At 40.4% G+C, this 72,089-nt stretch overlaps 3 protein-coding genes across 3 annotated transcripts; all 3 read right to left on the bottom strand.

Moving 5' to 3' along the window:
- Positions 1-12,674: 12,674 nt before the first annotated feature.
- LOC144997137 (ACT-like superfamily protein) lies at positions 12,675-16,166 on the bottom strand. The gene is made up of 8 exons (XM_078956972.1): positions 15,983-16,166; positions 15,341-15,420; positions 15,204-15,255; positions 14,924-15,038; positions 14,540-14,607; positions 13,738-14,436; positions 13,385-13,489; positions 12,675-13,128 (listed from the first exon to the last, which is right to left on the bottom strand). Exons 2-8 carry the CDS (start codon positions 15,409-15,411, stop codon positions 12,784-12,786), a joined length of 1,455 nt encoding a protein of 484 aa, XP_078813098.1. The 5' UTR covers positions 15,412-15,420; positions 15,983-16,166; the 3' UTR covers positions 12,675-12,783.
- Positions 16,167-28,938: 12,772 nt separating this feature from the next.
- On the bottom strand, positions 28,939-30,415 carry LOC145032306 (vesicle-associated membrane protein 711-like). The gene is made up of 4 exons (XM_078981075.1): positions 29,993-30,415; positions 29,606-29,796; positions 29,315-29,478; positions 28,939-29,221 (listed from the first exon to the last, which is right to left on the bottom strand). The coding sequence occupies exons 1-4, from the start codon at positions 30,207-30,209 to the stop codon at positions 29,131-29,133; spliced, it is 663 nt and encodes a 220-aa protein (XP_078837201.1). The 5' UTR covers positions 30,210-30,415; the 3' UTR covers positions 28,939-29,130.
- A 9,039-nt stretch (positions 30,416-39,454) lies between these two features.
- Positions 39,455-41,451, bottom strand: LOC145032296 (EEIG1/EHBP1 protein amino-terminal domain protein). Its single transcript, XM_078981065.1, has 3 exons — positions 41,004-41,451; positions 40,770-40,919; positions 39,455-40,680 (listed from the first exon to the last, which is right to left on the bottom strand). The coding sequence occupies exons 1-3, from the start codon at positions 41,382-41,384 to the stop codon at positions 39,556-39,558; spliced, it is 1,656 nt and encodes a 551-aa protein (XP_078837191.1). The 5' UTR covers positions 41,385-41,451; the 3' UTR covers positions 39,455-39,555.
- Between the last annotated feature and the right edge of the window lie 30,638 nt (positions 41,452-72,089).

Raw genomic sequence — 72,089 nt, 5'->3', positions numbered from 1 at the left:
AGTCCGGAACTGACTGGGACCTTGTCCCCTGCATCGGACCGAAGTCCGGAACTACTGCATCGGACCGAAGTCCGGAACTGTCTGACTGAACATGGCATGGCATAACACATCAACTAGCATAACACATATACGACATGCTACATCGGGCCGTGGCCCGGAACACATAATACTTAACACATAAAACATAGCACACAACCCTGTTCGAACCACGAAGGCATCGAACATACTAACTGCTGCATCGGACCTAAATCCGGAAACTACTGCTAACTGAACGGGCCGGCATTGTGGCCTTAGACCCGTTCCTACTGGAAGGAAACTCACCTCGTAAGCTGGCTGCTGAGTGTGTGGCTCGGAAAGCTAACGGCGACTGCTCCTGAATCTCCTCGGCTACAAGTCCATAAACACACTCAATCAAATACTAAACACTGCACTTGGGATAAAATGACTCTTTTACCCTTGGTCAAAGTCAACTCTCTTTTGGGCTGACTCGCCGAGTTGGCCACCCAACTCGCCGAGTCCTACTCTCACTTTTCACCTCTGTTCACTGCTACTCGTCGAGTCTGGCATCGACTCGACGAGTACCCACTTGATCCAAGAACTCAGACAATCTTCATCCGACTCGCCGAGTCGGATGAACAGACTCGACGAGTCGGATGAACAGACTCGACGAGTTGTTCTTGATCCCCAAGAAGATTGCCTTGGACTCGCCGAGTTGTATGAACAAACTCGCCAAGTCCCTCCATCACTGAGTCTACCCTCAACTCGCTGAGTCCACTCCCTAACTCATCTCGTCCACTCGACACTGATAAAACTGAAGAACTCGGGACTCGCGACCCGACTCGTCGATTCGTTCTTCCGACTCGCCGAGTCGCCGCCATGCAACTGATTTCTACTTGATTTTGTTTGAATCCAATGCATACAATTGATAGATCTGAGTCCAATAAGCTGTTTTACCACGTAAAGTTTCCAGCTTTACGTGCACAACCTCATGAATAAGGGAAACAAGGCTAAAAGATGCATAAAATGAGTAGATCCATGGCTAATATGCAATGTAACTCCAAAAAGACAGTAGATCTGTGCTCTACAACACCCCAACATTCAGATCCAAAGGTATTTCGACTTATTAAGACATTCATGCAAACATAAGGCTTGGGACAAACATCAAATAGCTCTTAGAAGAGCTCTAATGGAAGTTTAAAGCATATAACAAGAAGGGAACTCCGAAAATACCTCAATAACCTCAGATTTGCCCTTGGATCTTTGCACTACAACTCGTTTCCTTGCTTCTTTCTTCTTCTCCTTCTTCACACTTTCACAAAATGGCACCAAATCACTTATAAGCTCTCAAGGGAGGATTAGGGTTCTCTCACTGTGTTCTCTGGGTGAAAGTGGCGAGAATGAGGCTATAATGTGGTTTAAATAGTGGGCAAACCCGGGGATTTAGGGTTTCACCCAGACGGACGGACTCCCCGAGTCCGGGATATGGACTCGCCGAGTCCCCGGCTCCCGCGTGCACAAAATACGTGACCCAACTCGGCGAGTCAGGCTAGAACTCGCCGAGTCCCTCTTGAAAACTTAGACAATTAACAATTAATTAACATACCGGGAACGGGTCGTTACAAATCTCCCCCACTTGTCTCAGACTTCGTCCTCGAAGTCTGCTACGGCTGGATCTGCGAATAACTCCGGGTAGTGCGCTCTCATCTCCTCCTCAGCCTCCCACGTCCATTCAGATCCCTTCCGGTGCTGCCACTGCACCTTCACTAGCTGTATGACCTTGTTCCTCAAGGTCTTGATCTTCCGATCCAGAATCGCGACCGGTCTCTCAATATAATTCAGGCTGCTATCAACCTGAATATCCTCTAGGGGAACGACTGCTGACTCATCCACCAAGCACTTCCTCAACTGCGACACGTGGAAGGTGTTGTGGATCTGACTAAGCTCCTCAGGAAGATCTAACCGATAAGCAACCCGACCCACCCGGGCCATAACCCTGAAAGGACCAATAAATCTGGGGCCCAGCTTGCCCCTCTTCTGGAACCTGATGACACCTTTCCAAGGTGAGACTTTCAGAAGAACCATATCTCCCACCTGGAACTCCAAGTCCGAACGCCTCCTGTCAGCGTAGCTCTTCTGCCAACTCTGCGCAGTCTGCAGCCTACTACGGACCTGCTGGATCAACTCAGTCGTCTTGAGCACCACTTCAGTGCTCCCGATGACTCACTGACCGACCTCGCCCCAGCAAATCGGGGTCCTACACTTCCTACCATACAACATCTCAAAAGGAGGTCGATCAATACTCGCATGGTAACTGTTGTTATACGAGAATTCCGCTAACGGAAGATACATATCCCAACTGCCCCCAAAGTCTAGAACACATGCCTTAAGCATGTCCTCGAGAGTCTGAATCGTCCTCTCGCTCTGCCCGTCAGTCTGAGGATGGAAAGCGGTACTAAAATGAAGACGAGTACCCATCTCGTCGTGGAACCGCTTCCAGAATCTGGAGGTGAAACGAACATCTCGGTCTGACACCACCGATACCGGCACTCCATGACGTGCCACTATCTCTCGCACATAGATGTCGGCTAACTTTTCCGCCGATATACTCTCCTGGATCGGGATAAAATGGGCATTCTTCGTCAACCGATCCACCACTACCCATATCAAATCCACTCCACGTGCGGTCCTGGGAAGTTTGGTGACAAAATCCATGGTGATATCCTCCCATTTCCACACGGGAATGTCTAACGGCTGCATCTTGCCGTGAGGTCTCTGGTGCTCCGCCTTGACCTTCCGACAGGTCAAACATCTCTCCACATACCAAGCGACATCTCGCTTCATGCAGGGCCACCAATAATCCGATCGAAGATCTCGATACATCTTCGTCGCCCCTGGGTGGATAGAAAACCGAGACTTATGAGCCTCGTCCATCAATACTTGCCGTACTCCACCCCAGTACGGTACCCATATCCTACCATGAAGTGTCAACAAACCACGACTGTCGTAATCAAATGAAGCTACTCGGCCCACTATCCTCTCACACTTCTGCCTCTCCTCCTTGAGACCCTCCATCTGAGCCTCCTTGATCCGCTCCAACAAGGGAGTGATCACTGTCATCCTCATACACAGATCTCTGATAGGGGCCGCCGACACCTTGCGGCTCAGGGCGTCGGCCACCACATTGGCCTTCCCTGGATGATAAAGGATCTCACAGTCATAGTCCTTCAGCACGTCTAACCATCTCCTCTGCCTCATGTTCAAACTCGGCTGATCCATAAGATATCTCAAACTCTTGTGATCCGTGTATATAGTACAACGGACCCCATACAGGTAATGTCTCCAAATCTTGAGGGCAAACACAACTGCCCCCAGCTCCAAATCGTGGGTAGGATAATTAGCCTCGTGAGGCTTCAACTGTCTCGAGGCATAAGCTACCACATGGCCTCGCTGCATCAATACTGCTCCCATACCTGTGATCGAGGCGTCACAATAGACTACGAAATCCTCTACTCCCTCTGGCAAGGTAAGAATCGGGGCCTCGCACAATCTCTGCCTGAGAGTCTCGAACGCCGCCTGCTGCTCAGGCCCCCAACGAAAAACCACCGACTTCTTGGTTAGTCGGGTGAGTGGCACTGCTATCTTGGAGAAGTCCTGAATAAATCTCCGATAATACCCTGCCAACCCTAGGAAGCTCCGAATCTCAGATGGAGACCTCGGGACCTCCCACTGCATCACGGCCTCAATCTTGGTCGGATCAACCAAAATACCCTTCTGGTTAACGAGATGCCCAAGAAACTGCACCTCGCGCAACCAGAACTCGCACTTGGAGAACTTAGCGAAAAGTCTCTCCCTCCTCAAAGTCTCCAACACCTCCCGCAGGTGCTCCTCGTGCTGCCCCTGAGTCTTGGAATATACCAAGATGTCATCTATGAATACTATCACCGACCGATCCAGCATCGGTCTGCACACGCGGTTCATGAGATCCATGAACGCGGCTGGGGCATTGGTGAGCCCGAAAGGCATCACCACGAACTCATAATGACCATACTGGGTCCTGAAAGCAATCTTCTGCACATCCTCATCTCTAACCCTCATCTGATGATAACCGGAGCGTAGATCGATCTTGGAGAACCAAGACGCTCCCTGAAGCTGATCAAACAAGTCATCTATCCTCGGAAGTGGATAACGGTTCTTCACCGTTACTTTATTTAACTCCCGATAATCAATGCACATACGATGCGACCCATCCTTCTTCCTCACGAATAAGATCGGCGCTCCCCAAGGCGAACTGCTCGGCCGAATGAAACCCTTGTCTAACAGCTCCTGAAGCTGCGTAGACAACTCCTGCATCTCAGGGGGAGCTAGCCGATATGGTGCTTTGGCTATCGGAGCCGCACCAGGAACTAGATCGATCCTGAACTCAACCTGTCTCTCTGGAGGTATCCACGGCAAATCCTCGGGAAACACATCCGGGTAGTCACGAACAACAGGAACATCATCAATCGCCGTCTTGCCCTTCTCCCGGGCATCTAAGATGTAAGCTACAAAACCGGCGCAACCCTGCTGAACATAACGCCTCGCCCTCGCGGCGGAAAAAAAGATCGGTCCTCGTTGGGGCCTCTCGCCCTGAATCACTATCTCTCCCCCACTGGGAGTGCGAACCCTCACTAGCTGTAGCTCACAATCAATCACCGCCCCATTGGGGCTCAGCCAATCCATGCCCACAATAACTTTATTCCCACGCAGGGGAATAGGAACCAGGTCCACTGAAAACTGCTCATCAAATATCTGAAGGGAACACCCTCTATGTACTCTGCCGACCCTCACGGTCCTATCATCTGCTATCTCAACCTCTAGTGGGCAATCCAGCTCCTCGGGAGCTCTGCTAAGTCTCTTGCTAAGCGCAAGCGATACAAATGATCGGGTAGCCCCCGAATCGAACAATACCAAAGCAGGGATGCCGTTCACCGAGAACGACCCTAAATAAAACATATCATCAAGTAATATTCAAGCAATATAATAACAAAAGATGAAGGAAAGATTCATACCCGTCACCACATCAGGAGTCGCTCGCGCCTCCTCTGCTGTCATCTGAAATGCCCTGCTCTTCGCCACTGGCGCATCAGCTCGGCCCTGCCGGCCATCCGTAATCCTCAAGGTGGCAGGGGCAGGTGCAACCACCTTCCCTGCTGCAGCTAAACTGGGACACTGGGACCTTTTGTGTCCCCTCTGATTGCACTGAAAGCAAATCAGATCTGATGCTGTAACCATAGTAGCAGGGGCCGTACAATCCCTACTCATATGCCCAATCCGACCACACTTGTAGCAGCCGGAACTCCCTGCCTTGCACGCCCCCTCGTGCAATCTCCCACACTTGCCACACCGACCGTGGCTCTGCTGACCCCTGGACCTGTGATCTGAAACCTTGGGCTTTTTGCCCATACTGCCTAAACCCGAAACCGCCTCCGGTTTCCTCTTCTTCTCCATCTCGAGATCAATCTCCCTCTCTCTGGCTCTAGCAATCATGTCGTCCAGTGTTTTGCAACTGGACCGTCTCACAAACATACGAATGTCACTCCGCAGCATCTCATGATAACGGGCCTTCTTCATCTCCTCATCGGCTGCATACTGAGGAACAAGAAGGGCCCTCTCCCTGAACTTGGCGGTGATCTCCGCCACTGTCTCGGTAGTCTGGGTAAGATCCTGGAACTCCCTGGCTAGCTGTTGCACCTCAATGACCGGTGCAAACTCCGCCCTGAACCTGGTAGAGAAATCAGTCCAGGTCATAGCATCCAACGCCGCATCATCCCCGATGGCGTGTCCAACCTCCTCCCACTAATCCCGTGCCCTGTCCTTCAGAAGACAGGACGCCAATCTGACCTTGTCCCCCTCGGGACATCTGCTAGTGCGGAATGCGTTGGCCACATCCGCCAACCACCTGGTACTCGCTATGGGGTCCCGCGCCCCATGATAGTCTGGAGCTCCGCACGCCCTGAACTCCCTGAATGTAAGTGTGCGCGACCCCATCACGGCCGCCATCTCAGCACGGAAAGTACTCAATCGCTCATCCATCAGCTCTAAAATACCCTCCTTGATCGAACCAAAGATCATAGGAGTCTGCTCTAGTATGATGCGGGTAACCTCGGAAGAAAGGAACTCCCTAGTCTGCTCATCCATCTGCCCGGCCTCCGGGCCTGATCCCGATCCTGATCCCCCTCCGACATCTGAACTGCCGGCTGCTGGCCTCGGACGCAAAACTACCATTCTGAAACATATCATAACAACATCAGAACACTGAAATATTTCAAGGGATCATGATACGACTACTAGCTTCCTGGTCTTGTCTTGGCCTTCCTTAATTCGAGTACGGATCCTCTGCTTTCAGTAGTATGGGCCCCTACTACCTTCCACATCTATCCGTACTTTCCTCAAGAACCGCCTTGACTCCACCAAGTCACTTCTACTACTGCCATTCTCTAATACTCTCATCCTAGGCTTGCCCTAGGGAAACTTCAAGCTCGACACAACTGGTCCTCAGCTGCTGAAGGTTTCCTCATAACGCCAATTAGCCATTACCTAAACACCATCACATGTGATGAGGATCAGATAATCCTTCGAGTAAAAGACCCGTCCCTATAACGGTTGGACTCAAACAAGAGCTGCGCAATAGGGCCAGTTTTCAGTACTCTGAGATTATTCAATCCTAGTCACATGTGGTGTGACGTGTTCACCTAATGGCTAACTCCCATCACTCGGAACCCCACTAAGCACAAAGCAAGCAGCATTCGGACATGGAAAACAGACTCAAGCAAACTATTCTCATAACAAGAAACTGCACTAGCATAAGATGCTAAGCTCGTACTATCAGGCATAACCTAACCAGGCTATCCTACTGCTGTCTACTCAATTCTAGCATGCAATACTCATAAAGCTGTAACACATAAACAGGCACATAAGGCATTCACCTAGATCCTTAGCCCTATACTAGCATGTTGTTCTACTGAAACTGAAACTGAACAAATAATTTGTATGGGTAATTTAGGCGTACTTACTTAAGCTCGGCTGACCGCATGCACACACCTCTATCTTGTTAAAACAATTCTTTCTTTCTAAGTGTTTTCAAAATTTCTGTTTGTAAAACATTTTTATTTTATTAAAATCTTTTATTTCCCTTAGTTTGAGTTCAGATACACCCGAAAGTGTATCCGAATCCCTCAAACCAGGGCTCTGATACCAACTTGTGACAACCCAAAAATACGACCCAAAAATTTTTGTTTTTAATATAATCAAACTGTCATCAGAGTATCATATAATAAAACCATGCGTGATGTATTCCAAAACATGATAAAATACTGTGCGGAAAGCTGTATCATACTACATCAAATCAAATAACTAAATCAATCTCAGGCTAAAGCTGAAGCGGTAGTGTGTGCGATGCCGTCATCCCGAGCTCTTCCCTTTGCTTGCGGAAGTACCTGAGACCAAAACTGAACCTGTAAGCACGAAGCTTAGTGAGCTCCCCCAAACTTCCACATACCATACAATAACATATAAACACATATTGGGCCTTGCCCACTGCATCGGGCCGAAGCCCGGAAACTGCATCGGACCGAAGTCCGGAACTGACTGGGACCTTGTCCCCTGCATCGGACCGAAGTCCGGAACTACTGCATCGGACCGAAGTCCGGAACTGACTGGGACCTTGTCCCCTGCATCGGACCGAAGTCCGGAACTAACTGCATCGGACCGAAGTCCGGAACTGACTGGGACCTTGTCCCCTGCATCGGACCGAAGTCCAGAACAACTGCATCGGACCGAAGTCCGGAACTGTCTGACTGAACATGGCATGGCATAACACATCAACTAGCATAACACATATACGACATGCTACATCGGGCCGTGGCCCGGAACACATAATACTTAACACATAAAACATAGCACACAACCCTGTTCGAACCACGAAGGCATCGAACATACTAACTGCTGCATCGGACCTAAATCCGGAAACTACTGCTAACTGAACGGGCCGGCATTGTGGCCTTAGACCCGTTCCTACTGGAAGGAAACTCACCTCGTAAGCTGGCTGCTGAGTGTGTGGCTCGGAAAGCTAACGGCGACTGCTCCTGAATCTCCTCGGCTACAAGTCCATAAACACACTCAATCAAATACTAAACACTGCACTTGGGATAAAATGACTCTTTTACCCTTGGTCAAAGTCAACTCTCTTTGGGCTGACTCGCCGAGTTGGCCACCCAACTCGTCGAGTCCTACTCTCACTTTTCACCTCTGTTCACTGCTACTCGTCGAGTCTGGAATCGACTCGACGAGTACCCACTTGATCCAAGAACTCAGACAATCTTCATCCGACTCGCCGAGTCGGATGAACAGACTCGACGAGTTGTTCTTGATCCCCAAGAAGATTGCCTTGGACTCGCCGAGTTGTATGAACAAACTCGCCGAGTCCCTCCATCACTGAGTCTACCCTCAACTCGCTGAGTCCACTCCCTAACTCATCTCGTCCACTCGACACTGATAAAACTGAAGAACTCGGGACTCGCGACCCGACTCGTCGAGTCGTTCTTCCGACTCGCCGAGTCGCCGCCATGCAACTGATTTCTACTTGATTTTGTTTGAATCCAATGCATACAATTGATAGATCTGAGTCCAATAAGCTGTTTTACCACGTAAAGTTTCCAACTTTACGTGCACAACCTCATGAATAAGGGAAACAAGGCTAAAAGATGCATAAAATGAGTAGATCCAAGGCTAATATGCAATGTAACTCCAAAAAGACAGTAGATCTGGGCTCTACAACACCCCAACATTCAGATCCAAAGGTATTTCGACTTATTAAGACATTCATGCAAACATAAGGCTTGGGACAAACATCAAATAGCTCTTAGAAGAGCTCTAATGGAAGTTTAAAGCATATAACAAGAAGGGAACTCCGAAAATACCTCAATAACCTCAGATTTGCCCTTGGATCTTTGCACTACAACTCGTTTCCTTGCTTCTTTCTTCTTCTCCTTCTTCACACCTTCACAAAATGGCACCAAATCACTTATAAGCTCTCAAGGGAGGATTAGGGTTCTCTCACTGTGTTCTCTGGGTGAAAGTGGCGAGAATGAGGCTATAATGTGGTTTAAATAGTGGGCAAACCCGGGGATTTAGGGTTTCACCCAGACGGACGGACTCGCCGAGTCCGGGATATGGACTCGCCGAGTCCCCGGCTCCCGCGTGCACAAAATACGCGACCCAACTCGGTGAGTCAGGCTAGAACTCGCCGAGTCCCTCTTGAAAACTTAGACAATTAACAATTAATTAACATACCGGGAACGGGTCGTTACATCAAGAAGGTGGAGTTAGATGTAAAGATGGAGATCAAAAAGAAGCTTATGGATCTGGCTTTTATGACTCATTTTCAGCTTGATGAAGGTATAAAGCTCTGAACTTGACCATTAAATGCTTAGATTTATTATGTTGAGTTTTTGGATCTTTGTGGTCCCAAGAATGGAGCTTTACGGTTCCAAATCCGTTTTTAGGCTTAGGGTTGCCACCCTTGGTGCTAACTAAGCCCCTAAGGTAGAAAGTTGTCATCTTGGAGGTCTTAATGGATTCATGCAAGAGTTATGGTCATTTTCATGGAAGTAGATTGTTATACTTTGATTTTGGGTTCATGTGGGTCATATAAGTCACCAAGTCAGTAACTTTATGGATGAAGACATTAGGTAGATCTCAGATATGTAATTCGGTCCCTTGGTTTGGAGCATTAAGCACTTAATGGATTGTGTGCATCAATCGTTTGTACGTTGGGCGTACAATGTAGTACGCTGCACGTACAACCCTTTTGCCCAGTACGCTAAGCGTATAGAAGAGGTACGTTGGGCGTACGCTCTCAGGAAGTCTTGGGCCTTTGTAGACTTTGGACCTTTAGGCCCTAATGGTTTTGGGCCTGGATGATCTGATAGTTGGGCGTGAATGCATCTTTGGGCCAATAATGGAATAGTTGGGCCTATTGGGCATTATGGCCCAATATAGAAATAAACTTCGCATTATGGGCCTCGGTTTGGGCCAATTCTTGGACTAGGTTATTGTGGGCCTTAGTGGGCCAATTGGGTCAGGATTATTGACTAAGGAGAATATTGGGTTTTAGTATAAGGTCCATTAGAAAGGTATGGGCCCGAATTTTCCATTGATGGTTTTATGGACATTATAATGTTGGGCTTTTGTTTTAGGTTTCGGCCTTAGTTGTGGATCATATTGGGCCAAGGGTAAAATAGTTATTTTACCCCATACATGGATTAAGGATTATGGTATGGGGCCAAATTGCTAATTTGGGTATATTGATTGGTAGTGGTAGCTCGGGAAGCTGGCGGGGCAGCAGCTAAAGATTTCTTCAGGAAGCTTCTGCATTCAAGGTGAGTATTCTCACCATACCAATGGGTCTAAGGCACCAATGTCGGCCCATTTTATGTTATGTGGTATGATAATTAGCTTTATGCTAGGTGGTATGCTAGTAATTATATGATGTGTGGTATACTAGTTGTCTTTGATACTTGCATGGAAGTCCCCGGGAGGAGCCTGTGGCATTAAATGTAAGACCATGTGGGGTAGCCTATGATAGTCCTACGCAAAGACCATGTGGGGTAGCCCATGACATTGGATGTAAGACCATATGGGGTAGCCCATGGCAGTCCTAGGTAAATACCATGTGGGGTAGCCCATGACATCCTTACAAGTTTTTGTATGCATGACTTATATGTTATATGTAGCTTTTATAGCTAGCAGGAAATGTGATACAGGTAGCTTTTATAGTAAGAGGATATGTGATATGTGGTTTGTGTGTATGCTATGCTCTGGGAAACTCACTAAGCTTCGTGCTTACATGTTTTGTTTATGGTTTTAGGTATCATCGTTTTGGAAAGGAATGGCTCGGATTGATCGCAGTGCACACACCTATGATTTCCACAATGAATGATTTTAGGATGAACTCTGATAAATGTTTTATTTAATGATGATTTGAATTGTTTAGAATAAATGGTATTGACTTTTTAGTTATATTGAAAATGAAATTTTTATCGCTGATTTTTGGGTCGTCACAGCCATTGGATTGAGAAACTCTAGGATATATCATGTATACATGTATCATAATGCATAACATGATAGTAGAAGATAAATGGTGAAATATTGCACACTATATCCCAACGGAGCCCAGACACGTTCAGTTTCAACCAGGAACAGCTGAGTATTTGTATCGAGAGGACTTGGCGGATTATATCACAACGGAGCCCAGACGCAAATAAACACAGGAAACTTCGAGAGGACTTGGCGTATTATATCTTTTATGGTAACATTAAGGATAATGAATAACGTTGAATTTTTTAAAAAAATGTTTTTTTTTAATGAATAGCGTTATATTTTTTTTTTTTTTGAATTTGGATGTAATGTGTAATTTAATTTCTATGTTAATTTTAATCTTTAAAAATTGTTTTTATTATATGTTATTTATAATTTTTAAACATTATCTTTTATTTATTATGCTATATTTAAAAAATATTTGTTTAATTAAACAAAAAATTCGAAAAAAAAAATAAATATTTATAAAATGAAAAAAAAATGGTGTTATAACAAGATGCAACATGGTGACCACTTTCCCACTTTGTGTTATAACATTATTAGTGATGTGACATGTAAAATGATACCAAAATGGTGTTACATCTAGTTGCTGACATCCAATGCTTTTATGAAAGATAATTCTAGCTCCAACGTAAAACAAAAGAGTAAAAATATAACACCGACCTGCTATAAATGCAAAAAAATCAGATTCACAAAAAGAAGCCCTTGGTTTAATGTTGTTTAAAATATAGAGGAGCAGAACCACTCAACCAAAATAACAAAGAGAGGATTCAAGACTGGTAGAGTAACGACTTTGGAAACCCTAAAACACGATCGATTTCATGCTGGCATGACCGACTTCGAAAATGACGAGGTTGAAAGTGGTGAAGTTGACTTTACAATTTCTAGGGATTGGAAACAGTCGACGTCTCTGGTCAACTTCACCAGGCGATTTCTATATTTCACCACCAAAAATCCTAGGTAAGACTTAGAGAAAGCAAGAGAAATGGGTGGTTAGGCTGCTTTCAGTATTTCAAAGTTTAAAACGAAAATACATGGTGGAAGGGAAACGGACGAGAAGGTGGACAGGTGGTGTTGCTAGAAGGTGGAGGCGTCGATTAGGGTGGTTAAAATGACGGATAGTTTAGGAGATACACAAATGCGTGTCCTAAATCCTTCAAATTTTAAAATAGATGACATTTTTATGACACGCACTTTTGCATGTCATAGATATAATGCAAGTCATAATTTGCACATCATTAAAGACATGTTTTCTAATAGTGATTGCATTGGTTGGTTGCCCGAAATCATTGATGACAAGGGTTATAATTATGGAAATTGATACGTACACAACTATTTGCTATACATAATAATTTATGTTTTAGAGAATTATACAATTTGTATAATGTACAACCCTTTATAAATTTTTTATATAAACAAAAATTGTTGTTTCTTACTTTTAGAAGGTCCTGTTACTAAGATTGTATGATCAACGAGCATCAAGATGCAAAGATTATTAAGAGGGATGGATGCAATCAAAAAGTGGAAGTGGTATATGTACAAACCTAACATAACTTTGCTTATTTATGTACAAATTCTGCAAAAATTAAAAAAACTAAAAATAGAGAATAAAACCCTAAATGAATGAACCCTAGAGAACCAACTTATTTACATGTAAGTCACAAGACTGTGTGAAAGCCTTTCAATCTGAGATTTGAAGATATCTCCAATGGAAAACCTGGGCTTCGTTGCAGGTGCTGAGTTTGGCTTCACAACTTTGTCATTCTTCACTGCTAGATCTATTAAACCCATCTCTCTCTTCATGGATTTCACAAACTCCATGTCCACCTTGTTGCCGAATATGTCCCTCACATAGAACGTAATATCCACACATTTGTCCATTTTCGTTGCTAAATCTGCTCTCAATACAACTAGCCCATTCTCCCGAAGAACCCTTGTTATGTCTGAAAGCAGCCCTACCCTGTTATTTGCACATAATTCTAGCCGGATTCCCTGCACAAACATGAACATCTAAAACGTTACATCACCGTGATATGATCTCAGAATGATCTAATAGGCCTCATAAGTGATCGATGGAAATAAACTCTTTCTAGATCAGGGTTAGGAATATCTCAGATTAATTAATAGCATGTTTTGGACCAGTGATTTCATATCAAGAGAATGTGATCATTGGAAATTCACATGATCACATTCTTGAAACATAACATTAATATGTTCTTAATTTATTCAAGCAAGGACTATAATATACCTCACATACACGACGTTCCACTGCAGCCTCTAGGCATTTCATAGCATGCTGCTTCTCGCTTTCAGTGCTCAATGCACCTCCATCGATCTTTCTCACAAAATACTCCTGCCAAAACATTATATACATCGTTGCATAAAGTTCGCATATATGTTGGTTTAGGTTAATTAAGCAGTAAATAAAATAACTTCGATTACACTTTCTCCAACTCGTTAAAATAGCATGATAGGCATGGATATATACTACAAACGACAAAGACTTCATAAAATCTTTTAATTGGTTTAAATATAGCTCATTACCAGTCATTGATGTTTCTATTTGGACAAAAATAGCTGGATGAATCGATTATGACATACCTGAAAGGCATAGCCTCCATGAGAATCAACAGAAGCATGAGGGATGACATATTGCATATCCGCAAGTGTGCAAACCGTATCAAACATAAGCCTTCTTCTATCCTTGCATTGCACTGTAACTATCGAATATCCCTTTTCAGCACAATTCTCAATCATGACACTAGCCTTTTCAGCCTCTTGATCACCACCAGCATCCATTCCAAGTGAGATCCCAGGAGGACATTCCGGCCGTGTAGGCGGCACATCAAAGTCTTGAACTGAAAGCAAGAGTTGATGCAACCGCCTTTCAACAGTGGTCATGGTGCCTTCACTACCACCTGCAACTATAAGCCCAGTGGATTTGACATCTCTGTGTTGTGATGAGGACTCTGGGCAAGTGTTTTCTGGTGTGATAGAGGCGTGCAGGATGGTGTTCAGGTGATGTTCAATGGCTGCAAGGCGGTTTCCATCAATACGAGTATCTGATGATTGATCATTGATGTAGGCTACACAAGCCAAACGAGCATTATGACTCCATGCATGGGCTTCAACAATGTTGCATTGGAGATCAGCTAAGGCTGCTGATATCTCGGAAAATAAACCGGGTCGATCCGTAGCTGTCATTTCAATAGCTGTTGGTTCTCCATGTAGATCGGTGTCAAGAAGTTTTCTTGTTTGAGTTGTGATATTTGATGCAGCTGCCCGATTCGATCCTATAGCCTGTGTCTCAAGAAAAGATTATGGTAAAAGTTCTGTATCTAAAAGACTAAAACTATATATAATGGTAATTAAGTTCTTGATTTTGTTGTCATGTAACAATTACCTGCTGGATGTAGTTGATGATATTTTGATCAGTAACTTTCTTGCCATTCTCATCTTTAACGTGAAAAACTGCATGTTTTGTTAAGCGCAATATTAATAAGTTAGTCTTGTAATGTATGATAAACACCTTTATATTCAATTTTGACTGTTGAATGTCAAATTCAAATCAGACTTTTAACTTCAGCTTGATGTGAATTTTTATGGGTATCTTAAAATACATTATAATGTGTTACACTATCATGTGTTATTGTGTTTCAAGGTTCAAAAACTAGAATTTTAATTCTCAATTTTCTATAGACAGAACACTGTGAATTTGTAAAAAACTAAAATAGTTGATGTCGATTTGTAATTTGGAGAAGATTATGTGGAAATTAAGTCAAAATACCATCCATGAACCATCCGGCATCAGAAGATATATAGCCTTTTGAGATAGTTAAGTTGACTTCGGTTAAAACCTGCACCACATCCAGGAGTTGCCCTTGCTTCTTTACACAATCGATCTGGATTTTACTCAACAAAAATCAAATGATACAGTTAATTCCTTCTCTCTTTCTTTGGCTAAGGAGCTGAGCTCTAATTTTGTATATATATCTCGAGAAAGACCTTAAAGTTAGCTCATTTAGCTTCGAAAATTAAATGGCACCCATATGTTCCTTAATTTTTACCTTCACGATGGTACGATCCTCTAAGCTTTCATTGTCAAAGGTCACTCTGCAACTGAAAGCGGGTTGAACGAGAATTAATGATAATTCCTTTAGAAGTAGTTGTGATCATAATCGATCATATATAAGGTATCACTTACGGTGGGCCGTTTATCCTTTCTGAAAGAGAATCAAATTCGGGATCAAAGTAGGGTGAAAAAGCTCTTGTCATACTGCGAAACTGCACCAACAAATTAAAAGTTCACCGGTGATATAAAAACCCTAATATGGATTATAAAAGATAATGAGAGATGCACAACTCAGGATAACAGTTCTCTTTTTTTTCATTCTTTTTTTGTTTGGTATTTAAAACCATAAATACAATCGGTATTCAGCACTAAAAATTGGTATTTTTGATCACTAATCGATACAAAATAGAGCCAATTACTTTTCAAGTACTGACGATCTAATCTTGATCAGGGTTTATGATAATGTAGCCAAAATGTTATATTCAGCAATAGATTACTAACATATATCTTGAATACCATCTTACGGCTCCAGAATCTCATATTTCCACACATACATTATCGAAGGAAAAAATCGTACATATATATGATATTTATATATAGACGTTCCTCCTGATCATTAATATTATTTGATCTATAAAAGAATCCATGAAATCAAAAAAGAAACGATGGATTTGAGGGTTTTCTTGTATACGTTTCAATTGGGAAAACCATGAAAATACGTAAAGGATTGAATGCATGCATATAATAGTTAAAGAGAAACGAAAGAGCATGCACCTATGGAAATGCAACAGTACTGGGTGGGGGGAGACGGCGGCGACGGGTGAATCTATTAATCTTAAGAATGAATATTCAGTTCTCTCTCTCTTGAAGAAGAAGATGAATCGACTGCATAATTTTCGAAGAGAAAGTTGAGAGAGAGAAAGAAAGAGAGAGATAAGGGAGTTGCTAATCTGGGGAATAAAAGCTTGTTAAATGGAGAGAAGGATTGATTAAATAGTCTGGCTTTAAATAAGAATGGAGGAAAGTTAGTGGTGGAGATATGTTTGAAGAAAAGTCTACCCAAAATGGTTCCAAAGAGAAACAAGTAAATTTCAAGGGCACTTTTGTCCAACTTTTGGATTTGATTATTTGACCATTTTCAGCTTTGTAGCTGTATTGTATTTGTTAATTAAAATGATAACTTCTATAAGTTACCAATATTTTGAATTCGAATTCTCTATCTATTCGATATTATCACTGTAAAACATGGTAATAATGAGTTTTTTGAGTTTAAAATTTGGGATTCGGAAATATTTGAGATCATAAATTACAAAGATTGCCATGCATGAGAAACAAAGTACGTGCACCTTTTTGATGGTTTGATAAGATGGTGCAAATGTGTACATTTAATCCAAAAAGATATGAACACTTATGGTAATCTTGACTTGACGTATCGGCTTTCTATTCAATTACCATAGTCGTTTAGATAAGAAAACAATACTTGAAATACCTAGAGAAATTAGTCAAATGATCAAATCCACCCAATTCAAGCATTTTATGTAGACTTCTATAACATATCTCCACCATTCCTTTTTTCTCCATGTGCGTTATGTCGGTAATTGATGAGTAGTTTTCTAATAATATCATCCATAATACCTTAAAAAAATAAAAATAATTAATAATTAAGTAGCTAGAAGTCTAGAACCACATATTTTAACCCGTTTTAAACACGTTTGAGAGATTATTTTGGTATATAAATCGTCCTTCAAAAATATAACTGATTCCAAATACATGGGAGTTTGTTTAGCATCCGGTTTTTTAAACTCAAAACATCCGTACACAGAAACAAATTGTATTTTTTTAATATGTGCCGTCTAGCCTTTTATTTAGCGGATAATATGACCTGGTTTCACAAAAATGAAATGGTTGTTTACAGATTAACAACTGCATTTTTTTTACGTCCACTTTTCAAAGATACATCTATAGTTCCTAAAGCTGAAGGGAGTGGTGTCACATTTTCTTATTTTGCAACACCCTCTTACCACACATGAAAAGTGGTACCATGGAGAGAGAGAGAGAGAGAGAAAAGCACTCCCTTTTTTGGCGACACATCCCAAACCACATAGGAGGGGCGGTGTTTGCTATGGTAAGACATGTCACGTGGGATCTTATCATACTCCACTCCCTCAAACATAACATATGAACTGGATTAAGAAATGGTTTGTGATTCAACAAAGTGAATTTGTAAATCAATAGGCTTTTGGCCTAGTTAGTTGTATGGTGAGATATTTTCCTCATGAAGTTGATGGTTAAGTCTTATTTGAAATATACATGGATTAAAGAAGTAGATTTTATAGTTGGTTAGAAAATATGTATTGCCGTTTTTTTTTTAAGTTACATGAATACTTCAATTTCACAAATAACCAAATCTTATCAACATAAAAACCCCATGGGGTTAAGGTAAAGATTCCCATTGCCAAAGGCTTGTTAATTTAGACCATTGAATACTTCAGTTACATGTTACATGGATACTTCGGTTACAGGAATACTTTTGTTACATGAATACTTTTTCCAAAGGCATGTTAACTTAGACCATTGAAAATATATGTCCACAACCACAAGGGTATGCTCACTATCGGTGTTAAGGTAAAGATTCTTAATAAGCATTACAAAACAGAAATACATATACACAATAGACATGGGCCTTAGGCCTAATACAATACATGAGAATATGGGTTTTACAATCTAATATACATGTATATACTAACACCCCCCATAGTTTTATTGGGAGGACTATTCAAAACGTGCAAACTAGACTTGAAGTCATTGAAAAGCTGTGTCGGAAGTCATTTGGTGTGTACTGTGCGGAAGATGGAATATGAAAAAAAAAAAAAAAAAAAAAAAAGCAAACTAACCCGCATGCAACCTGATCGGCACAAAATGAATTTCAATCTCTATGTGTTTTTTGCATTGGTATTGAATTGGGTTCGATGACAAGTATATCGTGCTAATATTGTCACAATAGATAATGATGGATTTTATCAAAGGCACCGCAACTCATGAAAAAATATTTTAAACCTAGCATGTGTCGAAAACAACATTGGCCACACCACGATACTCCACTTCCGCACTGGAACGAGAGATAACACTTTGTCGTTTAGAGTACTAGGAGATAAGGTTATCTCCAAGGAATATACAATAGCCAGAAGTCGAGCGACGAGACACCGGACATCCGCCCTAATCGACATTAGAATATGCAACCAGTTCCGAAGAGCGGGAGACATGAAGTTGGAGACCGTGATTTAGTGTCCCTCTAATATAGCAAAAATATGCTTGAGAGCATGAACATGAGGTTCTCTAGGATCATGCATGAAGAGACAGATCTGCTGAACTGCAAATGCAATATTTGGTCGAGTGAATGTGAGGTAGTAAACAGCGTCGAAGATTGCAATATAAGGATGGGTCTAAAACAGGCGAACCAATGGCATCTAGCTTTTGGGTGGTCTCAGCTGGAGTATGATTTGGATTACACTGGAGTATGTGTGTCCGTTGAAGTATCTTATATGCATATTTATTTTGGGAAATGAAGAGACCTTGTATGGTCCGGGTGGCAAAGATACCCAAAAAGTAGTTAAGAGCCCTTAGATCATACATGGCGAAATCTCGAATAATCTTAGAGATTTTTTACTATAGAAGATTCGAGGAGGAGGCGGTGAGCATAATGTTATCGATATACAAAAGTAGATAGGCAGTATCAGTGTCGTGATGATATGAAAGAGAAACGAATATGTCATGTTGTGCTAAAAGCCCATATGAATGACGTGTTGAGCAAATCGTTGGTACCAGGGACGAGGGATTTGTTTAAGGCCATATAACAAACTTTGAAGGTGGCAAACATAATTTAGATGTTGTGGGTCTCGGAAGCCAGGTGGCTGATGCATGTAAACTGTCTCCTGAAGATGACCATGAAGAAAAGCCTTCTTCAGATCTAACTGATGAATTGGCCAATGTCTCGAAACAGCCAAGTTAAGAACAGTGTGTATAGTGGTTGGTTTAATAACTGGGCTGAAACTCTCATCACCGTCGATTCTAGGTTGTTGATTGCGGCCATTAGCCACTAGGCGCGCTTGTAAGGAAAAGATATATATGCATTGAACTTATGCATAATAACCACATGGGAGCACTCTATATTTTCCTCCGAAGGAGGAGGCACCATGACCCAAGTACCATTTGAAATAAGTGAATTATATTCCTTATTCATGGCTTTCTACCACTTTGGGATCTTTCTAAGCTTATATGTGTGACCTCGGGATAGAGAAGATGGATGATGAGTGAAGATTAAGGCATTCTATGGGTTTGAATATTCCATTTTTAGAGCGAGTGGTCATGGGATGAGCATGAAGGGTTGAGACTATATAGGGAGGAGATGGAGAATGTGAGTAATGGGGAGCCTGGTCCTTTATAAGAGGGACCAATTCGGAACGAGGGGAACAATGTCTATTGTAGGGTTAATGGTGTTTGTGGTGAATGTTGACAATCTCCCTAAAAAATGGGGAAACATCTGTGTCAGGGAGAAAATCATAGGATGGGGGTTCGGTTGGGGTAACCGGGCCATATAGGAAGATTGTCTCATCAAATATAACATGGCAAGAAATAATGATCTTCCGAGTGGAGAGACCATAGCAACGAAAACCTCGATGATAAGTGGGATGGCCGAGGAAAATGCAAGGTGTAGAGCGGGCCTAGAGTTTATGAGTAGTATGAATATGGGGAGAACACAAACATCTGAAGACACTGAGATGGTCATATGCTGGGGTGGCGACAAAAGAGACGATAGTGAGGAGTGTCATTTGAGATAGATACGAATGGTAGAATGTTGAGGAGGTGAATAGCTATATAGAGCGCTTCTAGCCAAAAGGTTGGCGGTAGGTGTGCATGGAAAATGATAGTACGAACCATATTGTAAATGGTGTGAATCATGTGTCCAAACTTCCCATTTTGTTGGGATGTGTGAGGACAAGAGAAACGAAAAGTGATGTCATTAGACGCAAAAAGGGTCATGGAAAGATTTATTATTATATTCATGATCGTTATCACATTGAAATTTTTTAATGGTACCTCCAATAGGAGATGTCCACAAGTAGGAATGAATAATTTCAAAAGGTGCAGAAACAATAGAATCAGAAAGATAAAAGGATGTCTAGTGTGTTTGCCAAGTTGACAAGCTTGAAAAATAACATTATTTTTTGGTGAACTACTAGAAATTAAACTCCTATAAAGTAAATGTTTCAAGGCTCGATCACTAGGGTGACCGAGTCGTTGATGCCAAGCGGTGGATTGGTGGAGACAAATGCATGACTTGTGGAACTGGTGACTGTGTAGAGGGGATCGAAGCTATCACATCGGATTAGATGTCGACTTGTCTAATAATTAAGAACAGTAAAACCAAAAGGATCAAAGTCAATAGAAGAATTATTGTGAGTGATGAATTTATTGACAAATATTGTAACAACCCAAAAAAATTCAAAGAAATTTAAACTTTCCAAAAACCATTTTTACACAAATAAAATTTATTCAAACATCAACAAGTTCTAATCACTTTCAAAATGTTTTCATATCAGAGTTCCCAGAAGTCCAAAATCATAAATATGGGGATGTGTACGTCACGCCTTCGCCTTGCCCTGGTCACCTGATGTACCTGAAACAATAATCAATAAAATGTAAGCTCGAAGGCTTAGTGAGTTACCCCCAAAATACCTACCTCTAGCAGCCAATAATAAAGGTAATGACAATAATAACAAACAGCATGCATAATGAGCCTTCAGCATGATTGGACCGCCTCCTACGGGCCTATAGCCTATTTGGACTTCTCTCGAGCCATCGGCATGACTGGACCGCCTCCTACGGGCCTACAGCCTATCTGGACCGCTTACCAGGCCTTCGACATGACTGGACCGCCTCCTACGAGCCTACAGCCTATCCGGACCGCCCCGGGTATATTGGCCTCAACTGCACAAAGCAGGACACCGCCTCAACCCAACCCATCCATGTACGTCGAGATAGTAAATAGCACAAAGTCACACAATAATCACAGATCATACTAATTGCTAAACATAGCTCCATTCTATCTATCAAGGTACCAATCCAACTAATCATGAATATGAAACACATGCTAACTCTGGGATAAAATCCCAAGGGACCGACCTAGTGTCGTAGACCCTGTTGGTATTGTGAGGAGAGCTCACCTAACAATAGTGCAGAATTGAATTAAGAGTCCTCAACTACTACACCCGACACCCTCGACTGAGAGATAAAGAATACGAATTAATCAACAATACCTAAATTGTCCAATTCTATTATTGGCCCAATTTATAAATTGGGCCCATCACTCTATTGGGCCTACACAAAACCTACAAGTCCAACCTGGCCCAAACAATTCTATATCCATAGCACATTAAGGGATTAAACCCAATTGACCCATAACCGGCCCAAGGCATAAAGCGCACAAGCTAAAAGTCCAACAGGGAGCGTACGTGGGGCGTACCTCCCAGTTACGCTGGGCGTAGCGTAGTTCTTCGTTAACCATCATCGGGATCGTTGACCACGTATGTTGGGCATAAGATCTTACACGGGGCGTGCACGGGCTTTACCAAGATCTTGATAAGTGCTTAATGGGTTGAGCACTTAAACCCATATTCCAGATGCATCGCCCAAATATGCCATAGAATCATAAAGTTTCAAACTTTATCACTTTGGACGTCCAAAAAGTCCTTAACTCATAGTATTAATCCATTAAGACGTTCTTATCACATGCATGGATCAAGTTTAGCTAAAAAGAACCGATTTTTATCACTTAAGGCCTCTCAAAACGTCTGAAAGGACAACTTTTGTCGTCTAGAACTTCACATGCATCAACTTGGGAAATCTAGGGACCAAAAGACCTTCATAAAGCTAAAATGTCTTGATCTAAAGTAAATAAGCATAAAGGTTCAATCGTTTACCTGTTGGATCTCTAATGGTATAACCCAACTTCAGATCTAAGGCCTTGCTTTCCTCCTCTAGCTTCTTGGTGCAATAACTCCACTCTCCAAAGCTCAAGATGCACACTAACTCACTCTTCACACACAAACTAGGGTTTTGGGGCATTCTCTGAGGTATGGAGGCTGAGTTAAGGGTAAAGGATGATCCATAAGGGTGTTTATATAGTCCCAACCTCGAACATTAGGGTTTTTAGCTGACGCGAGTACGCCCAACGTACTCTTATGTATGCTTAGTGTACTCCCTCTTTAGCCTAAAGTTTCAACTTTAGCCCTTAAACTCCCCGAGACTCAACATAACTTCTTCGAGGGCTATTAAAGACAATAATCAAAAGAAGGCGGGTTTCAAAATAGACTTGCTAGGTTCGGGGCGTTACAAATATAAGGGTTTTAATGATATTTGGTGTTATAAGGATGTTATGCAAATGTAAAGGACTATAAGGATTTGAAAAGGGTAAATTGGTGTGTCTTGAGGTTGTGACAGGTATTGCAGAGCCATTACCAACAAAAATAGAGTTAGGGATATAAGCATTATTACAAATAGATTTGATAATACCTACATCATAATGAACATGATCGGTGGCCTCGATATCCATAACCCATCCGCCATTTGACGGGTCGTTCAACGTCATCATGCTAAATATGCTCGGAAGCGAAGTTAGTTGATCTGGGCTGCCGAGCCAGGCCCACAGGGGCTAAACAGGATTGTTGGATTGGTGAAAAGCATGTGGGATGTTATGCTAAGTTGTTTGGCATATGGCATGTTTTCCTAGAAGCCTAACAACATTATTTTATTTGGGCCTACTCCAAGGGTAATTGGGTTGTTATTGATTAAAGTCCCACGAAGTGTTAGGGGTCTGGCAAGTTCTGTTTGAAGGCCACCAATGTAGTTGATGGATCAACGGCGCTGGGATGAAGAACCAGCTATAGCGTTGACCGACGACTGGAGTTCCAGTGGAGGCAGCAGGATAAGGGTGGTGGAATACGATGGTGGGGGGTAGTGGTGAATGTTATTTTGTGAACCCCCATGGTGATTGTGACGGGAATGGTTTCTCCCTCCTCGATTCAGCGTTGAATTGGTAACATTGAGAGCTGATGTGATGAGGAATGATTGTCATGTGATGGTGGAGGTGTTCTGGTGGTGAGAAGTCGGTGCTCTTCAACAGGTAACATGGACCTGGCTTCATCAAACGACAGGATTGGTTTGTTGTGGCGGATGAACTAGCAGTATTATCAAATTTACTTGATAATTCGTTAGTTGCATGAATAACTTGTTTTTCCTTGACTTTCTCACAAATCCTCTCCAAATAATATGGGGCTCCACATATATTTACAATTGGAAATTCATGGACACACTCACACACATACATTTACTTGATATACGTCCTCTCTGTCATATAATTTTAAGAAATCTCTAGAAAAGTCTTAATAATTTACCTTAATTTACGAAAATCCTCAAAATAAATTTTGTTTACGAAAAAACATGAATTACCAGTAAAAACAACGATTTGACCCCTTTTCCGGTTTACCGGTTTCAATACTTACTTAGTTCTATTAAAGTGTCATTATTTTACCATACTTTACGGATAAGTCATAAACTAAAATTAAGTGATGGTTTTACCATTTTTCCATGTCACATACATTTTATTCGTTTCATTGCTAACTTGGATGTCTAGTTATTAAATGAGTTGATAAAATTAATACAATGAGTTATATAATTCTATGTTTACCGTAAATTTGATATCTATCTCATCGACTCATTTATGATTATGTATTTATGTTAGCAATGAATCCGGTAAAATATGTGTTTATGGGAAAAATGGTAGGAATGAGCTTATGAGACAGATATAATGGGTTAGATAAGATTAGATAGATATTTTGAAATTTCTTATACACTTAAAAATGACAAAGTTGTTACTAGTTTATGTAATTATTATAGTCTTCGTTTGATGTATTTTATATTCCAAAAGATATATAATACATCAGGATATCAAGTTTTACGGTAAACATAACATTATATAACTCAACATATCCATCCCACCAGCTCATTTAATGACCAGACGTTCAAGTCAGCAACGAAATCGGGTAATATGTATGTTATAAGGAGAAAAATGTTAAATAATCACTTATTTTAGTTTGAAACTTATTCATAAATTATGGTGAAATAATTAGACCGAGATAAAGGGGTTAAATCATCGGTTTTACCGATAATTCATGTGTTTTGGTAAACAAATTTTAATTTTAGACTTTTTTGTAAGTTAGTATAAAATATAAAGACTTTTCTAGACATTTTCTTATAATAATTATTCGTACTCGTCGCTAGTGTGTGTATGTGTGCGCGTGTGTGTGTGTGTATATATATATATATATATATATATATATATATATATATATATATATATATATATATATATAACTCAAATATTTATAAGAACCCGAAAACTCTTAATCCGACCAACATTTTTCAAAATCTAACACTCTTCAAAATCAAATGTTTAAGATACATCCAAGCTAAAAAACGATGCTTTTTTTAAAATGTATGTATATGCATATGTGAATGTATGTATGCACATTTGAATATGTATCTTTTATATATATATATATATATATATATATATATATATATATATATATATATATATATATATATATATATATATATATATATATTGTTTTTTTTGAAGTTTTCAAGTTATGATTTTTTTTAAATGTTGACATAGTGTCGTTTATATGAATATATATATATATATATATATATATATATATATATATATATATATATATATATATATATATATATATATATATATATATATATATATATATATATGTGTGTGTATGAACATTGAGATGTGCATATGCACATTTCAAATCTAAAAAAAAAATGCAAAATCTTTTTTGTGATCCTAAATGTGACTTATACATTATTTGGAGACTAATGATGGTCTTTATTTTTAAAAAATATTGAGTGGATTGGGAATTTTCTATTGTAATTTTGATTTCTCTATTTGTAATATTAGATGCATAGGTGATGCTTACAAATGTTGGCTTCAAGATTGTTTTATTAGTTTAATAATATAACTTTATAACTAATAATCGATCAAAGTAATCTAACTTAAGACATCCATTATCCATTCAACTCTTCATTATCTATTCTACTCTTTAAGAGTTAATGGAGTATCAACTAAGAGAGAAAACTCATAATTTCTTAAAGCCTTCAAATTTTTACATTATAAATCATATGATTCCTTCAATGAGCATGCAATTTCATATTCTCTCTTTAATATTATATTCAATTATATTCTATTCAACCTTGTTAAATCCGGTTATGGATGCCCTTAGTGAGTCTTTGGTTATTCTAATTAGTCGGTGCAGGTTTAGGCTTTTTTTTACAACCTCTGCCCTACTCTTAATCTGTTTTATTTTTTCAGGTTTGACTCATCATTTTGATTGTACTACCAATTGGTCCCTAACATACTTGTGTTTATTTTGTAGTCTTTGTTGTTTTTTTCTTTGTTTACAACCTCTACCCCACTCCTAACCTATTTAATTTTTTCAGTTTTGACTCATCATTTTAATTGTACTACCAATTGGGTCCCTAACATACTTTTGTTTTTCATTTTGTAGTCCGTTTTTTTATGAACTTAATATGTATCCTTTTTTTCGCCAAATTTTTAACTTTTTTATGAACATTGCTCAAAAAACAAAAATTATAATTTTTATCCAACTTTATTTTTTGTATATGTATTCTAATTTATTATTTTTTATATCAATTTAATACTATGATTTATTACATAGACGTTTGTTACGTTTCAATTTTCTATCACTAACACTTTTGTTACATATGTTACAAAAGTTTGCAATCATAGATTTTGTTACATATGTTCAATATAAATCTAAATATATCATTGAGACTTTTTAAATTTTATCTACATTGTGATGTAAATTTGTCTCAAACTGACATATATTAGAGTTTAGACATGGTAAATTTCCGGTGTCAAAAGTTGGTTTTCTTTATAATGTTATAAGTTTTTTACTTCACTAGTCCTAATGCTTAAATATAAGTTTCTAAGGTTGCACGGTGTGGTGCCACATGCCACCTAGATTTCTTTTTCAACAATCAATTCTTTGCCGATGAAATTATATATTAATGGATGATGTCTAAAGAGAAGATAAAAAAGAAGGTAAACGGAAAAGAGAAAGAGAGAATGTCGTCAGTGAACATTCACTGTTGAAGATTACCGATGGTGAAAATATTAGGTGAGGGACGGTGTTCATAGTCGGCAATAGGTGTCACATAGAAATGTTAGCGATAAAAACTCTACCACACCTTACAGACTAAGTATGTTCAAAATGACATGATTTTAATAAATCATATCTTTATTTTATTATAACTGATACTCAGCACCATTAACTGTAATCTCAAAAATCATTGATGTCAATGAATAGTATTCATTGCTTGTTTCATTTGAAAATATCATCAAAATATGTAATTTCGAAAGTTTCTAGTCGATATTTAGATTTCATTTTACAAATTTAATTTTTATTACATATCCATTTTCAAGGCGTTATGGCACTTCACCAGAAAGAATCTTTTGGTGGAGTCTAGCTTTCCTGAATCTGCGTACTTAGATTATAATCATGTAATCGTCTTTGAATGTATATACTAACTTGACAACGCATGTATTTCCAGCGCGGGATGCAAAAACTAATTAATAATATACAAACTCTAATCTTACCTAATAAATAAAGATCTATCTTGTCACGTGTCAATTTCTTATAAGTTTTTGATATTTTGCATTTTGTGGTATTTTTGAAATAAATAATATTCACATGTCAGTTTTTAAGTTTTTTTAATTTTTAAAATTAAAAAGTCACATAAGATATATAGCTATACAAGTAAAGTATTTTATTGTAATAAATATGATATTAAATTGCAATAAATATGTTTTTTCCTTCCTTATTTTAAAATTAATTTTAAAAAATACTTAATGTTTACATTTTGATATTTATTTTTTTTAATTAACATATGTAATACATGAGTCTCACACATATTTAATAATATTTATTAATGTGTCACGTCAATATCTTCATGTGGTATGGGGCATGGGCTAAAGATTTTTGATTGATTGTTGGCTGGTATTGTGGTTGTTCTTTTTTTTTTGTATGTGAGTATAAGTTGAGGGACTGAAGACGTTTTTATTGAAGACTCAAGGGATCGGGGCTCAATTTGCCCAAAGTAAGGAGAGGCAAGGACCCTTTCGACCCGGATTGCAATTTGGTTATGATCTGAAGTACATATAATCGCCCTGTGTCATTCATGCTCTTTTTCTATATATTATCTCTCAATCTCTCATTCTGTGTCGGTGTTTTTATTCATTGAGTTGTTAATCAGTGTGAGGAGGGTTTGTACTTTGTAACACGAGACTACGATCACATCTAGTTTTGCAACCTTCATTGATCTCCACATGTTTTGTTATATTTCTAAACTGGCTTTTGAGTAGGGATGTAAACGAGTTGAACGTTCGGTGAACCGTTCATGAACTGTTCAGCGGGAAATCCGTTTATGTTCGTTTGTTAAATAAACGAACATAAACACACAAATTTTCGTTGGTTTAGTTAAACAAGCGAACATGAACAATAGTTTCGTTCATTTATTTATGTTAACGAACATTCGTTTGTGTTATTCGTTGACGTTCGTTTATGTTTGTTAGTTTAAGTTTATTTATGTTCAAATATTTTCAATTGTTTTGTATTACATTAGTATATTATATATTTGTTTATATTCATATATGTTCAACTGTGTTTGTTTATCATTGTTCGTGTATGTTCGTTTAACATGTTCATGAGCATATACAAACGAACATGAACAATATAATTTGTTAAATGAACAAACATAAACAAAAAAGCTTGTTCGTTTATCTGTTTGTGTTCGTTCAATTATTCGGTTAACTTAAACGAACGAATATGAATAAGACATTGTTCATGTTCGTTCGGTTCATTTACGGTTCTACTTTTGAGAGTTTTGAGTTTATAGAATCGTTTATGTTCTTTGTTACAAAATAGTTTACTGTTTTTTTAGTGTAAGAATTTGAAACCAAGTTTTTTGTAAAGTTTATTGTTAATAGATACATAGTTGCCAAGTGAAAAATCAGAATGAGCCTTAATGTACTCATTACATTATTTTGTTTACATCAATGAGTTAGGAACTTATGAATTTGTAAGCTCTTGTTATGTTTATGGTATGGACTACAACTTAAATAAATAAATAAATAAAGAGATATGAGATAGTCTATCAAAAATATAATCTAAAAAGGTGTTTAGATAAGGAAAAAAATATGTTTATTACTTATTGCTTATTTTCATCACAATAAATTAAGTTTAAATGTTTGGATAAGAATCTTTAAAAATCAGTTTATTCTGATAAGGATAAACTAAATAAACAAATTTTAATAGGCATCCTCCCCTTACTTAATGCTTATTTTAATAAGGTAATAAGCTATTTTTTCAGCTAATTTATCCAAACACCCTTTTAACCCTTTTAACTCATATGTTAAGCAACATCCAACATCTGCCAAAACCCAAACAAAGAATTTTTCATATATAATTCTCACATATACATACAGTTATGGAAGGCAAATGAACCTGAATAACATTCAAGAATCGCCATAACAAACATTACACACATATATATGCAAGAAAGTTCCCAAAGGATGAAAAAATTGAGCATCTTCACTCATAAACACCAAGAAGAACATTCACATGATTAAAAACTCGATACAGGTTGTCAAAGCAATCATTTCATTTGAACTACAAACCTATCTTTGATCCAGTTTCAGTTCAGGAGCCTAAATCTTAAGTTCCTTAATGTAACCCATATCTCCTTTTTTTAGTAGAAAAAAGTTGTTATGTTAAACAAGCAGGAAGTGTAAGCCCATGGCAAGCAAATGCAACCACAACATATACAACCACCAGTAGAAGAAATATCAAAGCAAACCTGCAATTTGGATTTTGGAATCCAATATTAAGTTAGCAATGGAATAAAGTAATTGTAAAAAATAAAGAAGTTGATGAGAGAAATAGAAGTTACATGAGCTTGACATTTCTCCACCAAATTGAATTCCTGAATTTTCTAGATTGCTTTTTAAATCGAAAAGTATTACTTTGCATAGTCGCAGTTTTATCAACAAGTAGCTCCAATCGATCACCTCTCTCTAGAACTTTGTCAATGTTCTGTATCATGACTGTGCGCACCTGTTTACAAAACCATAATCAACAATTGTAATCTGAAATATATGCAGAAACGATTAAAAATGTATGATTTGTAATTGTAGAAGAAGAAGAAGAAGAAGAAGAAGAAGAAGAAGAAGAAGCTGCTGACCTGGCTCATTTCACCTTTTATACGGTTTATCCTATCTGCATTAGGATCATTTGAGTAATACTCAATTTGTTGGTTAAGAACCCTTGAAAATTCATCATTCATGCCATAAGCCTGGGCTGATAATACTGCTCGACCATAAGTCCTCACAAATTTTTGATGAATGTCTTCAAGAAAAGCAAAAGGAATCCTTCCTGCGAAAAATAATGTATCAGATGCTTTGTCCATAATCTCCAAATCATCAAGTGACTTGTTCAAGCAAAAACCAAAGATCTATGGAAGAAATTCAATTTACACGTGAAACTAACAATTCCGGAACAATTGCATGACTTTAAATTGAACGGAAATAAAAAACACATATGAATTCTAAGAGGATGATGTTTAGCTTACTTCCGGCAACGTCGTCGGCCATACAGAGAACCGTGAGCCCATCAGTACGCTTAACATGAAAAATATACCGATCTTGCGAGTACGAAACATTCAGATCATTATTTCCCGGGATTTTCTCGAGAACTTGTCTCGCAATCGTGCTCGCGTTCGTCTGCGAGCTATTGAATTCCGCCAACGCCACAGATCCTCTCGCCACCAATGCGTAAAGAATTGTCATTCTCCGTCAATAGCCCTAACTCTCCTCTCGATCTAAACAAAGATCCAACTGTAACCGAGAGAAAAATTAGGGCTTTTGGGAGGAATTAGATTGGTATGAAACGGATTTGGAGAGGGTGGGAGGGGATCGGAAGTAGACGAAGGCTAGGGTTTCAACATGTAAATATTGATTTTGCTCCGTTGGGACCCCTTCATGGTTGGCATCCATCTTCGGTTCCGAGCTTTATGAACCTAGTCAAATCCCTATAGCCTGCAAATCAATCTAACCGCTTGATTTTTTTTTTTTTTCAAAACGTAAAAAGTAGGCCCAAATACAAGAAATGGTAACTTTGTTTTTACAGTAAACTACATTGGTCCATACTCCATACTCCGTAAGGTGGTAAATTGTGTTTTTGGTTTTTAAATTTTTTTATTTGAACTATTTTTATATTATTTTTTAGGATTTTTTTAATGCGTGCTTTAAGACATATAAAAAATATTAATTAAAATATTTATTTTAAAAAATATTAATATAATTAAAATGTAAATATATTTATAAAGAAGAATATTATTTATAATTAATGTCTATTATATTTAAGTACAGTAATATTTTTCATAATTAATGTTTTTTATATGTATTCTTAGAAACATGTTAGAAAAAACTTTTTTTATCATGGTTTTGGTATCTAGCGAACCTAATAGAAAGTTTGATTTTGGAAGGAAACGGAGGTATCACGTATGTCTATTTAAATAATTAAAAGTTTTATAAAAAATTACCAGTAAAAATACTTTAAATAAGATAAATAATGTTATGATTCGTGTTTAATGTTTGGCAAGTTTAGTTCATTTTTTAACACCAAATAGAAAAGATAAGGAGAGAAGCTAAACATTTTTTTTGTTCTATAGAAGCCAAAATTTTATTAAAATTATATTAGCCAATACATGTTTATTCATTAACTCAAATAAATTTTAAATAACTGAATCTTAATCACATTTATAAATGATAATCACTTCCAGTAAAGCTCAAACCTTACTTCCTTAAAGCCCTTAAGCCTACACATAACCAAATTACGGTCTATGATCCCGAATCACAGAACGATTCAAAATACGGTGTTACACATTTAATAAATAAATAGAGTGAATTACAAAAATGGTCCCTATGGTTTGAGATAATTTACGCGCTTGGTCCCTAACTTATTTTTTTTAACTTGGAAAGTCCATATTGTTTGTTTTCGTTACGCGCTTGTTTATCATCTTACCTAAAAAGTTTATTATTTAAATAGGGAAAATTGTGGGGTAGGTAAGGTAAGGTGAGGGTTGGGGTTGGAGGTGTGTTTATTTAAATAAATTAAAAAAATCAAGGGCAAAATAATTTTTTGTAGATAAGACAGTGACCATGCGCGTTATAAAAACAAACAGTAAGGACCTTCCATGTAACGACCTAAAATTTAAGACCAAAAATTTATTTTAATAAATCATTACTTAAAGTAAAGTCATCATTCCAAAACATAATGTGAGTATAAGTTTTCAAAACACATGTTCATTATCAGAGTAAACATTCCCAGGCTGTCTAATCTATGGTGTGTGCCATGCGATCACCCCGAGCTCTTCCCTCCGCTACCGGAAGTACCTGAAACCAAAACTGAAAATCGTAAGCATGAAGCTTAGTGAGTTCCCCACCCTACCACATACCATGCATAACCACATACTACACATACTGGGTCACGCCCCCTATCTTGGGCCTCGCCCGCTACAACGGCCCCGCCGCTCCAGGCCCCGCCTAGCTTCGAGCCCCGCTCGGATACAGATCTATTTTACTTAGGCCTCACCTGCCACAGGGCCTCACCCGCCAACAAATAATAATAACACATAAACATTCCACAACACGTAACTAACACATACAACGGGTTATGTCCTAAGGCCTCGCCTATCCTGGGCCTCGCCCATATCCTGCTACTGACGAGTCATGGAACCCCGTCCACGCTCCTAATGGTAGTGAGGTACGGCCCTAACCCACTCTCACTCCTGTTCTAGTTCGAGCCTCGCCCCTATTCTGCCACTAGTGAGATATGGAACCCCATTCACACTCTGCTACTGGTGAGATACGGGACCTCGCCCACACTCACCTCCCTACCAGGCACATACATGTATCACACAGACAACAAGTATAAACTATCATATAAACAATTCCTTGGGCACCCGCCCGCTATTACTGGACCTCGTTCTGAAAATAATACTAGCATATTGTGCCTAGGGCTAACCCCCGAGTCTTCTACTCATAACTACATGGGTCGGCATTGTGGCCTTAGACCCATTCACACAAAGGGAAACTCACCTGCACTGGCTGATCTCACTAGTTGCTGCCCGACAACTCACGAACTCCTGCTCCCCTTGCTCCCCGAACTACCAATATCAATGCAACACTAAGTCTAACTGACCCCCGAAAGACAACCAAGTCCACCCTAGTCCAAAGTCAAAGTCCTGGTCAAAGTCAACCTTCCAGGTCAACCCTACTCGCCGAGTCACCCTACTGACTTGCCGAGTTCATAATATTCAGATTCCTTCCATTCCTGACTCGACTCGCCGAGTCAGTCCATGACTCGCCGAGTCTACCGATTTCTGAGTCCAGACCTATCCAACTCACTGAGTCTCCACCCGACTCACTGATGCGAGTCACAGCTCGAAGGGTTTGGGGTTTCGCGACCTGACTCGCCGAGTCCAAGAACAAACTCGTCGAGTGCACGGCAATCTTCATACGACTCGACGAGTTATTCATCCCACTCGTCGAGTTTCTCCACAACTTCATGCTACTCGCTGAGTCCACTCAAAGGACTCGCTGAGTCCCTTCAGTTCTCCTTGCATGCAGAGGATTTTTGAGTCATGCATGGACTCCAAGCTGTAGATCTACCCTTCCCAAGCCTATTCCACACGTAAAGTTGCAAACTTTACGTGTAGAGAAGGAGATCTAAGCAAAACATGTCAAAAATTAGGGCTTAAGGCAAAAAGACTCCATGATCCACTCAAGGGCTGATACTTTACGGAATTATAAACCAAAACAAGCATGGATCTGAGGTAGCAACCTCAGATTTGGACCTCAAGCTCGAGATTGATTTCAAACATGGCTTAAAGGCCCCAAAACTCATAACCAAGGAAATCTGGAGGAGAGAAACGACTTAATACCTTCAAATGCTCTGAAATGATCCCCAAACTTCGGATCCAAAGCCACTCCTTGACGCTTCAAAGATTCCCACTTCTTCTTCTTCCTTTAACTCACTCAAAAATGGCCAAAAGCATGAATGGGCACAATGGGGGCTTAGGGTGCGGTGTTTTGGGTGAAAGGGGCAGTAAAGAAACCCTAGGGGAGAGAATGGGACGTTTAAATAGGCTCTAAGTCCTGATTTTAGGGTTTTCCCCGCATAGACCAGACTCGTCGAGTCCCTTTGGCCGACTCGCCGAGTCGGTCACTTACTCCTTGACTCGGATCCCGCTCGGACTCGCCGAGTCCTTCCTTGGACTCGCCGAGTCGACCCTTAAATTAGTGCTTTTCTTTCCTTTCTTGGCCTTTGAAACTTTGGGTGTTACAACTCTCCCCCACTTAAACTAAACTTCTTCCTCGAAGTTCACCATACTCTACTGCCGACGATCAGCCTCCAAAGCCCCACCATCCATTCTAGCTCCAGCTGCCTAACTTTGTTGGCCTTCCGTTTAATCATTCAGACCAACGCCAAACCTTACAGATAATAACTTCGGATGCATCCTGACCTTGAACATCCTGGAAACACAACTTACTCAACCGACAATCTTTCTGGTAATCTCCGAGTACTGCAACATAGGGGTTCACCCCTTCTTTCCTTGCGCGATTTCCCTGCCTTCCCAAGGTAACGCTTCATAACCATCTATCCCTTCTGCCGCTGTGAAGACCCTTTCCTCACCAAATCTATTACTCCCGCCACTCCCAGTACGGGTCATCGTTGCCAGTATCCACTGGGCATTCTTCCTACTATCATTCGGTGTCGAGCACCCCACGATCGACTAACTGAATTCCACCATACTCTGCATCCCTGCACTGCTACTGACTAGTATTCCTTCTATTCTTATCTGGCTTCCGAATGAACTGAGACAATCCTAGTCCTTACCAACCTATCAATATCTGGATTACCGACTCTCACCAATTACTGACCCAGCACAAGCACTAGTCGCTCCCAGCAACATTCGAAGATACTTCCGCCACCTATACTGCTCAATCTATTCTACCGTGCTGGCACTACAATTTCCTGGGATCCCCGATCCCCTTGCCTAGACGCTAAGATCCTTACCAGGTCCTACCTGTGTTGCTAAAACTCACGGGCCTCGCCCACGGGTCTCACCCAACCATACTACTGAGCCACCTTGCTCTCAGGTCTTATCTATACTGCTATCCTCACACGGGCCTCACCCGACTATATCCTAGAGTAGCCTCTTCCGAGGTCTCATCTCTCAATGGCTATACAGGAAACTCCATACCACTCTCATCCATTCCCCATTCCCGATCCCTATCTGAATGCTAGGGGATAAGGGCATCGCCCCAACTCCGCCAACGAAGCTACTACAAAATGCTACGGCTGCCCCGTAGTCTGACAACACTTCCACCACTGACTGCTAACACGAAAACATCTCCTACTAATTGACCTCAAGATCTCCATTCCGACTCACACGAGTCCTCCCTGCGGCCCTTTAACCTGAATCCGAACCACATACCCACCATTACCCTTTACACGCACGCACTGATGGGAAGTTCTCAAACTCTCAACCCTGAACTACTCGATTCGTCAAACGCTGAACTACCTTCTTTCCTTCTCAGAATCATATACCCGATCTGGATTTGCGTGCCCTTACCCTATACACTCGGAGGATTCTCCCCCACTTCGATCCTGCTCACGCCTCGATGCTCAATGAGAAGAAATCCCAATCCTTGCTACCATGATCAATCCGTTGGGGAATTCCAAGCTTACCATAGCTAAGGATCTAACTTGTCCATACTAAAACTTATACGGCTCCGAACTAGCGAGACATACCGAGTCTCTCCAAGGTATGCTACAGATACTGCACTCAAGGTAACCTTCTTCGATACAACCCATCCCTTAATTACTAACCAACAACCCATCCCTTAAGTTTTTTTTTCAATGTTTTTTTTTTCGAGATAATAACTTGAAAAGGTAACAAACTTTCAACTTTAATCACATTTAGTTATGAATTTTTTTCGTGCTTGATTTACCCTTAAATATTTTGAAATTGTTCACATTTTACCCTTATTACCAATAACAACCGGTAATAAAGGTAAAATATGAACAATTTTAATAATTCAAGGATAAATAACGTACGAAAAATTTCAATGACTAAATATAAACAAAATTGAAAGTTTGTTAGCCTTTCAACTCATTATCTTGTAAATAGTTCAAAATTTTATTAAGAATAAGCACAAACAGAATATGAAGGTCACAAAAGTGTAGATGTGACATCCCCAAAATCTCGGCCAGAAAAAACCGATTTTCATTTAACACCGATTTTCATTTATGCTTTTAAAATAATTTCAGAGTAAATCCTTTTGATTTGAAAGAGTTGCGGAATTTGTTCCCAAAAACAAAGTATGATAAAATAAGATTTACCAAAGCATTTCTTAAACAAATGTATTTTTCATTATATAATCAAAACTCGGGATGTCATGTTCCGATACAGACCATAAACCATAAACAATAACATTACAAGTCATTCAACAAATATATACATATACAAACTTATAAACAAAACAACTTGATGATTCATCCATCTTATGCCCTTGCGCCACTTCCTGTAATACAAACAAAACTGAGTGGGTTAGGCTTGGGAGCCTGGTGAGCATATAGGGTTTTCAACCCAGAATAAATAATTATATTTAATTCCACCAACCAACAATAACCCAATTACCCATTCCTGTTATTCTCACTTTACGTCTCTAAAACAACTAACACAAGGGACCTAGTCTTAGAATATTTCATCGGGGCGACACCACATGCATTCGGGGGTTTCTCGACAATATATGTCAAATAAGGCAACCATGAGGGGGATGGAGTACAACGAATGAACACCCAAGTTCATTAACACCTACAAGTGGCGAACCTGCTAGCGTTCCACAGGACTGTCTAGAAAAGTATGTAGTCGTCATCTAAACTCCACTATATGACTGAATCAAAAACAACATCGAGGCCTCTCATCTGTTTATCACACGTCAACTATCTACCCATGTTCTACCCGACAAATTAGTAGATAAAAATATATATTTTTATACATAGTTTAAAACCTGTATAGCATTCTCATTCAATACATATTCCAAAACAACAGATGAGACACATACACATAACACGTATTTCATAGAGAATAAATCGTATCTATGATATAGAAGAAAGTGAATATACATTCACGCATATAACAACAAAATATACACATAACACGTATTTCGTATAAAATACTTCATAATTTTGCGTTAGAAGAAAGTAACCACACACTCACTTGATCAGAAGATGATCGGACAACACTACGACTTGTAGAAGTAGTATTCTTCGGCAGATCTGGAAGATCTTCACAAAAAACCGGACTCTTCGCGGGCAGAGCTTCGGCTCGGGAATCGCACTTCTTGGGATCTTCGTGGCTTCGAGACTTTGCTTCGGGGCTCGGGAATGATACCGGGGCTTCGGGATAATTCTTGCACGAAAAACGATGCAAAAACGCGAGAAAATGGAAGAAATGAGCAAAGAAGTAGGTTGCCCTCGACACCCTTTTATAGGGGCTGGAAGGTCGAATTACGCTAGGCGTAACATGAGATTACGCTGGGCGTAATGACGATAGGGTCGCTGACTCCCACCCTGGATAATATCGGATAATATATATTTAAATTAAATATCGAAAATATTTAATAAACTTCAAAAATTCATATCTTCCTCATACGAACTCCGTTTTCGACGTTCTTTATATCCACGCGTAAGTGAGACTACGATCTACAACTTTCATTCAGACTCCGTTGGTAAATTTTGAATTTATTTTTAGTAGGCCGAGACAGGAAAACTCCGTTATAAAATCATAACTTCTTCATCCGACATCCGTTTTCGTCTACCCTTTCATCGTTTCACTACAATTAACGAGATCTTCGATTCTGTTTAGATTGTTTCGACTAAAAACCGCTCGGTCTCAAATCGAGTATTCGGGTTGCATACTGATAAGTCGAAACTTCGAAAAATCATAACTTCCTCATACGAAGTCAGATTTGGGTGTTCTTTTTATGCACACTCTCGGTTTAACGAACTCTATGACTTTCGTTCAGATCACTAAGGCTAAATATCACTCTAACGTAAATTTCACTTTTTACGTCATTCAGTGTTGCCGGTTCTGTCGCGAAACTTCGACTGGTCATAACTTCTTCGTTATATCTCGGATTTCGGCATTCTTTATATCTTCGGAATCCTTGTTTCGACCACTGCATCTTTATGAAAAGATATTGATATTATCCCACACTTCAAATTTGACGCTTATTTTATTCTTAATTCATTAAATTATAATAATTAATAAAATAAACACATAATTCACATAATACTCAAATATTTCATCATTAATACTTCAAAAAGAGTTACAAGGGTTAACCTAGACTATTACATCAATGATAATGCCTAGCCTGGAAACGCCGGCGTTACAGAAGATATTGTAGTACTTGTATGATATACCATTACTATATAAGATACTAAAAACAACACTTAGAAATGCATTAGAATCGGCTTCAATCAAATAGAAATTGAAGGAAAAAAGATTGTGGTGGTTTCAGACATATACTTAGGACATAGGCAACAGTTTTCACTCCAGATGGTGGAGACGTTTGTTTGTATAGATTGTACGAAGAAGACAGAACATAGGATAAAGAAATGTGAAGATAATGTGGTGTTAGATTTGAATGAGGTTTTTATCTTAACAAGGACACAAACTTTGATTAAAGTGTGTGGACGTATAAGATCATGGACGTGGAGCAGTACATTAGTAGTCTAGGTGCTAGTTTCATTTACATTGTTTGTAAATTTCACCCAGTTTTCACTGTTTTGCTTTCAACTTGTTTTGTCGATATTTTTTTTCCCTAGGTATTACTTGTACTTACCTTTTCTATTTGTATGTTGGTTCTATATGTACTTTCCACTGTACGCCTTTTGATTTTCGATCTTATTTTTAATTTTATTGTCGTATATGTGTCTTTTTGCCTTTGTGAACTCTATTGATTATTTCTTCTTTGTGGGATGGTGTTTCACTAATGGGTGAATAAATAAACTCTAGTTAAACGGTTATCTCATGAACTAGGATTTAAAGTTATGAACAAAAAAAATGGTTATGTAGTAGGTATTGTATTCTATAATATTCCTTACAAAGACAACATAAAACAAGTCGTAATGACTGAAATCAAAATTATTAATCTAAGTGATTGCTATCAATAGACAAAATAAACTAACATATTATTACAAAAATGTATAATGGCTTGAAAGGATAATAAACTTTCCAACTTTGTTCATATTTAGTCACTGTATTTTTTTTTTTTTTTGGTGCTTGATTTACCATTGAATTATTTAAAATTTTTATATTTTACTCTTATGGCAGGTTGTTACCCTTCATAAGGATAAAATGTGAACAATTTTAAATAATTCAAAAGCAAATCAAATAATATATATATATATATATATATATATATATATATATATATATATATATATATATATATATATATTAGAAACTAAATATGACCAAAAGTAAAAGTTCCTAATTGAGAGTTATTATCATTTTCTTTTAAAACTAAAAGTTTTCATAAATTATATCTTGAACAAGCCTCATCTCTATTTTAATAGAAGAATAGTTTTAATTTTTTTTTTCTCAAGTATCACTCTAATAATTCCTAATTAATATTATATCATGTGTCATGTTAGATATATTAAGCAACTCACTTCAAAATTCAAATTCACATGTTTTATAAGGATGGTTCCTAAAATTATAAACTAACTAATATTATCTAATATGTTGAGAAAATAACATAACAAAAATTAATTACAACCGGCATTAAAACAATATGTTTTTGTTTTCATGTTGATTGGTTGAAAAAAGTTTTTTTTACCAAAAACTAGTATACGAGTTATTGAGTTTCCTTCCAGTTCCATCATCATTTCATATTAGTTACCGTTGATTTCTATCTACAAGAAAAATAGTTGGTATCCTACGGTTAATGGGTGGTATCCATAAATTCAATCTATATCACCATGAATTTAGTTTATATACACAAATATACAAGTCCACCACCTCATTGGTGGTCGGAAACCGCACCAAGGTGGTGGTTACACCGTACTACAGAAGTTGAACTCGATCTGCAGACGGTGGTGCAACGAGTAGTAAGGGACAGCCTCTTTTTTCTCCTCCATTTCAAGCTCTTTTAGTGGTATGGCTGCTAAAAACCTCTTGATGAACTCTTTACAACACTCTTTCCCTCTGCAAATCACCTCGTTGCTTCCACTTTCAGTCAAATAGGAGCCATGGTCAAACCTCAAGATATAAGCTTGATCACACCCTTCAACAAGCCGTTCACCCAAAGTATCAATAATATAGTAACCATCTTCATCCCCTTTCAACACAAAGAAATGATCGTTCCAACTCACGATGTAAACCCCAGGGCTTCGACTAATCTCGTTATCCCATATCTCATCAAACGACATCACTCCTGTCAATGAATCGAATTTCTCCGGGCTAAAAAACCCCACGAAGGATTTCCCTCGAGAAACTGATAATGGCCGGATTCCGGCATGTAAAACGGTTTCGAGGTCGAAATGTTTGTCTGGAAATTCTGCCACGTGGGTTTCTTTTTCACAGAGGTTTCTCCACTCGGAGGAGCCGGAGATGATGAGAGAGTCGAATTGTTGGACGGTTGGCATGGTGGTGGTGGCGGCGTTTGATTCGAGCCAATGGGCGATAACTGTTACCAAGGCGGTGCAGGCGCTTGGTCCGGCGGCTTTGTCACTCCGTTGATCAAAGGAGGCGAAGAAGGACTCTGTGTTGAGCTTTGATTCTCCATCTCGACTAACGAAGTTTCTTGCATCCCATGTGTTAGGAAATGAATTTTGGATTATATTTATTTGCTCTGAACCGGAGACGATTGACTCGCCGGAACCTTCGACATTCGATTTTCCCCGCCGATGGTTCAGTCGTTGCCTCTTCCAGTTAAAGAAATTAGCCTTTTTGTCCAGCTCCGGCGGAACGGCAACCATAGACCGTGGCGGAGTCACATCCCGTGACTCGGATGTCCCCTCCGAGTCGAATGTGACCGAGTTATCCGAGTCCGAAAACAACACCTCCTCGAGACTCGATTGGTTCTTCTCGGTTTTTGCAACTTCTACGACATCCTCGGATTGAGTTGCCTCGTGAGCGAGTTGGACCGAGTCATTGATTTCGACAAAACTCAGCAAAACCTGTTGTGGTCGTGGTCAATAGATGTTCAGTAATGGTTGGGTAATGGACATTTTCTGCAAAATTAAATGTTTCCGATCGAGAAACTTACCGAGATTGTAGCTTGTGTCGTGAATCCGGCGACCTCGAGATCAACGGGAAGCCTCTTTTCGATCACCGGAGAATCAATTCTCGAAGCTAATTCAGCCAAATCCAGTGAAACTTTTCCGATCACCGCCGTTTTTCCTTTGTTGTATTCTCCCTGCAATCATTCATCATTGAGTTATACAGTTGTAGCAAATTAGCAACGAATAGTACTTGCAATTCCGTAGGAAATGAAACTTACATAGGTGAATTTGAAAGTTGCAATCCATGGTGCAAATTTGTGTTGATTTAAATCATAAGCATTTGATGCCACCGTTGAAAACCAGCAAATATTCTCCAAATCATCCTCCTCTTCCCACACGATAACCTCTCCTTTCCTCACAATCCTCTCCTTGCACCAACGCTCTCCCGGCCGCCGCCGATGAAACCCGACCGCCGCTAAACCATGTTTTCGTTCCCCTTTCCACCTCAATTCCACTCCCATAACCTTCTCTCCTCCTCCGCCTCCATGTTCGAATCCTTCTAGCTTTATCCTCTCCACCTTCACTCGAAACTTCTTGGATCCCGTGACTACCGGCGGCTGATGCTGCCACGGAGACCATTTTTTCATCTTTACAACCATTTGATTTGAAGAATTTTATCAGAAATTAGAAATCTTGTTGAAAAAGAGGGAGAATTTAAGGTTGTTTTATACATGGTTTTGAAGACGGCGTTGGAGGGATACAAACACGGAAAGTCACCATGTTTTTTTGGACTTTGGACGCGGCGTGGGGGAAACACTTATTGAAAATTTCTTTTTCGATTAAGTTACAAAAAGACCCTTTAGTCTCTATATCAATTTGTGAACTTTGCGCCACATTTTGGAGTTTTTATAAATTGTACCCCTATGTATAGATTAATTCCGGAATAATTGATTAACTTTTCTAACTGTCATATTTAAATTTCCGTTTGTACACTGGCTATTATGTTTATTATATTTCATTGTTATATTTTTCTGACGAACGATTGTTGAATCAGATAAAAAACTTACTTTAGGGTTGACTTCAGATCATTTTTTAAGTTAGAGGTTTTTAATGCAAATTAGTTGTAAACCTTGAGAGGTTTATTCACGTGAGGAAAGAGAAGTTCCTGTTTAAGAGTAATGGAATCGCGTGAGGAAGGCTGAACTTCTGGAAGTGCTTTTTCATTTTATTCTGGAAGTGCTTTCTCATTTTATAAAAAAAATTACTAGTCAACCCTCAACTATTTATAAACTTACGTTTACTGATTACCAAATATATTTTGATTTGTGACAAAACAAGTATATCTGCTTCGCTGTAAACTTAAATACTTCACAACTTGGCTTGAATTCTAGATAAATACAAATATTGGCCAAAATATCATTGTTTATTTTGCAAATTAATCACTTTATGATATATTTCTTACATCTCGTGATTCTTCATCACATTTGTTTTCGTAATATATTATTTGGGATCTGACTTCATATTAGTACTTATTTTTTTTAATACTTATTGTAAGTGTGAAAATAGAAATAATAGCTGATTAAGTACAAAGGTATGTTATATTTTGGTTTTTGTAATTTTTAGTATATATATATATATATACTAAAAAGGTAAATAATTTTGAATATATACTAGAATGGGAAATAGTTTTGTTTATAACCTACTATGACAAAAACTCCATTTCAAAGATTGAACAAAATGACCACGTTTCTAAAAGAATAACAATAGGAAAGAAAACCGCGGATTCTGTCAGCACATACACGTGTGTGTATGTGACACGTCAGTTACAACGTGTCTTTTCCCCAATATTCCTTTTCCACTGCTTCAGAAAGATGAAACTTTGAAAGAAAGACACGTACACAAGGAATTACTCCCTTCCTACTACAATATCATTATATGATCATTATTTCTTATAAAATAATTATTATTATCATTAGTCTTTTAAGTAATGGGGTTCGGTGGGTGGCTATCGAATCATTGAAAAGGCCACTCAAATCTAGAAATGTCAAAAGAAGTCATCTAAATATCAAATCGAATTTATTTACAATAAAATGCTAGTAAAATCTACCAACAACGGGCGAAGGAGGTTGCCATTTGAGAGAGATTTGTCATTTACTTTTATCCTTTTCTAAAAAGAAATCTTTGAATTTGGTATTATATTTCGTGTAATAGTTTTGAAATTAACTGATGAAACCAAATAGATAACAATCCTTTAGCTAAAAATCATGTAAATGAAACTAAATGAAAACCGTGTGACATGTCTTGACGATTTTTAATTAAAAAGCTTTTCGTCATCTTTTGAATAGTTGTTGTCTTTAAATACATTATCTTCCTATAAACATTAATGGTGTTATCTTTTTTAACACGTTTTATTTTATTTTGTTTTCCTTCTTAATAATTATTATCACAAGTAAATGACTTTAGTGGTTATTCAGAAGTGTAATTTTATTCTTACCTAGAGATATTTAATTTAATATTTGAGAAATTTGAATTTATTTTATGAAATTACGTGTATTGTGATTTATCTTTAGATGAAATTACATGTATTGTTTGTTTGTCGATCATTAATATTGATATACTGATAATTTTGTATTGTTATACATTGGTTTTGTTCTGTCATCGTAAAAGACTTATCAAATATATGTGATTTTAATCATGTTTTCTTATATCAATTTAAACATTATATTTAGAATTTTTGATATAAAAATCCTTAAATTTGTCAAATTTTATCAATATTATCCATGTAACGATTTTTTGTTCATTAAATCCCAAAAGTTACCAAATTTTTAATTTTATTTTTGCCCATGTTACCTCAGGTTTTCAAAGACAAAACCGATAAAATTTGATTAAATTAAGGACTTTCATGTCAAAATTGAAAAACACATTTAGAATAAAAATATAAAATATTTGTAAATTTAAAGGTTCTTTTTTTTTTTAATTTAAAAACACACACACACACACACACACACATATATATATATATATATATATATATATATATATATATATATATATATATTACAAGGACAAAAATAAAAATATTTTTTTAGCAAAACTTTGGGCATTAACAAACAAAAATCATCACAAAAAACCAATAAAATTTGATAAACTTAAAAAGTTTAATATCAAAAGTCTTTACATTAATTAACAGAATTTATATAATATTTATTAAAAAAAATAGTAAAACTGAACAAATATATAAATATGTTCAAAAGTTTTTATGATTAAAAATATAGAGAATAATGCTTAACATCCAAGAATATGTAACAAATAGTAGGTGTGGTGAAATCATGTTTTTGAAGTTATAAAAATAAACTATAATTTTTTTATTAAGCATAATAAGAAACTTAGAAGTTAAGTAATGACTTGTAATGTTATTTGGAAATGAGCAACTTAATTAAGAAGATATTTGCTTCGTACTTTTATCTTCGTCTTTTGGGTAGCGTATTTCAATACGAATACCTCAAGGAACATTTATCATTTACCTTTTTTCCTTTGTGGACTTGTACTTTCACATGAACTCCTAATTTTGCAATGTTTATCAATCATGATATTCCGAATTATAAAAAAGAACAGTCAATCTTGGCACCTTCCTACTTGAATACTAACTTCTTATTGTTCCCCTTTGGCAAAATACATAGGCGTGAGATGTTGTTAAGGTAGCAAGATATACCTTAGTCTGTTAGTCATAAGTCATGATAATGGACTTTTCACCTCCATATATATGTATGGTAATACTCATTACTTCAATCCGTTGCATCTGGGCTTTAATTTACTTGAAGCCGAAGACCTTGAACTAGCAAAGATAATAAACCATAAAAAAAGGTTAAGCACTTTCTTTGGATATTCTAAAACAAATATCTTGCAAGTATAAATGTTGTTGACTTGTGATGTCGTTGATTTTGGCCATTTGAGTTCACTGAACTTAAGTGCAAACGTATGTTCTGTGGGTACAAATGCACCACCGATCAAACAGAAAATTAGGTGATTAGGCGGGGTTCTATTATTAAACATGCATTGAACGCATATTTCAGTTTTGATCTATGTGATCAATGTTGATAATTTTAGAGTCATCAATATTTTAGTGTAGTCAGGATTCTATGTGAGTCAAGTCAAGTATCTTTTCGTTATATTTTGAGACAGGATGTGTGAAATGCACACTCGGATAACTTAAAGGGACTCGGGAACGCGGGGGATTTGGGGGCCTTAGCAAGGTCCAAGGGGTTAAGCCCAAAAGATAATTGTTATAGAGAAAATAGGCCTAGTCCAATTTTTCCTGCCAAATAACCCAAGAATTGCATCCTTTTCGTGAAACTCTCAAACAATAAGGTCGAAATCACAGATTTTGAAAAGTATTTCTTATACATGATCCATGAAATTATCCAAGTATTATTGTGATATTTGAAACCTAAAATTCTAACAATCAATACCCGTCTTTATTTGGTCGGTTACACATTTATGTGTAATGTAGCATGACGGTAATGATTTTGGTTGTATAAATATAGTGTTTACGTATCAGATTAGATACACCAAATTAAACTTTCTCTTCTTTTTATTCTCCTTTTCGTGTGGTAGTTGAGGTAAAGTTTGGCCTAGTATAGGTTCGAGAGATCTTGAAGAATCTCTTCATGTTGTTATATCCTGTAAAATAAACATTCGATAGCAGGCGAATTTGTTTCAAGGATAAATTGGTCAACACAAGCCTCAACAACATTCGACCTTTTTTATGTTCTTTCATGCATTTTCGTTGTATTGTACTAACAAAAAGTTTACGGACAACATAAACCACAATTATTACTGGAAATCGGTGGTGGAGAAAGTTACTTATATACTTTCCATTTGGAAGGTTAAACTTTATCCATCGGCAGTTGTCTCACGATTTTATAAATGGTTTTATGGAGTTTGAGCATATATATGTCTTTATTTAAGGTGACATAGTCAATTTTAAAAAGAGTAAATTACACGAATGGTCCCTATGGTATGGGGTAATTTGCAAGTTTCGTCCTAACTTATTTTTTAACTCGGAAGGTCCCTACAGTTTGCTTTTGTTGCGCGCTTCGTCACTGTCTTACTTGAAATGACTATTTTTTCATTGATTTTTATTTATTTATTTAAATAAAATGAGGCAAGTAAGTTAAGGTGATGTGAGGTGGACGTGGGGTTGGAGTGTGTTTATATAAAATAAATTAAAAAATCAAATGCAAAATAATCTTTTTAGGTAAGATAGGGACCAAACGTGCAACAAAAACAAACAATAGGGACCTTCCGAGTTAAAAAAATAAGTTAGGGACCAAACATGAAAATTACCCCAAACCATAGGGACCATTTGTGTAATTTACTCTTTTAAAAATCATAAAGTCTTTGAGGAGCTGACTTAGATGAAGGATCGTATTATCTTGGCTGATTGGCATGGTTGTTGTCGTAGAATGTTGTGGGGAGAGGAAGGTTAACGAGTGGGTCTTCATGTTTTATTGTCGATATTTAGTTTCTTTCATCATTATGATCGTTGGGTTAGGAATGTGAACTTCAATGATGTTTTTTCAATGTCTTCATCTACAAGGTGTATTGATGAAGTACGTTGGGTATGATGACGCACCCTACAAGATGGAATACTTTAGTCCTTATAAAGGTTGAACATTCTTAACCCAATGATTTAGAACACATTCGTTTTAAACATGTTAAGCATTAACAATTTGATCTTGAACCCTGCATTTGATATACCTTCAACCCTTTGATCTTGACCCACATCAGGTTGATACTATTGACCTTGAATGTTGTGGGAGAGAGGAAGGTTAACGGGTAGGTCTTCATGTTTTTTTTTTATTATTATTGTAGACATTTAGTTTCTTCCATCATTGTGATCATTGGGTTAGGAATGTGAAATTCAATGGCATTTTTTCAATGTTTTCATCTAGAAGGTGTATTGATGAAGTACGATGGGTGCGATGGCACACCCTACAAGATCGAATACTTTAGTCCTTATAAAGATTGAATATTCTTAACCCAAAGGTTTAGAACACCTTCATTTTGAACTTGTGAAGAATTAATAGTTTGATCTTTAACCCTGCATCTAATACACATTCAACCGATTGATCTTGACCCACATCAGGTTGACCATACTGACCTTGATTCCATTCATCTGGGACTCCTTGAACCCCTTCATCTTGACCTATATTAGGTTGAAAACCTTCTTTTTGATCGCCTTTGAACCCTTTGACCTTGAGCCTTACCTTTATCTCTTGCATCTTGATTTTGTTTCTTTTTCCTACTTTGCTTGATGAGCCTTCATTTGGAAGTGATTTGTTGCATTTTTTGTTGTGACCATTTTCCTTGCAAATGCCACATGTCATAACTATATCTTTCTTACTGAGTTTTTTCTACCACTTTCCTCTCTTTTAGACACATCCTTTTTTTTTCTTTTGATGATTGTTTTCCTAGGCATACATCTTTTCTTTGGTGGTAACAATGGTATATACAAATTCATTAGCCACATGGCACTTCCATTGATTGGTTGTATGTAAAACTCATAAGATAAGATACATTATTTTTATGCATTAATGTTCATAAAGGTTGATGTGGCAACAATATGAAAACAAGGCAGTCTAGTAAGTTGTCATCCTTTACATTTTCAAGTCACTTTTTCCATATTAACATTGAATGTATGTCTCATTAAGATATATTTGGCCTCAAAATGATATAATCCACTTGGATTCAAACCCGAGTACCTATTTCTATAAGTTAGAATAGGAAAAATAAATTAAAACAAAGTAATGAAAATTTCAAGAATGGGGTACCTTTGGGCCCAATTAAGTTCATTTGACTTAGTAGGATCCTATTTTAAACGATCAACATGTGCGGAATAATAAGATCTAGACGATTTAACGATAACAAAAATATGAAAAACATAAAGAGATGAGTATTCCGATATTTTACTAGAAAGAAAGAGAAACATATGACAATACAAGCTCTCTTGGATGAGGAGAGACCCCTATCGACTCTCTCTTACTAGAAAGACTACATTTTGGTGCACACTAAACAAATAACCACACCCTCTCTATTTATAGAGAGAGGTACCTTACAAACAATAAAAGGAAATATAATAACCTAACTATCAATCATAATTTGTAGATCAATTCCATGCTCCAACAATCTCTCTCTAAATGCTCGCAAATGATGATGGATACAAATACAATGGTAAAAGGCTAAAATACATAGTAACCAACTAGCAAGTGCAGTAATAAAAATGATACATAATAAGAATCACATGCTGAAATGTCTTTGAAACTCTGAAGTGTCTGTGATCTCTGAAATTGGGCAATGAAATCTCTATAGTCTGTGATCTCTGATATTGGATGATTTCAAGCTAACCGCCTTCCCGCTCACCTTGGAAGATAAATCCTAGAGAGTGGTTATTCAACTTACCATCGGGATCTATTCACACATGGGAAGAGTTACTCAAGGCCTTCAATAGCAAGTTCTATCCCACTTCTCGGATATCAAGTCAAAGAAGTGGCATTTTGGGGATTTGTTAAGGGGAGAATGAGACTTTTCATGATTTTTGGGAGCGATTCAACAACTTGTGTACAAGTTTCCCTCAACACAACATACCCTGAACAACTACTTCTTCAATAATTTTATGAGGGCATGAATGAAAAAGATCGAAGGATGATTGATGCTTCAAGTGGTGGTGACATCTTCAACAAGACACCTCAAGAGATAAGATTACTTTTTGGTACCATTTCTCAAAATCAAAGGAACATTGGGACTCGAAATGAAATGAAGAGAAATTCTCCACATGTGGTCGGTGAAGTTAGTAACACCCAACACTTGGAATTAAATCTCTTGGATTTGATTAATGTGTTAAGTCAAATGGTGGTGGGAAGTGGTCAACAATTAATGGTGTGTGGTATTTGTGCAATGATGGGGCATTATACGGATAAGTGTCCCTCACTTGGTAGTGAACCGGAGGATATTAATGCAATGGGGGGATATCAAGGTTAACCAAGACCCACGGGATTTAAAAACAACTATAACCCAAATTGGAGGAATAACCCACCACATGTTATGATGAGACCCCAATTTTCTCAATACCCATCACAGAAACCTCCATATCCCAAACATCTCATCCCCTTCAAAATTTTCAACAACATACACAAAAAGGTCAATCAAGTGGTAACCACTAAATGAGCCTTCAAGAACTTGTCACCCCTCTTGCTCAAAGCCAAACCCAATTTCAACAAAAGACCAAGAACACTTTCTTCAACATTCAAGCACAAATTGGAGACTTGGCCACCACTCTTGAAACGACCCAATTTTTTTTTTTTTAAAAATATTACTTTAGAGAACATTAATAAATAAAAACATTGTTTGTTCACACCATAACACATTGCAACCATGTTCTAAAAAGCCACACCATACATTCCATCAAAATATCAGAGTATAGTCCCAGTAATCTCATAAATGCGGAAACCGAAGAGTGTGTGTATGACGTGCCGCTACCGCGCCGGCTCCTTCCCCTTCGATGCAGAGGTACCTGAAAACAAAACTGTAAACGTAAGCACAAAGCCTAGTGAGTTCCCCCAACGTACCACATACCATACAAACACATAACATACGTACTGCCAGGCTGTTCTGGGGTGCCTGACTACCCGGTACGACCATTCTGGGGTGCCGACCTACCCATACGGCCATTCTGGGGTGCCGTCTGACCCGTGTCAAGCCATTCTGGGGTGCTGACTACCCATGTCAAGCCATTCTGGGGTGCTGACTACCCATCGGTCCTAACAACCGATCCTCGGGGACTATTTCACCCCCTACTACTACGATCATATATAACATAACAAGCCAGCATGCATACATATCATCACATACTGTCAGACGTATCTGGGGTGTCTGACTACCCTTTGGTCCTAACAACCAAACTCTACTACTATCACATACAACATATCATGCTAGCATATAACATGTCAGGTAATAGCAAACTTAGATGATATCACAAAGACAATCACCTGTCATACACCTCCTACTGGTGGGTCGGCATGGTGGCCTTAGACCCACCGCTACTGGAAGGTAACTCACCTCAAAGTAGCTGCTGAACTGATCGGGAACTAACTGACTGTTGCTGCTCCGGGAGTCCTCCGGCTGCAATTCCCACAACATACTCAATCAAACACTGCTAACCGTCCTTTAGGTAAAAATGACCATTTTACCCCTGATTTAGTTCTAAGCCAATGTTAGGGTCAACTTTCAGTTGACCCGATGTGACATCCCCAAAATCACGGCCAGAAAAGACCGGTTTTGTTTATACTTTATTTCAAAATCAGAGTTATCTTTTAATAAAAGGGTTGCGGAATTTGTCCCAAAACAATAATATGATAAAGATTTATCAAAAGCATTTCCATAGAAATGTATTTCATTAAAAGACTCGGGATGTCATGTTCGTACAGATCAAAAGTATAAACAGTACAATATAAGCCTTACTACATTATTTCATATCTACAGGCCTATATCCGTAATCCCTCGTCCAAAACATCACACCTATGCTCATGCGCCACTACCTGTAATGCATAAAACTGAGTGGGTCAGGCTTGGGAGCCTGGTGAGCACATAGGGTTTTCAACCCACAATAAGTTTATTAATTTCATCAATCAACAATAACCCGATTACCCGTTCCCGTTATCCTCACTTTACGTCCCTAAACACCTATCATAAGGGACCTAGCCTAAGGATCATCATCGGGACGGACACTACTGCTAAGGGGATTCCTCAGCAATAAATGTCCTAATAGGCAACCATGTGGGGGATGGAGTACACCGGTGAACACATCGTTCACAACACCTACAGGTTGCGAACCTGCTAGTGTTCCACTGGACTGTCTAGAAGAGTCCGTGGTCGTCATCTATACTCCGCTAGATGACTGGATCAACAACAACAACATCGAGGCCTCTCATCATTTTATCACACATCACCTATTACATCTACCCATGTTTTACCCCAACATTTTCGTAGATATAAAATACATATACAGTTTAAATCATTGAAAACATGTATAACAACGTTCATCTAGCATAGATAGCAAGTATTCAGATAATATGCACACATAGCACGTAATTTATATAAAATACTTCATATCTATGTGTAAGTTGAAGGTAACTATGCACTCACCGGAAAAGGTGGTGATTCCGAACTCAGACAGCGCTTCGCTTCTTAAAAAGAATTTTTCTTCGACGAAACCTAGTATTATTACCACTAGAGTTTAGTTTATTATTCGTCGAGACTAATTAATAGTCTAGCTATTATTATTATTATTATTATATAAGCGTCAAAAAAAATACTTATATAACCCATAATAATAGCCCAAGTATTTATTATAAGTTCCTAATAACGTTACTATAATTAAATAAAAGTTATATTAAAAATAGCGTAGGCGTAGCTCACTTACAGCGGGTTTTATAGAAAACCGGGCTTTGCTTGGAGCAGCGTTCCCGAGCCGAAAAGCTCTTCTTCTCGGAGCCTTCGAGCACTCCGGGGCTTCCGCCTCGTGCTAGGGAGGTTCCCTAGGCTTTTCGGGGGATTTCGGGGCTAGAGAGAGGTTCTAGAGAGAGAGAGAGTAAAGAGAAGAAAGAATGGGAAAGGTGTGAAGAAAATGAGGGTGGGAGAGGTGGTATTTATAGGGTGAAATGTGGCTGAACTTGGTGCCACATGTCACCATCTGGTGGCAAGCCTTGGGGAGAAAGCAATGGCCAAGATTGTGTCACATCACCCATTTTCGCACAGCACACTTCCGACTTCTAAAATCCGTAACTTTCACATACGACCTCCGTTTTTGACGTTCTTTATATCCACGCGTAGGTAATAATAAGATCTACAACTTTCATTTTGACACCGTCAGCTAATTCTCGACCGATCTTAAATTTAACAGTACAAGGAGATTATACTGTTAAACGTCTGCGTAAAATTAATAACTTCTGCATACGGACTCTGTTTTTGTCTGTCTTTTTACCGTTGATTTCCTATTAATGAGATCTTCAACTCTCATTTACGTTGCGTAAGCCAAAAACCGCTCGAACTAAAATTCGAGTTTCAGGCCGTGCACTGCTAAGCCGAATCTTAGAAAAATCATAACTTCTTCATACGAAGTCAGATTTGGGCGTTCTTTTTATCAATGTTCTTAGTTTAACATATTCTACGACTTTTGTTTAGATTGCTAAGGCTAAAAAGTCTTCTATCGTAAATTCACTATTTACGTCTCCCGGTATCGTGCCGGTTTTGTCGTAAAACTTCGGCGGGCCATAACTTCTTCTTTATAGCTCGGATTTCGGCATTCTTTATATGCACGGAAACCTTGAGACATATTCTACAACTTTATGTAGAGATATCGGGATTATCTCACACTTTAATTTTGATGCTCATTTTTATTCTTTATTAATTATACATTTATAATTAAATAATAAACACATAAACACACATAATTCACATAATACTCAAATATTTCATATTTATTACTTCAAAAAGAGTTACAATAGTTGACCTAGACTATTACATTGACAAAAATGCTTAGCCCTGAAAACCCGGGCGTTACAATTCTCACCCCCTTAGGATGATTCCATCCCGGAATCATACATCAGCAAACAGATGTGGATAGCGACTCATCATGTCATCCTCTGTTTCCCAAGTGAGATTCGGCCCATTCGAATGTTTCCATCGGACTAGCACCAAGTCGACCATCTTGCGTCGTAACTTCTTAGTCTTACGGTCAATAATTGCCTCAGGCTCTTCGATCAGCCTTTTATTCTCATCCATCCTTAATTCCGAGATTGGAATTATGTCGGGAACATCTCCCATGAATTTCTTCAAATAACACACATGGAAGGTGTTATGAATACCATTGAGTTCTTCGGGCAATTCCAGCTTGTAAGCTTGGTTCCCAATCCTCTGAAGAACTTTGAATGGTCCAATAAACCTTGGACTCAACTTTCCTCGTTTCCCAAATCGTATAAGTCCCTTCCACGGTGAGACTTTAAGTAAAACGGAATCCCCAACTTCGAAGGTTATCGGTCGTCTTTTCTTGTCGGCATAGCTCTTCTGACGATCCTGAGCTGTTAACATTCTTTCCCTAATCACCTTCAATTTCTCAGCAGTCTCATGGACTATCTCGGGGCCCATAAACTGATTCTCTCCGGCTTCAAGCCAACAAGACGGCGTACGACACTTCTGCCCATACAAGGCTTGATAAGGAGCCATCTTGATGCTCGAGTGAAAACTATTGTTGTAGGAAAATTCTACCAGAGGTAAGTGCTTGTCCCAATTCCCTTGGAATTCGAGGGTACATGCTCTCAGCATATCTTCCAACGTCTGAATCGTTCTTTCACTCTGACCATCAGTTTGCGGATGGTAAGCAGTACTCAAACACAACTTTGTACCCAACTCCTCTTGTAGACTCCTCCAAAACCTCGATGTGAAACGACTATCACGATCTGACACAATAGTAAGAGGGACACCGTGAAGTCTTACAATTTCCTTCACGTAAGCATTTGCGAGCTTATCCATAGACCACTTCTCGTTGGCTGCTATGAAGTGTGCACTCTTGGTGAAACGATCCACGACTACCCAAATCATGTCGTGACCATTCTTCGTTCTGGGCAGTTTAGTCACAAAATCCATGGTGATGTCTTCCCATTTACCCATGGGTACAGGTAAGGGTTCTAAACTCCCATACGGTTTTTGATGTTGTGCCTTAACCCTCGCACATGTTACGCACTCAGCCACATACTTCGCAACATCGAGCTTCATCGTCGGCCACCAGTAGTAGGGTTTTAGGTCCCTATACATTTTAGTGCTACCGGGATGAATCGAGTACATGGTCTTGTGTGCTTCTTCCATTAGAAGATCTCTTATTCCTCCCGTCTTAGGTACCCAAATTCGATCTTGGAATACCTTCAGTCCTTGACTGTTCGTACCGAACACTAACGTTTTTCCCAAACGTTCTTCCTTTCGGTCATTCTTTTCTAAGGCTTCTTCTTGAGCTTTCCTGATACTTTCCACAATCATCGAGACGACTTCAATTCTTAACGCTCTTGGCCTTCTTCTTTCAAGATTGACTTTCCGACTGAGAGCATCAGCAACAATATTTGCTTTACCTGGGTGGTAAAGTATCTCACAGTCGTAGTCCTTGAGAAGTTCTAGCCAGCGTCGTTGCCTCATGTTCAACTCCTTCTGATTAAAGAGATACTGGAGACTCTTATGATCAGTGAAGAGCTTGCACTTCGTGCCGTAGAGGTAATGCCTCCATATCTTTAAGGCGAATACTACCGCTGCCAACTCCAGATCATGAGTGGGGTAGTTCTTTTCGTGCTCTTTCAATTGTCGAGATGCGTATGCTATCACCTTTTCTCTTTGGGTCAGAACACAACCTAACCCGACTCCAGATGCATCACTATAAACTGCGAAATCTTCGACTCCATCGGGTAGAGAAAGTATCGGCGCTTCACATAACTTCTTCTTTAGCTTCTCGAACGCCTCATCATGTTTCTCACTCCATGTATACGTAGCTCCTTTATGGGTCAAAGCTGCTAATGGAGCAGCTATCAAAGAAAAGCCTTGGATAAATCGTCGGTAATATCCGGCTAATCCTAGAAAGCTTCGAATCTCCGTGGGATTCTTCGGACGTTCCCACTTCATTACAGCTTCGATCTTGGCAGGGTCAACCATTATTCCTTCTTGGTTAACAACATGACCCAAGAATTGGACTTCCCGTATCCAAAAGTCGCATTTGGAGAACTTTGCAAAAAGCTTCTCCTTCTTTAACACCTCCAACACTTCTCGTAGATGCTTGCCATGCTCCTCCTGGCTTTTCGAGTAAATGAGAATGTCGTCGATGAACACTATCACAGATTTATCGAGGAATGGTTTACAAACCCTATTCATCAAATCCATGAATGCTGCGGGAGCATTGGTTAGTCCGAACGACATAACCAAGAACTCGTAGTGTCCATATCTTGTTCTGAATGCAGTCTTCTCAATATCCTGCTCTCTCACCTTCAGCTGATGATATCCTGACCTAAGATCGATCTTTGAGAAGTAGCTCGAACCTTGCAGCTGATCGAATAGATCATCAATCCTCGGTAATGGATACTTGTTCTTCACCGTTGCCTTATTCAACTCTCGGTAGTCTATGCACATCCTCATGCTTCCGTCCTTCTTCTTCACGAATAACACCGGAGCTCCCCAGGGTGATGAACTAGGTCGAATGAAACCGCTATCCAACAGCTCCTAAAGTTGCATCATGAGCTCCTTCATCTCCGTCGGTGCTAATCGGTAAGGTGCCTTTGCTATCGGTGTTGTTCCTGGTAATAAGTCTATACGAAATTCTACTTGCCTATCAGGTGGTAATCCAGGAAGATCTTCGGGAAAGACTTCCGGATAATCGCACACAACCGGTATATTCTGCACCTCTTTCTTTTCTTTCTTAGCATCGATTACGAATGCCAAGTACGATGCACATCCCTTGGACAAACATTTCCTAGCTTTCATCAAGGATATGATTCCAGAACTCACTCTGTGTTTGTCCCCGTACACCATAAATGATTCCTTTCCGGGTGGGTTTATCCTAACTATCTTCTTTCGGCATAATATCTCGGCATCGTTGGCGCTAAGCCAATCCATACCCAAAACGATGTCGAAACCGTTTAACTCTATGGGTAATAGTTCCTCCTGGAATTCGTTTCCGTTTAGGTCAATGACGATGTTCCTAATACGATTACTAACAGGTACGAATTTGCCACTGGCAACTTCTACAATTAGGGCGTTATCAAGTTTTTCTACAGGTAATGCTAATTTCGCACTAAATTTATGCGACACAAAGGAGTAGTTGGCTCCGGAATCAAACAGTATATTTGCAGGCAAACCATTTACAAGAAAGGTACCTGAAGCGACGTCTGCTGCCTCCTTTGCAGCCTCGAGCTTCATCTGGAAGGCTCTCGCCTTCGGCTTTGGTGGTATGTTGGGTCTTCCTGCCTCCTTCTTCTTCGGGCAGTCCTTCAAAATGTGCCCTTCTTCATTACACCCATAACAGGCCTTCTGGTTAAGGGTGCATTCGTTGGCATAGTGCCCAGGCTTTCCGCATTTGTAACAAGTGACCCCTCCATCACACTTCCCAGAGTGCTTCTTCTTGCACTTGTCACACCACTTTGCTTCTGATCCTCCTCCTCTCGAACTAGACTTCGAGAATCTACCTTTCTTACCGGACCTCGAGGATCCGTCAAATTTCCGTTTCTCTCCCACTTCCGCTCTCTCCAGACCCTTTTCTCGTATCTGGGTCTCCACATTCTTAGCAGCCCAGATGGCAGCTTTTAGAGTGGTAGTTTGCTTGACCATTGGATCGAAGTCCGCTGGTAATCCGAGGGCAAATTTGTTAACCTTGGAGAGTTCAGTTGGGACGAGGTGAGGAACAAGCTTCATTTTCTCAGTAAAGCTTGCAGCGTATTCAGTAACGCTCATTCTTCCCTTCTTCAGATTCTGGAATTCGTTGCTGATCTCCAGAAGATCCTGCTCAGAGCAGTATTGCATCTTCAACTGTACCAGAAAATCCTCCCACGACATTTTGCTTGCTTCACCTTTGGGCATTGAATCAGCTAATAGCTTCCACCAGCTTAGTACTCCAGATTTCAATAGAGGAACTGCAAGAGCAGTCTTCTGCCTATTGCTACACTCGCAACTCTCAAACATTGTCTCCATCTCAGAGATCCAGTTCATGACTTCCACCGGCATCGGGCTTCCGGATAGACTCGGTGGCTTGGATGCCATGAAATCCTTGTATTTGCATCCACGTCCATCATTTCCTCCATCCTGGTGGTTTTGCCTAACTATCGGTGGGTTGGCTTGACCAATAGTCCCACTGTAGTTTCCTTCTTCAGTCTGCCCTTCGTTCAACTCGGGCTGTTCGAGCTGAATAGTCGCTTCCTCTCGATTTTGCTGGAGCAAACGCCTGGTTTCCTCCATTTGACGATCCAACATTGCCTGGATCATCGCTTGCACTCCGGCCATCGTTATTGGTCCGGCAGCGGCTTCCACAACTGGTATTTGCTCGATCACGGGGGGGTGGTGTCCGTTCCCATTTGCGTTTACGTTTCCGCTAGGGGTCCTTACCATCTTGATCTATATACCGAATAAGGTGGATTTAGATCTTTATTTAGGAGAGACGTTTTAAATCGTCCTTATCACTCCGACACGTTTACATGCTAGTTCTAATATCGTAGTCGTACGTTTAGAATCCTAAACACATAAGGTTCCAGATCCGGTCGGCAACAGACCATAGATCCCGAACAAAATAACAGCATATCATGCATAAAACATTTAGCACATAAAAGCATTTTAGGCACAATTCCTAAAATAAGCTAGTGCTCACACCTCACAATCATCGCTTAGCATTCTAAGTTTAAGTCTAGAAATCCTACAAATTCCTAGTTCGCTTAAACTAATGCTCTGATACCAACTGTGACATCCCCAAAATCACGGCCAGAAAAGACCGGTTTTGTTTATACTTTATTTCAAAATCAGAGTTATCTTTTAATAAAAGGGTTGCGGAATTTGTCCCAAAACAATAATATGATAAAGATTTATCAAAAGCATTTCCATATAAATGTATTTCATTAAAAGACTCGGGATGTCATGTTCGTACAGATCAAAAGTATAAACAGTACAATATAAGCCTTACTACATTATTTCATATCTACAGGCCTATATCCGTAATCCCTCGTCCAAAACATCACACCTATGCTCATGCGCCACTACCTGTAATGCATAAAACTGAGTGGGTCAGGCTTGGGAGCCTGGTGAGCACATAGGGTTTTCAACCCACAATAAGTTTATTAATTTCATCAATCAACAATAACCCGATTACCCGTTCCCGTTATCCTCACTTTACGTCCCTAAACACCTATCATAAGGGACCTAGCCTAAGGATCATCATCGGGACGGACACTACTGCTAAGGGGATTCCTCAGCAATAAATGTCCTAATAGGCAACCATGTGGGGGATGGAGTACACCGGTGAACACATCGTTCACAACACCTACAGGTTGCGAACCTGCTAGTGTTCCACTGGACTGTCTAGAAGAGTCCGTGGTCGTCATCTATACTCCGCTAGATGACTGGATCAACAACAACAACATCGAGGCCTCTCATCATTTTATCACACATCACCTATTACATCTACCCATGTTTTACCCCAACATTTTCGTAGATATAAAATACATATATAGTTTAAATCATTGAAAACATGTATAACAACGTTCATCTAGCATAGATAGCAAGTATTCAGATAATATGCACACATAGAACGTAATTTATATAAAATACTTCATATCTATGTGTAAGTTGAAGGTAACTATGCACTCACCGGAAAAGGTGGTGATTCCGAACTCAGACAGCGCTTCGCTTCTTAAAAAGAATTTTTCTTCGACGAAACCTAGTATTATTACCACTAGAGTTTAGTTTATTATTCGTCGAGACTAATTAATAGTCTAGCTATTATTATTATTATTATTATATAAGCATCAAAAAAATACTTATATAACCCATAATAATAGCCCAAGTATTTATTATAAGTTCCTAATAACGTTACTATAATTAAATAAAAGTTATATTAAAAATAGCGTAGGCGTAGCTCACTTACAGCGGGTTTTATAGAAAACCGGGCTTTGCTTGGAGCAGCGTTCCCGAGCCGAAAAGCTCTTCTTCTCGGAGCCTTCGAGCACTCCGGGGCTTCCGCCTCGTGCTAGGGAGGTTCCCTAGGCTTTTCGGGGGATTTCGGGGCTAGAGAGAGGTTCTAGAGAGAGAGAGAGTAAAGAGAAGAAAGAATGGGAAAGGTGTGAAGAAAATGAGGGTGGGAGAGGTGGTATTTATAGGGTGAAATGTGGCTGAACTTGGTGCCACATGTCACCATCTGGTGGCAAGCCTTGGGGAGAAAGCAATGGCCAAGATTGTGTCACATCACCCATTTTCGCACAGCACACTTCCGACTTCTAAAATCCGTAACTTTCACATACGACCTCCGTTTTTGACGTTCTTTATATCCACGCGTAGGTAATAATAAGATCTACAACTTTCATTTTGACACCGTCAGCTAATTCTCGACCGATCTTAAATTTAACAGTACAAGGAGATTATACTGTTAAACGTCTGCGTAAAATTAATAACTTCTGCATACGGACTCTGTTTTTGTCTGTCTTTTTACCGTTGATTTCCTATTAATGAGATCTTCAACTCTCATTTACGTTGCGTAAGCCAAAAACCGCTCGAACTAAAATTCGAGTTTCAGGCCGTGCACTGCTAAGCCGAATCTTAGAAAAATCATAACTTCTTCATACGAAGTCAGATTTGGGCGTTCTTTTTATCAATGTTCTTAGTTTAACATATTCTACGACTTTTGTTTAGATTGCTAAGGCTAAAAAGTCTTCTATCGTAAATTCACTATTTACGTCTCCCGGTATCGTGCCGGTTTTGTCGTAAAACTTCGGCGGGCCATAACTTCTTCTTTATAGCTCGGATTTCGGCATTCTTTATATGCACGGAAACCTTGAGACATATTCTACAACTTTATGTAGAGATATCGGGATTATCTCACACTTTAATTTTGATCCTCATTTTTATTCTTTATTAATTATACATTTATAATTAAATAATAAACACATAAACACACATAATTCACATAATACTCAAATATTTCATATTTATTACTTCAAAAGAGTTACAATAGTTGACCTAGACTATTACATTGACAAAAATGCTTAGCCCTGAAAACCCGGGCGTTACACCCGACTCGCCGAGTGGATCACCACTCGCCGAGTCCCTCGCAACCAATGTCCTGGGCCCCTGGTTCTACTCGTCGAGTCGGGCTATGACTCGACGAGTTCACCTTCCAACTGTCATTCAACACCTTCATCCTACTCGCCGAGTTGTATGAACAACTCGTTGAGTTCATCTTCATCCGATGAACACTTTATGCTAAGACTCGCCGAGTTGTATGAACAACTCGCCGAGTCTGTTCTTGAGCTATGAAGATTGCCTTGGACTCGCCGAGTCAGGGCATTGACTCGCCGAGTCCTAACATGGGTGAGTTCAGCTCCCAACTCACCGAGTCACCCCCTGTGACTCAAGGCTCAACTCGACACATGAAGAAGGGACCAAATCGGCGACTCGCGACCAGACTCGCCGAGTCACCTATGCGACTCGCCGAGTCGTCGCCATGCACTCCTTAAATATACCGATTTGCTCGATTCCAGTCCATGCCATTCATAGATCTGGACTTCTAGGGCACGAATCACACGTAAAGTTTCCAACTTTACGTGTGGATATTCAACAAAATGGATTATAAGGCTCAAAATGTCTCAAAAGGGTAGATCTAGGGCTAACAATCCTCATGGGGCCAAAAAGCTAACAGATCTGAGCTCCTGGAGCTCAATCTTGCATAGATCCAAAGGCCAAACGCCTTATTACAACATATAATGCACATACCAACTTGGGGAATTGACCAAGAAGGACCCAAATGAAGTTTTAAGCATAGAATCAAGGGGAAAACGGGTTATACCTCAAAGGAACTGTTGAAATGACACAAGGATGGCTGATCTCCTTCTCCTCTTCTTGATCTACTCCTCTTCCTCCTCAAAACCTTCAAGAACACACCAAGAACACCTCAAACTCTCAAGGAAACAAGGGAAAACGATGTAGGGGGAGTTCTGGGGGTGAATGGGGATGAGTTGGGGCGGAATGAGAGTTTAAATAGGGTGCAAACCCTTGAAACTTAGGGTTTCATCCCGCAGCGGTGACTCGCCGAGTCCAGGATGTGGACTCGTCGAGTCGCCTACTTAAAACGTGTCCTGAGTCTCGTCCCTACTCGGCGAGTCGGACCCTATGACTCGCCGAGTCCAAGGCTAAATTAGAGAAATGCCCAAATAAAATTCACATACTGGAAACCAGGTGCTACAAATCTCCCCCACTTATTTTAGACTTCGTCCTCGAAGTCTGCTGCCTGGTCCTGAAACAGCTCGGGGTAGTGCTCCATCATCTCGTCTACCGGCTCCCAAGTCCACTCTGAACCCTTGCGGTGCTGCCATTGCACCTTCACTAGCTCCACCCTCTTGTTCCTTAAATCCTTCGACTTCCTGTTGAGGATTGCGACTGGGCGCTCAATGTAGTTCAGGCTGTCATCAACCTGAATATCCTCCAAAGGTACTACTGCAGAATCGTCCACTAGGCACTTCCGCAACTGCGAAACATGGAAAGTGCTGTGAATCTGGCTAAGCTCGGCTGGCAGATCCAGCCTATATGCCACCTTGCCCACCCGGGCTAAGACCCTGAACGGTCCGATGAATCGCGGGCCTAACTTGCCCCGCTTCCTGAATCGGATGACGCCTTTCCACGGCGACACCTTCAGGAGGACCATATCCCCGACCTGGAACTCTAAATCGGATCGACGCTTGTCGGCATAACTTTTCTGCCGACTCTGAGCAGTCTGAAGCCTGCTCCGGACCTGCTGGATCCTCTCAGTCGTCTTGAGCACCACTTCGGTGCTCCCCATAACTCTCTGGCCAACCTCACCCCAGCATATCGGGGTCCTACACCTCCGTCCGTACAACATCTCGAAGGGAGGGCGGTCGATACTCTCGTGATAGCTGTTGTTGTAGGAGAACTCAGCCAAAGGAAGATAGGTATCCCAGCTATCACCGAAATCCAGAACACACGCCCGCAACATGTCCTCCAAGGTCTGGATGGTCCGCTCACTCTGTCCATCAGTCTGCGGGTGAAAGGCGGTGCTGAAATGCAGACGAGTGCCCAACTCGTCATGGAATCTCTTCCAAAACCTGGAAGTAAAACGCACATCCCTGTCCGAGATCACCGATACCGGCACCCCATGCCGTGCCACAATCTCCCTGATATAGATGTCGGCCAATTTCTCGGCCGATATGCTCTCCGGAATCGGAATAAAGTGAGCGCTCTTGGTCAATCTATCCACGATGACCCAAATCGAATCCACTCCACGCGCGGTCCTGGGAAGCTTCGTGATAAAATCCATCGTGATATCTTCCCATTTCCACAGTGGAATATCCAGCGGCTGCATCTTACCATGCGGTCTCTGATGTTCGGCCTTGACCTTCCTGCAGGTCAAACATCGCTCGACATACCATGCCACATCCCGCTTCATGCAGGGCCACCAATAGTCTAGACGAAGATCCCTATACATCTTCGTCGCCCCGGGATGAATAGAGAATCGGGACTTGTGCGCCTCCTCCATCAAAATCTGGCGCACGCCCCCGTGATACGGCACCCACACCCTATGGTGTAGTGTCAATAACCCTCGGCTATCGTAATCGAAGGAGGAAACCTGACCTACTACACGCTCGCTCTTCCGATGCTCCTCCTTGATAGCCTCCTGTTGAGCTTCCCGAATCTGCTCCAACAGGGGAGTCACCACAGTCATCCTCAAACAGGCGTCCCTGATCGGCGCCGTCTTACGGCTAAGCGCATCGGCCACCACATTGGCCTTTCCCGGGTGGTAAAGGATCTCGCAATCATAATCCTTCACCACATCCAACCACCGACGCTGCCTCATGTTCAGATTCGGCTGATCCATGAGGTACCTCAAGCTCTTATGGTCCGTGTAGATGGTACACCGAACCCCATAGAGGTAATGTCGCCAAATCTTGAGGGCAAATACCACCGCCCCCAACTCCAAATCGTGCGTCGGGTAGCTCGCCTCGTGAGGCTTGAGCTGCCTCGAAGCGTAAGCAATGACATGCCCCCTTTGCATCAGCACCGCGCCCAACCCAGAAATGGACGCATCACAATATACCACGAAATCCTCTACGCCCTCTGGCAGGGCTAAGATCGGCGCCTCGCACAATCTCTGTCTCAGCATCTCAAATGCAGCCTGCTGCTCAGGTCCCCACCGAAAGACCACGGCTTTCTTCGTCAGCCGCGTCAGGGGCACGGCTATCTTGGAGAAATCCTGGATAAATCTCCGATAGTAGCCTGCCAATCCCAGGAAGCTCCGAATCTCAGATGGGGACTTCGGAACCTCCCATCTCATCACGGCCTCGACCTTGGCCGGATCGACCAGAATCCCGTTCTGGTTGACGAGGTGCCCCAGAAATTGCACCTCGCGCAACCAAAACTCACACTTGGAGAACTTGGCATACAAGCTCTCCCTCCTCAGGGTCTCTAACACCTCTCTCAAATGCTCCTCATGTTCCTCCCGGGTCTTGGAATAAACCAAGATATCATCGATAAAGACTATCACAGACCGGTCCAGCATCGGCCTGCATACACGATTCATGAGGTCCATGAACGCGGCAGGAGCATTGGTGAGCCCAAACGGCATCACCACGAACTCGTAATGGCCATAGCGCGTCCGAAACGCGGTCTTCTGCATATCCTCCTCCCTGACCCTCATCTGATGGTAACCCGAACGCAAATCAATCTTGGAGAACCAAGATGCGCCCTAAAGCTGGTCAAAGAGATCATCAATCCTCGGAAGCGGGTAACGGTTCTTCACCGTTACCTTGTTCAGCTCCCGATAATCTATACACATCCGATGCGACCCATCCTTCTTCTTCACAAACAGAATCGGGGCTCCCCAGGGCGAACTGCTCGGCCGAATAAATCCCTTGTCCAGCAGCTCCTGCAGCTGCGTAGACAACTCCTGCATCTCGGGAGGAGCCAACCGATACGGTGCTTTGGCTATCGGAGCCGCACCGGGAATGAGGTCAACCCTGAACTCCACCTGTTGCTCCGGAGGTATCCCAGGTAGTTCCTCCGGGAAAACATCAGCAAAATCTCGAACTACCGGGACCTCGCTCACGGTCGCCTTACCCGCCTCCCGGGTGTCCATCACGTACGCGACATAACCCGCGCATCCCTGCTGAAGGTAGCGCCTAGCCCTCGCTGCTGAACATACAGTGGGTCCACACTGCGGCCACTCTCCATGAATCACTAACTTTCCCCCGCTTGGGGTCCTGACTCGCACTAGCTGCTGTGCGCAATCTATCACTGCCCCATTAGGGCTCAACCAATCCATACCAATAATCACCTTGTTCCCACGCAAAGGAATGGGAACCAAGTCTACCAGGTAACACTCCTCAAACAGTCGCAGAACACAATCTCGAAACACCATCGATGCTCGCACCGACCGATCGTCAGCAATCTCTACCTCTAACGGGCAATCTAACTCGCCTGAAGTCTCATGAAATCTCTTGCTAAGAGCAAGAGAAACGAATGATCGGGATGCACCCGAGTCGAACAATACCTGAATCGGGATTCCGTTCACATGGAACGATCCTAATACACATGTATACACACGGAGCACATATCAATATCATAACAATGAAAAATAAAAGATAGAAGGAAGGAATCATACCCGTCACCACATCGGGTGCGGCGCGCGCCTCCTCGGCAGTCAACTGAAATGCCCGACTCCTCACCACTGGAGCCTCTGCCTTGCCCTGACGGCCATCCGTGATCCGTAGGGTCGCTGGAGCTGGCGCCTTTACTGGCGCTGAAGCTGTCAACATGGGGCAATTGGCCTTCTTGTGGCCCCTCTGGTTGCAGTGGAAACACAGCAACTCCGATGTCTGAATAACGGTCGCAGGAGCAGTGCAATCCCTGCTGATATGCCCAAACTTGCCGCACTTGTAGCAGCCTGACGATCCCATCCTGCACGCCCCCTCGTGCGGCCTGCCGCACCTCCTGCAGCGGCTCGGTCCCGACTGGCCTTTCGGCCTCCCATCTGCTCCCTTGGGCTTCTTCCCCGAAGCCCCTGATGCCTGACCATCCTCAAGTTTCCGTTTCCGGATGTGCTCCAAATCTATCTCTCTCTCTCTAGCCCTGGCAATCATGGAGTCCAGGGTAGGGCAAGCCGAAAAGCTAACGTGCTCCCGAATGTCGGCTCATAGCATATCATGGTAACGAGTCCTCCTCATATCCTCGTCACCTGCGTACTGGGGCACCAACAAAGCCCTCTCTCGAAACTTGGCGGTGATCTCCGCCACGGTCTCTGTCGTCTGCCTCATGTCTAAGAACTCCCTAGCCAGCTGCTGAAGCTCGACCTCTGGCGCAAACTCTGCCCTGAACCTAGCCACAAAGTCCGACCAGGTCATTGCCTCGATAGCCGAGGCTCCCAACGAGTCACCCACTGACTCCCACCAATCTCGGGCCCGGTCCCGTAAACACCCTGCTGCGTACCTCACCTTCGACCCCTCGGGGCAGAAGCTGATCAACTGGGCGGACTCGATATCCGCAATCCACCGCCTGGCGACAATGGGGTCCTTTACCCCATGGAAATCCGGCGCACCACTGCCCCTGAAGTCCTTGAAGGATAGTGTGCGAGATCCTGACTGGCTGGAGGCCAAGTCGCTCCTGAATGCCCGTAGGCGATCCTCCATCAACTCCACGATCCCTTCCTTGATCGACCCAAAGATGATGGGGGTCGACTCAAGGATGCCCCTAGTGATCTCCGACGTGATGAACTCACGTAGCCTCTCCTCAATCGGCTCGGTGCCAGATCCCGAACCTGACCCCTCTCCTGACCCGCCCTCTGTCGGTCTCGGTCGAAGTACCACCATTCTGCAAAACATCAATATAATCATTAGTGGTACTGCTACTTTCTGAGGGATCTCAACTACTTACAGGTTCCTTGGTCTCGTCTTGGCCTTCCTCGGCTCGGGTACGGATCCTCTATTTTCAGTAGTACGGGCCCATACTACCTTCCACATCTATCCGTACCGTCTCCGAGGAATTCCCCGACTCCACCAGCTCCCCTTTACTACTGCTACTCTCTGCTATTCTCATCCTGGGCTTGCCCTAGGGGAAACCCAAGTTCAACACAACCGGTCCTCAGCTGCTATAGGCCTCCTCATAATGCCAGTTAGCCACCACCTAAACACCATCACATGTAATGAGGATTAGATAATCCTTCAAGTAAAAGGTCCGTCCCTACAACGGTTGGACTCAAACAAGAGCTGCGCAATAGGGCCAGTTCCAACACTTTGGGATTATTCAACCCTGATTACATGTGGTGTGACGTGTTTACCTAGTGGCTCACTCCCATTACTCAGAATCCCACCAAGCACGAAGCAAGCAGCATTCGGATAAGGAAAAACAGACTCAAGCCGAAACTGTGCTTAGAATAAGAAACGACACTTAACATAGGATGCTAAGCTCATTCTATCAGGCATAACCTAAACAGGCTATCCTACTGCTGTCTACTCGATTCTAGCATGCAATATTCAATAAGCTGTAGCAAATAAACGGGCACATAAGGCATCACTCCTAGATCCTTAGCCTATTCTAGCATGCAATATTCAGTAAGCTGATAAACATAACATAAACTTGTATGGGTACTATGGGGAATACTTACTTGAGCTCGGCCGGTCGCGCACGTCACACACTTTACTCTTTCTTGTGACTCTCTTCTGGGTTTTAAAGAACAATTTCTTTTGGAAAAATCTTTTAATCCCTCGATTTGAGTCCAAACACTCCCGAAGGCGTGTCCGAATCCCTCAAACCAGGGCTCTGATACCAACTTGAAACGACCCAATTTTTTTTTTTTTTAAATATTACTTTAGAGAACATTAATAAATAAAAACATTGTTTGTTCACACCATAACACATTGCAACCATGTTCTAAAAAGCCACACCATACATTCCATCAAAATATCAGAGTACAGTCCCAGTAATCTCATAAATGCGGAAACCGAAGAGTGTGTGTATGACGTGCCGCTACCGCGCCGGCTCCTTCCCCTTCGATGCAGAGGTACCTGAAAACAAAACTGTAAACGTAAGCACAAAGCCTAGTGAGTTCCCCCAACGTACCACATACCATACAAACACATAACATACGTACTGCCAGGCTGTTCTGGGGTGCCTGACTACCCGGTACGGCCATTCTGGGGTGCCGACCTACCCATACGGCCATTATGGGGTGCCGTCTGACCCGTGTCAAGCCATTCTGGGGTGCTGACTACCCATGTCAAGCCATTCTGGGGTGCTGACTACCCATCGGTCCTAACAACCGATCCTCGGGGACTATTTCACCCCCTACTACTACGATCATATATAACATAACAAGCCAGCATGCATACATATCATCACATACTGTCAGACGTATCTGGGGTGTCTGACTACCCTTTGGTCCTAACAACCAAACTCTACTACTATCACATACAACATATCATGCTAGCATATAACATGTCAGGTAATAGCAAACTTAGATGATATCACAAAGACAATCACCTATCATACACCTCCTACTGGTGGGTCGGCATGGTGGCCTTAGACCCACCGCTACTGGAAGGTAACTCACCTCAAAGTAGCTGCTGAACTGATCGGGAACTAACTGACTGCTGCTGCTCCGGGAGTCCTCCGGCTGCAATTCCCACAACATACTCAATCAAACACTGCTAACCGTCCTTTAGGTAAAAATGACCATTTTACCCCTGATTTAGTTCTAAGCCAATGTTAGGGTCAACTTTCAGTTGACCCGACTCGCCGAGTGGATCACCACTCGCCGAGTCCCTAGCAACCAATGTCCTGGGCCCCTGGTTCTACTCGTCGAGTCGGGCTATGACTCGACGAGTTCACCTTCCAACTGTCATTCAACACCTTCATCCTACTCGCCGAGTTGTATGAAAAACTCGTCGAGTTCATCTTCATCCGATGAACACTTTATGCTAAGACTCGCCGAGTTGTATGAACAACTCGCCGAGTCTGTTCTTGAGCTATGAAGATTGCCTTGGACTCGCCGAGTCAGGGCATTGACTCGCCGAGTCCTAACATGGGTGAGTTCAGCTCCCAACTCACCGAGTCACCCCCTGTGACTCAAGGCTCAACTCGACACATGAAGAAGGGACCAAATCGGCGACTCGCGACCAGACTCGCCGAGTCACCTATGCGACTCGCCGAGTCGTCGCCATGCACTCCTTAAATATACCGATTTGCTCGATTCCAGTCCATGCCATTCATAGATCTGGACTTCTAGGGCACGAATCACACGTAAAGTTTCCAACTTTACGTGTGGATATTCAACAAAATGGATTATAAGGCTCAAAATGTCTCAAAAGGGTAGATCTAGGGCTAACAATCCTCATGGGGCCAAAAAGCTAACAGATCTGAGCTCCTGGAGCTCAATCTTGCATAGATCCAAAGGCCAAACGCCTTATTACAACATATAATGCACATACCAACTTGGGGAATTGACCAAGAAGGACCCAAATGAAGTTTTAAGCATAGAATCAAGGGGAAAACAGGTTATACCTCAAAGGAACTGTTGAAATGACACAAGGATGGCTGATCTCCTTCTCCTCTTCTTGATCTACTCCTCTTCCTCCTCAAAACCTTCAAGAACACACCAAGAACACCTCAAACTCTCAAGGAAACAAGGGAAAACGATGTAGGGGGAGTTCTGGGGGTGAATGGGGACGAGTTGGGGCGGAATGAGAGTTTAAATAGGGTGCAAACCCTTGAAACTTAGGGTTTCATCCCGCAGCGGTGACTCGCCGAGTCCAGGATGTGGACTCGTCGAGTCGCCTACTTAAAACGTGTCCTGAGTCTCGTCCCTACTCGGCGAGTCGGACCCTATGACTCGCCGAGTCCAAGGCTAAATTAGAGAAATGCCCAAATAAAATTCACATACCGGAAACCAGGTGCTACAACTCTCAACAAGATGGAACAAATGGTTAAACTTCCTTCTCAAACCAAGAAGAACCCCAATGTGAGTGCAATAACCTTGAGAAGTGGGAAAACACTTGGAGAATGCAAACCTAAAAGAGTTTCAAGAGAAGAAGAAGATGAAGTTATTATTGTTGAACCTTCAAAAGTTGTAGCTACTCCAAAGGACCCGATTGTGCCAAACATTGACCAACCCGACTCTTCCAATAAACCCATCAAACCATTGGTCATACCACCACCTTTTCCCTCCCGGTTAGCCTTTTCCAAGAAGATAGAGGAAGAAAATGAATTATTTGAAACTTTCCGCACAGTCTAAATCAATACTCCACTATTGAATGTTATTAAGAAAATTCCAAGTTATGCAAAAGTTCTCAAGGATTTGTGCACCAAGAAGAGGAAATTCAAGGAAAATGAAAATATTCAATTCGATGCAAACGTGTCTGCGGTTATCCAAAAGAAGTTACCTCCCAAATGCAAGGACCCAGGAATATTTGATATCCCTTGTACCATTTAGGGGTGTTTACGGGGCGGTTCGGTTCGGATAATAATAAAATTATGAACCGTGACCACGGGGCGGATACCTTACATGCACTATCCGTAACCGAACCAAATTGTGTAAAAAACCGAAACGAACCGAACCGTATAAAGACGGGTAACCACGGTTCGATCCACGGTTACCCGCTAAAAAAATCAATTTTTGTTAGAGTTCTAAAACCATACATTACCAAAAAAAATGATAAATCTAATACATAGACATTAATAACATGGGATTTTCTAATATGTGCCCTAAGGGCACATATAAGAAGTATTAATTAATCATAATTATTACCATAATTAAATGTGAAATACATTAATTATAGAGATCATTAATAAATTTTATATTTAATTATGGTAATATTTCTTATAATTAATGTGTTTAACATTTAATTATGGTAATAATTATGATTAATTAATACTTCTTATATGTACCCTTAGGGCACATATTAGAAAATCCCTTAATAACATACCATACATTGATACATTTGATACAAAACATATCATGCATAATAATATAAACAAATATAAAAAAAATTGAGAAAAAAAAAATAAATGACGTGTAAAGCCGTTAATTGGTATAGGGTATGTATTAAGAGTCTAATTTGGTCAAATAGTCAGATTATTATTCAATGTTCCATTAATAATCACAACTAATAAATCATGACATAAGACATACTTATCAATTATATATGCATATCTAAAATAAAAACATTTAATTTAATAAAATAATGTTTCAATAATGTGTAAAGTGTATATATATATTATATATATATATATATATATATATATATATATATATATATATATATATATATATATATATAATGTAATACGGTTCGGTTCGGGTATCAACGGATACCTAAATATCAAAACCGAAAGCGACCCGTATATATCCGGTTTTTTCGGTTTCAGTTTTTTCGGTTTTGGTTTTTCACGGTTTCGGTTTTTTTCGGTTTCGGATTGACCGGATCGGTTCGGTTTTTCGGTTTTACGGTTTTTTTGCACACCCCTAGTACCATTGGTGATTTGCATGTCGAAAGGGACATTTAGATCTTGGAGCCTCGATCAATGTGATGCCATATTCGGTCTTTCAATGTATCAATGTTGGACCTTTGGAAGAAATGGGAGTAATTATTCAATTAGCGGTCAAGTCAAGTGTGTCTCCAAGAGGAGTGTTGGAGGATGTGTTAGTACAAGTTAATCAACTAGTATTTCTCGCGGATTTTTATGTTATTGGTCTTGAAGAGAGGACTCCTTCCAAATCATCTATGACCCTCCTTGGAAGACCTTTCATGAATACCGCTCACACGATCATTGATATCCATAAAGGAAAAATTACTATGGAGTTTGACGAAGATATCATTCACTTCAACATCTTTGAAGCAATGAGGTACCCTAGCAACATTTCTCCATTGTACCGGGTTGATGTGATTGAGCCAATAAACGAGATAAGCCCTAATGTATGCATATACAAGATTCTTATGGAAGATTATTGCAAGCCTAGGAGAGAGGCTCAAAGAAGATCGAATCCTCCAATGATGGAAGTGGTCAAGAAGAAGATAATTAAAAGGTTTAAAAAGTGCAAATAGAAGAAAAAGGTATTTCATGGCAAGCACATAACCCAAAAACACTTTATTCCAGGTCAAAATTTTCTTCTTTATCATTCATGCTTGAAGTTATTCCCGAGAAAATTGCGATCTCGATAGCACGAACCTTTCATTGTTTTAAAAGTGTTTGCTTATGGTGCAGTTGAAATCAATTGGAAACAAATCAAATCTTTAAAGTGAATGGGAATTGATTAAAACCATTTTATGAAGGCTTTGACACTGGAGAATTCGACAACGTAACATTGGAAACTTCGATTTACGAAGGTTGACAGAAGAGGGGCTATGTCTTGGCAAAGACGTTAAATAAATGCATTGTAAATAAATAATCTCCACTTGAAGTTTTGATGTTTCTAGGCTTAAAGTTGGTCTAAAATAAGCATCTTGAGGTTTAGCAATGATCTTGGTAACGCATGGAAGAAAACTAGAGCTTGTGGAGCGACAAATTGCAAAAAATGTAAACATCTGCAACTTGCGCGGGTGCCCGCGCAAACGTTGCGCGACCCATCCCTACCCATGCAAAATCCGAGCTCAAATTACCCCTGGATTGGATGCATTCTCATGTATGCACGCGGCTGCCCCCCACCCGCGCAAAGTTTGCGAGGGTACCCGCGCAAATATGTCACTTCATAAGAAAATTTCGAGCCATTTCATATGCTTCCTTTGCGCGACCAAGATTTCATCCATGTGTATTTAGACGGCCAAGAACTCCACCCACACATCATTATACGACCTATGTGTTGCTTCCGTGCCATCCTAGCGGGCCTCCTCCACCTTGATCCCGATATGATCCTTCCTTACTCTCATCCTAAGCATTGAGGACAATGCTTCATTTTAAGCTTGGGGTGAGGTATTCTTATATTTTATTTTTTATTGCATTTAGGTTGTATAAATTTGCATTTAGAGTAAGTCATTTAGGTCATTCATATAAATTGCATAAAATTCTCTAAAATATTGCATATTTTGTTTCTTTCTTTTCTAATTTTCATACTTTTTAGATGCATTGTAGTTTAAGTTCATGCATTTTTGTTCTCTATTGTCTTCTCATCCGTACAGGTACCATAGCGCCGAGTCATAAGTATTGAATCATAGATTGGTCCCGGGTCTTGATATGGAATTCCTTGTATTGGATAAATGGGACACGTTTTGAGCCTCACATACCACTTTGAGACTGCTTGTGTGGGGGTCAGATGCAGGTAGCTTGATTGGGTCTAGGTGCGGAGGGATGTGATTGGTCAAATGGATGTGTGCGAGCAAAGATTAGCCCGGTATGGTATTTTGAATACATTGAAGACTCGCATCTTGGTTTTTGGGGGAATACCCCTTAGGTGCTGTTTGTTTTTCTGAAGCCAAAATGTCTGCAGTCTGCGGACCACATCTGCAAGCCTCTGCAGCAGAAGAGGTGGACCAAACGTCTGCAGTCTGCAATAAGAAGACTGTTTGTTTTTTAACGTCTGCAGGCTG

The sequence above is a fragment of the Lactuca saligna genome, chromosome 1 (assembly GCF_052625555.1).
Source record: "Lactuca saligna cultivar CGN05327 chromosome 1, ASM5262555v1, whole genome shotgun sequence".
NCBI classification, from domain to species: domain Eukaryota; kingdom Viridiplantae; phylum Streptophyta; class Magnoliopsida; order Asterales; family Asteraceae; genus Lactuca; species Lactuca saligna.
This window is presented reverse-complemented; position numbering and strand designations above follow the sequence as displayed.

Bases quoted from the DNA above. Each gene is read 5' to 3' on its own strand.
- LOC145032296 (XM_078981065.1), bottom strand. From the start codon at position 41,384: ATGGTTGTAAAGATGAAAAAATGGTCTCCGTGGCAGCATCAGCCGCCG. The intron at 40,920-41,003 runs GTAAGTTTCATT...GAATGATTGCAG, and splicing joins CAACTTTCAAATTCACCTAT to GGAGAATACAACAAAGGAAA. The intron at 40,681-40,769 runs GTAAGTTTCTCG...CGACCACAACAG, and splicing joins CGACACAAGCTACAATCTCG to GTTTTGCTGAGTTTTGTCGA.
- LOC144997137 (XM_078956972.1), bottom strand. From the start codon at position 15,411: ATGACAAGAGCTTTTTCACCCTACTTTGATCCCGAATTTGATTCTCTT. The intron at 15,039-15,203 runs GTAAAAATTAAG...AGTAAAATCCAG, and splicing joins AGGATCGTACCATCGTGAAG to ATCGATTGTGTAAAGAAGCA. The intron at 13,129-13,384 runs GTATATTATAGT...ATGTTTGTGCAG, and splicing joins TGGAACGTCGTGTATGTGAG to GGAATCCGGCTAGAATTATG.
- LOC145032306 (XM_078981075.1), bottom strand. From the start codon at position 30,209: ATGACAATTCTTTACGCATTGGTGGCGAGAGGATCTGTGGCGTTGGCG. The intron at 29,797-29,992 runs GTAAGCTAAACA...TATTTTTCGCAG, and splicing joins GGCCGACGACGTTGCCGGAA to GAAGGATTCCTTTTGCTTTT. The intron at 29,479-29,605 runs GTCAGCAGCTTC...TTTTGTAAACAG, and splicing joins TAAAAGGTGAAATGAGCCAG to GTGCGCACAGTCATGATACA.